Source organism: Heterodontus francisci, chromosome 35 (assembly GCF_036365525.1).
Source record: "Heterodontus francisci isolate sHetFra1 chromosome 35, sHetFra1.hap1, whole genome shotgun sequence".
Lineage (NCBI taxonomy): Eukaryota > Metazoa > Chordata > Chondrichthyes > Heterodontiformes > Heterodontidae > Heterodontus > Heterodontus francisci.
The window spans coordinates 17,904,353-17,976,441 of record NC_090405.1 but is presented as its reverse complement, the minus strand read 5'-3'; the positions used below and the strand labels follow the sequence as shown (position 1 = coordinate 17,976,441).

The following is a 72,089-nucleotide window of genomic DNA, read 5'->3' as shown; positions in this document are numbered from 1 at the left end:
TTCATGGGAGACCCCAGTGTGAATTGTAGACAGGTGGGTCAGTTTTAACTTTCAAAGTAACACAGAAGCAAAATACTGCAGATACTGGAAATCTGAAATAAAAACAGAAAATGCTGGAAATACTCAGCAGGTCTGGCAGCATCTGTGGAGAGAGAAACAGAGTTAACGTTTCTGGTCTGTGACCTTTCATCAGAACTCGGCTGAAATTGTTTGTGGAACAGACACGATGGGCCAAGTGGCCTCTTTCTGTGCCTTAAACTTTCTCTGACTCTGTGATTCCATGAGATTGTGGAATCAATTTCAGGGTCGATGACATTGCACTCTGTAAGGATAGGAAGATGGAGATTATTAAGTACAGTGCAAGAATATAGATGCTTTTACATTATTTTAATCGAAATTGATTTAAATTTTGTGCTCACGAATCCTATCTTTTGATCACAATGACACTGATAACAATGGAAAAAGCAAGACTTGCATTTCACGACCACAGGACGTTGCAAAGCCTTTTACAGCCAATGAAGGACTTTCCAAGTGTAGTCACTGTAGTCATGTAGGAAACATGGTGGCCAATGTGCGCACAGCAAGCTCCCAGAAACAACAATGTGATAAAAACCAGATAATCTGTTTTTAAGTGATGTTGATTCAGGGTTAAACAATGACCAGCACCCCAGAAATAATTCCCCTTCTATTCTCTGAAATAGTGCCATGGTACCTTTAACATCCACCTGAGAGGGCAGAGGGATCCTCAGTTTTCTGTCTCACCTGAAAAACAGCATTTCTGATAGTGCAGCACTGCCTTAGTACTGTACTGGAGTGTCAGCCATTTTTAAAGGGCTGTTAGTCCTACCGGAAAATATTTAAAGGAAGATTAAATGAAATGAAATAAATACATTGCTTTTGCCTCTCTCCCATCCCCCCAATAACAGTTAAATTAATTATTTGCCCTTCCCTCCCAAAACCTACCTTTACAATCTGACCTTCCGCCCAAAACTGCACAAACTGTAAACTATAACCCTTCCCACCATCCCCTACACCCATGACATTAATTTGACTCCGTCCCCCCACCCCCACACTGAGAAACTTACCTTCTCCCCCCTCCCCACCAGTGTTGCACCTCATTTGCCCGGATGGGGCTCCGAAGGCACGGCAGTGCCAGCCACTGGGCTGAAGATCGCAGCGGGATATCAGGAAGTGATGGGATAATAATTAATGCAGGTTTGTGGTCCCGTTGCCGAGCGGTGGGTGTCCCCCACAAGGCCTCGCCGTCGCCGGCACTTTCGAGCCAGGCCCTGCCAGCGTTGAGGTCCGTGGCGGGCCTCATCCGGGGCCATCTTCAGGCGGCCCCCACCCCACCCCCACCACAGATCTCGACGTCGAGGGCTCTATAGAATCCAGCCCATTGTTTCTGTCAATCTCAACTCCACAAGGATTTGTCTGTTAATTGTAGAAAAATTAAAGCTCTATAACCTTTTGATAAAAGGGGGTTCAAATCCATTTCCAAACAAATGATAGTTCTCATTGTATCTAGAACATGTTTTCTTACATACAAACATACCAATTAGGAGCAGGAGTAGACCACTCGGCCCCTCGAGTCTGCTCCACCATTCAATAAGATCATGACTGATCTGATTGTAACCTCAACTCCACATTCCCACCTGCCCCCGATAACCTTTCACCCCCTTGTTTATCAAGAATCTATCTACCTCTATCTTAAAATATTTCAGAATTTCTGTCGTCCAGCAACTCTCACTTTATTTCCTGGATTTCACCTGAAAAATGTATTTCCACACTTTGGATATCCTGTACTTCATTAATGTTTTTGCTCTCTGGGGATTTCCCTTTAATTATATTCAGTGCTGGTATTTTACTGCGACACACTGACTGAAAGTGTCCCATCTTTCTGCAGGAAAAACACTCAGCTTCTTTGGCGAGGCAGTTTTCCCACTTGTGTCTCTCTCGGCCACACCTACTGCAATTGGTTGCAGCTACCACTAGATGTTCTTCCCGTCTTGTCTTTTACCACTAATTTTTCCTTTTGTTTTCTTAACAAATTCAATTGAGTCTGCTACTCTCGAGATCAGACTCTCCCTGTCCCCTCGAACAACGGATTGGTTAAACTTTCTAACCTCTGTTTGGCTGCTCAATTGAAACTCTTTCGTTAATATGAGATCAGCCCTGGACTGTAGATGATCTGAAAGGGTGTTGTCTAATACCCGAACATAATCCTGTCTCCATTCAGCTCTTCCCTTAAGTTGCGGTATTCACAATCCTCCGTGAGATTGTACAAGTCATTGATAAATGAATGAATACTCTCCCCTTTCTGTTTTGTACGCTTATTAAATTCAAAGTGATTCCTGACAATGCAGCTGCCAGCCGACGTCATCAGAGCGCTCCAAGCTGCGCACATGCACAAACAGTCTCCTGCGCTCTGAGATGCTGCGCATGCTCAGCCTACATCTTCCAGGACGAAGTGGCGCATGCGCGGGAAAACTCTCTACCTCCTCTCAGCCACTCACTCCAGGCCGCTCGCTGCCCGCTCCTCGCTACCCCGCTCCCCCGCCCTCCGGACGCTTGCTACCCCCCCACCCCCGCACTGCACTCTCTCCGTCCACTCACGCCCCGCTTCCCCCCCACGTCCCTCCAGACACTAGCTCTAAGCCATGCTGCTTCCCTCCTCTCGGCCTCTCGCTCCAACATTCGATCATTCTTCACCGCACCACCCGATAAAGCAAGGCGAGCGTCGAGGGGTGATGGGGCAATGTTGGATCGAGTGGCCGAGAGGAGGGAAGCGGCAGAGCCCATGGCCTGGAGTGTGAGCGGCCAGAGAGCAGGATGGGGCTGGTGGTGGGTGAAGCGGGGAGTGAGCAGTCAGAGAGTGGGATGGGGGGAAGCGGGGAATGATCGTCCGGAGAATGGGATGGCACTGTCTGGAGGGGATTTGAGGAAAAAATGTTTCACCTCGAGGGTGGTTGGAATCTGGAACACATTGCCTGAAGGAGTGGGAGAGGCAGGAACCCTCACAACATTTAAGAAGTATCTAGATGAGCACTCAAAACGCCACAGAATACAAGGCTACGGCCACGTGCTGGAAAATGGAATTAGAATAGATAGGTACTTGATGGCCGGCATGGACATGATGGCCGAAGGGCCTGTTTCTGTGCTGTATAACTCTATGACTCTATGAAACCTCACTGAATTACAGAGGGTGTGCAGCACTGTCAGAGGTGCTGTCCTTCTGATGAGACTTCAAACAGCGCAACGTTCTCCGAGTATCAACCAAAACATGTCCATTGTGTAGATATGTGCCGTATTTGCTTATGAAATGACAGTCACTGCTCCGAAAGTAATTCACTTTAGGTGAATTAAGATGACTTGGTACTATATAACTGGCGAATGCACAAGAAGGAGCGGGGGACTGTTGGGGGTGGGACGGAGGCGGCGATGGCAACCTTTGAGGGGATTTTTGGGTCGAAGTTGTTTTCTGTGATAAATTGAGTAGCTCCATCTTTAATCCTGGCAGCTGCCTGAATGTCACAGACAGTGACGTTTCAGTGGAAGAGGCTGCATTTGCGCATGTGCGAGTACAGCGTCACCTGGTGGTTGCGTTGTCAGCAAATGCAGCATTTTAACTTTGGCTCCACGATGACATTTTTTTCCTCAATTAAAATAGGTCTTGAGTGCCTTAATAACTTCTTCACATGTTGCCTTCTGTTCTTCATGAGGATGTTGCCTGCACACTCCCTTCATTGCAGACAATAGCGTACTGACCTGCTCCATGTCTGGCTTCTGCACGAGACCCGATGCAGTACGATACCTTGCAAACCTCTGGAACCATCTCAGCCACTCCTCGGCTTGGTTCAGTCCAGTGACCTTTTCAAAGGTACAGGCAAAGATTTCTCCATCTTCGCTTTGGTTTACTGTGGCCCCCATATAATATTCTGATATCTGTCAAGGCTTCGTACAGAATTTATAAGAATCTGACGGTTAAAATAACCTGAGTTTACTCTGCACATCTTGCATTGAAGGTTTCATCTACAACTCTCCATGAGGTGCCGTACAGATTATATTACAGCACTTCCTGTGATGATGCACATAGTCTATTTATATAATCTGCCCAGTAACAACCCAATGTCCACTCTTATATTATTGTACAGATGTGAGAAAAGCTGAGGATGGGAATGAGGCTGATCTGTTCCCCATTCCACAATCCCTCTTTATTTCTGTGCATGTTTCTCGATGCTGTTTCAACCAAATTGAAAAAGAATCACAAATCCTCCTCTGGAGCTTCAGGTGTCCATTAAGAAAAGGCATGGTGGCCAAGTGGTAAGGCGTCAGTTTCGTAAACTGAAGGTCATGGGTTCAATCTCTGTCTGTTCCTTATGGTTAGTTTCTCACTTTAAATGTGATGTTTCCACAAAAGATGTCTGTTGCATTTGTGTCGGCCATCTGGAAATCACTGTCATGTTACACTTTACCCTGGACACGGGGAAGAACATGAGGAATAGCCACATGGTTCCTCGAGCCTTCTCTGCTATTGATAGAGTGAAAATATCTGAGGTCCAAGCACTGAACCTTATGACTGTGTAGATGCCGGATATTTAACAGAGCTATTCTATTAATCCCACATCCCGCACTCCTGTCATTTCCCCCATTGCCCTGTTATATTTTCCATGTCAGGTATATATCCAATTCCATTCAGAGTTAACATTGAATCTGCTTCCACTGACCTTTCAGGGTTGCATTCCAGACCAGAACAACACACTGCTGAAAAAACAATCTCCTCATCACAACTCGAATTCTTTTGTCAATTACTTTCAATGTGTTTCCTCTGGTTACTGACCCTTCTGTCACTGGCAACACTTTCTCCTTCTTCACTCTATCAAAACTCTTCAGGATTTGCATTTCCTGCTGCCTTTGCTGATATAACAAGGCTGAGCACACATCACCAAAAGGAATATGATTGGCTCTGAATCACATTTATCCTTCCTGTCAATTTGATGTGGACCTTGTATTTTCCCGGAACCAAACAACCTGAGCAACAAGTGTGGGTTCCAGTGATTCCCACCGCTCTGAGAGAGAGAGGATGTGATAATGAGCCAGATAGAAGAAAGGAGTGAGATAGAGAGTAAAATAGCCCTGGTCTGTTTCTACTAACCCCCGGCCCCCTACTTAAAATGGCATCATTTTCTCTTGCCTCTCCACATTCTAATCCATTGATTAATGCAATCCTTTCATCTGGAACATAGAACATAGAACAGTACAGCACAGTACAGGCCCGTCGGCCCACGATGTTGTGCCGAACCTTTAACCTATTCTAAGATCAAACTACCTACATACCCTTCATTCTACTATCATCCATGTACCTATCCAAGAGTCGCTTAAATGTCCCTAATATATCTGCTTCTACTACCACCGCTGGCAGTGCATTCCACGCACCCACCACTCTCTGTGTAAAGAACCTACCTCTGACATCTCCCTGAAACCTTCCTCCATCACCTTAAAATTATGCCCCCTGGTGATAGCCCTTTCTGCCCTGGGAAAAAGTCTCTGGCTATCCACTCTATCTATGCCTCTCATCACCTTGTACCCCTCTATCAAGTCACCTCTCATCCTTCTTCGTTCCAATGAGAAAAGCCCTAGCACCCTGAACCTTTCTTCGTAAAACATACCCTCCAGTCCAGGCAGCATCCTGGTAAATCTCCTCTGCACCCTCTCTAAAGCTTCCACATCCTTCCTGTAATGAGGCGACCAGAACTGAACACAATATTCCAAGTGTGGTCTAACCAGGGCTTTATAGAGCTGCAGCATAACCTCGCGGCTCTTAAACTCAATCCCCCTGTTAATGAAAGCCAACACACCATATGACTTCTTAACAACCCTATCAACTTGGGTGGCAACTTTGAGCGATCTATGGACATGGACCCCAAGATCCCTCTGTTCCTCCACACTACCAAGCATCCTGTCTTTAAGCCTGTATTCTGCATTCAAATTCGACCTTCCAAAATGAATCACTTCACACTTTCCCAGGTTGAACTCCATCTGTCCCTTTAATTCCTGTTTCCTAATCCATTGATGTTTCACAATGTACTGAACTGTCCCATCCATTGATATAACTCAGTCTATAGAATTTCCCAATCCACTGATATTTTCCAGTCCATTGACTTTCCCAATCCATTGATGGTTCCTGACCATTGACATTCCCAATCCATTTATATTGTCTGTGATTTCAAAGCAACTGTGGAATACAAATAGTATCAGTATTATCAGATACATCGAGACGAGGTGCAATAGCCAAGTGGACAGATGTTGGGTTTATAAAGAAAAAAGCACTGGCTCGATATTTGTCCAGTCTAACACTGGATCTGAACTCTCAACCTACTGTTTTTCTGTGGGTCTGCTGACTTGTAGATGTGAAGAACCATTGGATGTTTCTCAATCCTCTGACTTTTCTCATTCTTGTGCCATATTTGTTCCTTTGGGTTCACCAGTGAAGAAAATTATTCCCTATTACATTTGGTGAAGACTTTAATAACCTCACATCCTTGTGTCTCACCATCTCAGGTCAAACTCCCTACAGAAACTTTAAACATTTAACTATTCTGCTGGAAACATTTTCAAGGGCACAGACATTCCTTCATTACGCTTCCTTCTTTGACATGTGATTGACAAATATGTGTGTAATGGAGAGAGAGAGAGTGAAAAAAAAAAGAGAGAGAGTGCGATAGAAAGTTAGAGGACCAGCCAAAGACAGATAGAGAGAGAGAGGCAGAGAGAGGTAAAGCGATAGACAGAGAGAGAGAGAGAGAGAAGGAGAGAGAGTCATTGAGTCCTGGAGTCACTACAGTACAGGAAGTCATTTTGCCCATCAAGCCCATGTAAATCAATCCATTCAGTCCCATTCCCCCGCTCTATCCCCATAGCCCTGTAAGTTATCTAAACCTGTCATATTTATTATAATCTTGTACATGTCTATCAAATCTCCCCTCAATCTCCTTTGCTGCAAGGAGAACAACCCCAGCTTCTCCAACCTAACCTCACAGCTAAAATCCCTCATGTCTGGAACCATTCTGATAAATCTCCTCCACCCTCTCAAGGACACTCACATCCCTCCAAAAGTGTGTTGACTAGAACTGGATGCAATTCTCTGGTTGTGGCCCAACTAGAAATTTATACAGGTTCAGCATAACTTCCCTACTTTTGTACTCAGTACCTCTATTTATGAAGGCCAAGATCCCATATGCTTTGCTAACTACTTTCTCAATGTGTCCTGCCACCTTCAAAGAACTATGCATATGAATCCCCAGGTTTTTATTCCTAAAAATATGCTTTATTCATATAAATCTGTAAAAAATGCATTATACAACAGTTCAAAACAGCACCAAGTTGACATTCCAAAAAGTGCAAAGGAATCAGTTTTCTTCAATACAGGAGTGAGTTGCCTCACAACCCTTCCACTCCGTTTTACCTGACATGGACATTTTACAGCAAACCCATATCTGGTGTATACAGCACGAGGGGTTTCCAATGGGTCCAGCTGCTCAGTTCACTATGGCGGGGGGACCTTACACAGTGGTCTTTCACCATTGAGCCTTTGCAGTGGCTACCCCAAGCTTTAGTGCCTCAGCACGTAGTTCTGGACCTTGGAATGTGCCAGTCTGCAAAACTCGGTCGTGGACAACTCTTTGCGCTGCAAGACCAGCAAGTTTAGGGCAGACCAAAGAGTGTCTATCACCAAATTGATGTTCCTCCAGCAGCAGTTAATGTTTATCTCGGTGTGCATCCCTGGGAACAGCCCGTGGAGCACAGACTCCTGTGTTACAGAGCTGCTTGAGATGAACCTCGACAAAAACCACTGCATCTCTTTCCACACCTGCTTTTCAAAGACACATTCCAGAAGGAGGTGGGCAACTGTCTCTTCCCCACCACAGCCACCTCGAGGGCCGCGTGGAGGGGGCGAGACTTCGGACATGCAGGAAGGATCTGACAGGAAGGGCTCTTCTTACCACCAGCCAAGCTACATCTTGGTGCTTGTTTGAAAGTTCTGCTGATGAGGCATTCTGCCAAATGACTTTGGCAGTTTGCTCGGGGAACCATCCGACCGGATCCACCATCTCCTTTTCCCATAGGGCCTTGAGGACATTCCGTGCAGACCACTGCCTGGTGGATTGGTGGTCAAAGGTGTTTTCCCGCAGAAACATTCCCACGAAGGATAGCTGGTACGGCACAGTCCAAGTGGATGAAGAGATCCGCGGCAATGTGACCAGACCCATCCTTCGCAACACCGGGGACAGATAAAACCTCAGCACGTAGTGACACTTGGTGTTTGTGTACTGGGGCTCTACACACAGCTTGGTGCAGCTGCACACGAAGGTGGTCATCAGGATGAGGGCGACGTTGGGTACATTTTTCCCGCCCTTGTCCAGAGGTTTGAACATCGTGTCCCTCCCGCCCTGGTCCATTTTAGATCTCCAGATAAAGCGGAAAATGGCTCGGGTGACTGCCACAGTGCAGGAGTGGGGTATGGGCCAGACCTGTGCCACGTACAGCAACAACGAGAGTGCCTCGCACCTGATGACCATTTTCTTACCCACAATGGAGAGAGATCGCTGCTCGCACACACTCAGTTTATTGTGCACCCTAGCCACTCGCTCCTTCCAGGTTTTGGAGCAGGCCCCGGCCCTTCCGAACCGTATCCCCAGCACCTTCAGGTCGTCTGACCTGATGGTGAAGGGGACAAAGGATCAGTCGGCCCGGTTCCCAAAGAACATGGCCTCACTCTTGCCATAGTTGACTTTGGTTCGAACTGGTCGCAGATGCTCATCTGTCTGCGAGGGGATGGTGGATCCGAGCAGAAGACAGTGACATTGTCCATGCACAGGGAGGCTTTTACCTGAGTGCATCCACTGACTGGGATTGTCACCCCTCTTATGCCTGCATCCTTCCTAATGGACTCTGCAAAAGGTTCGATCCAGCAATCAGACAAGACAGGGGAGAGAGGACAGCCCTGTCTGACTCCAGATTGGATCAGGAAACTTTATGATTCCCACCCATTGATTGAGACTGCACTACTGATGTTTGTGTAAAGCAGTTTGAACCAATTGCAGATTCCCTCCCCAAACCCCATTTTGGAGAGCACGTCCATCATGAATGTGTGCAATATCCTGTCAAAAATCTTCTCCTGGTCCAAGCTGATGAGGCAGATGTCCATATCCCTGAGTAGTGTGAGACTATCAGAGATCTTCCTGCTGAGTACAGTGCAGGTCTGATCAGGGTGAATCACCAACTCCAGACCAGACTTGACTCGACTGGCGATGACTTTGGACAGAATCTTGTAATCTACATTAAGCAGTGAGATGGGCCGCCAATTTCTGATTTCCGCCCTCACCCCCTTCGGCTTGTAGCTGAGGGTGATGATGCCTTTCCTCATGGATTCTGACATGCTGCCGGCCAGGAGCATACTCTCGTATACTTCCAGTAGGTCTGGGCCGATCCAGTCCCACAGGGCCGAATACAACTCAACGGGTAAGCCGTCGCTTCCGGGAGATGTACTCGTCTCGATGGACCTGATGGCCTTTGTCAGCTCGTCCAGAGTTAGCGGCTTGTCCAGTCTCTCCCTCATGCTGTCTTCCAAGACCTCTGTGATAGATGACAGGAAGAACTGGGAAGCCGTGCTGTCTGTGGGCTTCGCGTCTTACAGCCCAGCATAAAAGGATTTGCTGATCCTTAATTTTTTTTTAGAGATACAGCACTGAAACAGGCCCTTCGGCCCACCGGGTCTGTGCCGACCATCAACCACCCATTTATACTAATCCCATATTCCTACCATATCCTCACCTGTTCCTATATTTCCCTACCACCGACCTATACTAGGGGCAATTTATAATGGCCAATTTATACCAACCTGCAAGTCTTTTGGATTCTGGGAGGAAACCGGAGCACCCGGAGAAAACCCACGCAGACACAGGGAGAACTTGCAAACTCCACACAGGCAGTCTCCAGAATTGAACCCGGGTCACTAGAGCTGTGAGGCTGTGGTGCTAACCATGACGCCACTGTACCGCTGTGTTGGATTGCGAAGACGTTACTGAGCCATCCTGTTCCTTCAAGCTGCTGATAACAGAGCTCTCTCTGTGTACATTTTGGAAGAAGAAACGTGAGCACGTCTCATCCTGCTCAATGGAGAGGACTCTGGACCGGAAGATGATCTTGGAGGTCTCCGTGGCAAAGAGCGAGGCCTGCTGGTTCTTCACCTCTTGGAAGTCCTCCTTGACCTCGGCTCCCATCGACTGCAGCCAGAGCAGATTTTGCATTCTTTTCTGGAGTCGGGACACTTCCCTCTGTCTCTCTCTTGCCCTCTGAACACCTTTGAAGAGAAAGAAACTTTATCTTAATAACCTTAATAAAAATGTGCAGCCTGCAAAGGGAGCTTTCATGGTCAGATAGATTGGAGGGAATATTGACCGTGATCTCTTTGGTCCCCTTGTGGTCCATTGTGAAGTCAGGTTCAGTTCTCAAACTGCTTCATTCTGCTTAGACCAGGGGTCTGCAACCCTCAGCTCCGGAACAGAATGTGGTTCTTCAACATCTCATTGTGGTCGCCAACCTAAAAATCATTAAGTCTAGAAAATAAGAGCCATGTTTTTATTGTGGGGATAAAGGGCTACACTTTATGGTTTCAAATATTTATTCTAATGAAAAACATCATTCTGCTCCAAATAAAGCTTTCACGTGGTTATAGGTACACCCTAGTTATACATAAAATAAAAGCAAAATACTGCAGATGCTGGAAATCTGAAATAAAAACAAGAAATGCTGGAAATACTCAGCAGGTCTGGCAGCATCTGTGGAGAGAGAAGCAGAGTTAACGTTTCAGGTCAGTGACCCTTCTTCAGAACTGGCAAATTTTAGAAATGTAAAAGATTATAAGCAAGTAAAGCGTGGAGTGAGGCAAGAGATAACAAAGGAGGTGTAGATAGGACAAGGTCACAGAATAGCTGACCAGAAGGTCATGGAGCAAAGGCTAACAATATGTCAACGGTGTGTTGAAAGACAAAGCATTAGTACAGATAGGGTGTTAACGGACTGTAAATTGAACAGCAGCAAGTATAAACATGAAAAAAAACAGTGGGTAAGCAAACTGAACAAACTAAGATGAAAAAAAATAAACATATGTAAAAAAAGTAAAAAATAACTAAAAATTAAAGTAAAATGGGGGGCTCTGAAATTATTGAACTCAATGTTCAACATTAATTGGGATAGTCATCGTGTTAAGGGCTTAGATGGAGTGGAGTTCTTAAAATGTATACAGGAGAACTTTTTAGCTCAATATGTCGAGGATTTTTTTAAATTTCCAAAATATACTTTATTCATAAAAATCTGGAAAAAATACATGACAAAACAGTTCCAAACAGCACCAAGTCAAAATATACAAACAGAGCAAAGGAGGTCAGTTTCCTTCAATACAGGAGTGAGTTGCCTCACAACCCTTCCATTTCATTTTTCATGCCATGTACATTTTACAGCACACGAAAATTTTCCCGATACAGTTCGAGGGATTTCCCATGGATCCAGCCCCTCCGTTCAGCTTGTTGGGGGGACCTTACACAATGGTCTTTCCCCATTGAGCCTTTGCTGCAGCTGCCCCAAGCTTTAGTGCGTCCCTCAGCACGTAGTCCTGGACCTTGGAATGTGCCAAGTCTGCAACATTCGGTCGTGGACAACTCTTTGCGCTGGAAGACCAGCAAGTTTAGGGCAGACCAAAGGGCGTCTTTCACCGAATTGATAGTCCTCCAGCAGCAGTTGATGTTTATCTCAGTGTGCGTCCCTGGGAACATCTCGTAGAGCACAGACTCCTGTGTTACAGAGCTGCTCCATTGCTTTTTCCAAAGTATCAGATTCGGAATGGTGTTTCAAAGGAAGAGAAGGTAAACAATTACTTCCTGGTGGCCTGAAGGAAGGCAACTGAGCAGTGGGGTGGAGCGTGTTGATATCCTTTTAAGGGCAATATGCACATAAGCATTGCAGGCCCTGGATACATGCAGTATTTTCTTGAAAGGTCTAATAAATGATACAGTGCAATAGCTGCAAAGAATTACCATGTCAACGTAGCATCAGATTCTGAATAGCGTGACAAGATGATTTATACAACTGAGTATTGAAACCGTAAGAGTTGGTGTGTGATGTCAGGTGTCAGTGTGCGGCAGTCTATAGCATAGAAAAAATCTATGATCAAAAAAAAAGTTCAAAGCAAGGCAGTGGTGGCGATGGTGTTCCCACGGGCCATTGATCTGGTTGGGGGGCAATGATTGCTGTTCCTCTGGCCTGGGTATTCTGCCGTGGGGAGGGAACTTCACCATCTCCAAAGTTAAGGAGGTGGTGGGCGGTCGCCTCCTCGGAGCAGACGTGATGTACAACAACGCTCCGCTCCGGTTGATTGACGTGTACGCTCCGGTACGACGCAGCGAGTGGCTTACCGTCTCCCAGCAGCTCCCACTGCTGCTGGCGACGTCCAGGCATCCTAGGCGGTGACTTCAACTGCATCATCGATGCGGCTGGACGATCCGGCAGTGACGACAGCAAACTGGACGCTACGACCAGATTCCTAATGGAAACAGTCAAAGATGTCAAACTGCACGACGTCTTCAGCAAACCTGCAGACGGAGCGCAGCGCAGATACACATGGTCAAGATCGGACGGGTCTGCCCGTTCCAGGATTGACTTCCTGTTTGTGTCCCGTGCTGTCACGGTCAGATCCACCGACGTCAAGCCGGTGTTCTTCTCCGACCACTGCCTCTTACTGGCCGACTGTCACTTACAGGACGACCAGCGGGTTGGCAGAGGGACGTGGAAGCTCAATGCTACACTGCTGACCCCAGAGAACGTTGAGGAACTCAAAAGAGATTACAAAGGTTGGAGGACCGTGAAACCCCTCTTTGAGTCTCCAGTTCACTGGTGGGAAGCGATCAAGGAGAACATCAAGAGGTTCTTCATCCACAAAGGTGTTCAGAGGGCGAGAGAGAGACAGAGGGAAATGTCCCAACTCCTGAAAATTATGAAAAATCTACTCCGGTTGCAGTCAATGGGGGTCGAGGTCAAAGAGGACCTCCAAGAGGTGAAGAGCCAGCAGGCCTCGCTCTTTGCCAAGGAGGCCTCCAAGATCATCTTCCGGTCCAGAGTCCGCTCCATCGAGCAGGATGAGACGTGCTCGCGTTACTTCTTCCAAAAGGTACACTGAGAGAGCTCTGTTATCAGCAGCCTGAAGGAAGAAGATGGCTCGGTAATGTCTTCGCAGTCCGACATACTAAGGATCAACAAATCCTTTTATGCTGGGCTGTATGACGCGAAGCCCACAGGCAGCAGAGCCTCCCAGTCCTTCCTGTCATCTATCACAGAGGTCTTAGATGACAGCAGGAGGGAGAGATTGGACAAGCCACTAACTCTGGACGAGCTGACAAAGGCCGTCGAGTCCTTCGAGACGAGTAAAACTCCCGGGAGCGACGGCTTACCGGTCGGGTTGTACTCGGCCCTGTGGGACTGGGTCAGCCCTGACCTGCTGGAAGTATACGAGAGTATGCTCCTGGCCGGCAGCATGTCAGAATCCATGAGGAAAGGCATCATCACCCTCATTTACAAGCAGAAGGGGGAGAGGGCAGAAATCAGAAATTGGCGGCCTATTTCACTGCTTAATGTTGACTACAAGATTCTGTCCAAAGTCATAGCCAAACGAGTCAAATCTGCTCTGGAGTTGGTGATTCACCCCGATCAGACCTGTACTGTACCCGGCAGGAAGATCTCTGATAGTCTCGCGCTACTCAGGGATACGATCGCCTACGTACAGGTCAGGAGGGTGGACACCTGCCTCATCAGCCTGGACCAGGAGAAGGCTTTTGACAGGATATCACACACCTACATGATGGACGTGCTTTCCAAAATGGGGTTTGGGGAGGGAATCTGCAATTGGATCAAACTGCTCTACACAAACATCAGTAGCGCAGTCTCAATCAACGGGTGGGAATCGGAAAGTTTCCCTATCAAATCTGGAGTCAGACAGGGCTGTCCTCTCTCCCCGGTCTTGTTTGTTTGCTGTATTGAACCCTTTGCTGAGTCTATTAGGAAGGATGCGAGCATAAGAGGGGTGAAAATCCCAGGCAGCGGAGGCACTCAGGTCAAAACCTCCCTGTACATGGATGACGTCGCCGTCTTCTGCTCGGATCCGCTGTCCGTGCGCAGACTGATGAGCATCTGCAACCAGTTCGAACTGGATTCGGGAGCCAAAGTTAACCACGGCAAGAGCGAGGCCATGTTCTTTGACAATTGGGCTGACCGATCCTTTGTCCCGTTCACCGTCAGGTCAGATTACCTGAAGGTGCTGGGGATATGGTTCGGAAGGGCCGGGGCGTGCACCAAAACATGGGAGGAGCGAGTAGCCAAGGTACGACAAAAGTTGGGCATGTGGGGGCAGCGATCTCTCTCTATTGTGGGTAAGAACTTGGTCATCAGGTGCGAGGCGCTCACGTTCTTGCTCTACGTGGCGCAGGTCTGGCCCATACCCCACTCCTGCGCCGTGGCAGTCACCCGAGCCATTTTCAGCTTTGTCTGGGGTTCTAAAATGGACCAGGTCCGGAGGGACGCGATGTTCAAATCTCTGGACAAGGGCGGGAAAAATGTACCCAACGTGGCCCTCATCCTGATGATCACCTTCGTGTGCGGCTGCATCAAGCTGTGTGTAGATCTCCAGTACGCAAACTCCAAGTGTCACTACGTGCTGAGGTTCTATCTGTCCCCGGTGTTGCGAAGGATGGGCCTGGGCACATTGCCGCGGAACACTCCATGCAGTTGGGCCGTGCCGTACCACCTATCCTTCGTGGAGCAGTTTCTGCGGGAAAACACCTTTGACCACCGGTCCATCAGGCAGTGGTCTGCACGGAATATCCTCAAGGCCCTACGGGAAAAGGAGATGGTGGATCCTGTCGGATGGTTCCCCGAGCAGACCGTCAAAGTCATTTGGCGGAATGCCTCATCACCAGAACTTTCAAACAAGCACCAAGACGTAGCTTGCTGGTGGTGAGAAGTGCCCTCCCCGTCAGATCCTTCATGCACACCCGAAGTCTCGCCCCCTCCGCACAGTGCCCCCGCGTTGGCTGTGGTGGGGAAGAGACGGTTACCCACCTCCTCCTGGAATGCGTCTTTGCAAAGCAGGTGTGGAAAGAGATGCAGTGCTTTTTGTCAAGGTTCATCCCAAGCAGCTCTGTAACACAGGAGTCTGTGCTCTACGGGCTTTTCCCAGGGAGGCACAACGAGATAAACATCAACTGCTGCTGGAGGACTATCAATTCGGTGAAAGACGCCCTTTGGTCTGCCCGAAACTTGCTGGTCTTCCAGCGCAAAGAGTTGTCCACGACCGAATGTTGCGGACTGGCACATTCCAAGGTCCAGGACTACGTGCTGAGGGACGCACTAAAGCTTGGGGCAGCCGCAGCAAAGGCTCAATGGGGAAAGACCACAGTGTAAGGTCCCCCCCACCAAGCTGAACTGAGGGGCTGGATCCATGGGAAACCCCTCGAACTGTATCGTTAATATTTTCATTTGCTGGAAATGTAAAACTGTAATTGGCATGACAATTGTGAAACGGAAGGGTTGTGAAGAAACTCATGACAGTATTGAAGGAAACTGATCTCCCTTGCAATGTTTGTATTTTTTGGTGCTGTTTTGAAACTGTTTGGCAATGTAATTTTTACAGATTTTTATGAATAAAGTATATTTTGGAAATAAAAAAAAAGATATTCCTCAGAATTTAGAAGAGTGAGAGGTAATCTTACTGGCACCTAAAAATCTTAAGGGATTTAACAGGGTAAATGCTGGGAGGATGTTTCCTCTGGCTGGGGAATTTAGATCTAGGGATCACAGTCTCAGTATAAATGGCTCAATCATTTAGGACTGAGAAGAGGAGAATTTTTTTTTCACTCAAAGTATTGTGAATCTTTGGAATTCTCTACGCACAGTGGTTAGCACCGCAGCCTCACAGCTCCAGTGACCTCGGTTCCGTTCAGGGTATTGCCTGTGCGGAGTTTGCAAGTTCTCTCTGTGACCCCGTGGGTTTCCGCCGGGTGCTCCAGTTTCCTCCCACAGCCAAAGACTTGCAGGTTGATAGGTAAATTGACCATTGTAAATTGCCCCTAGTGTAGATAGGTGGTAGGAGAATGGTGGGAATGTGGTAGGGAACATGGGATGAATGTAGGATTAGTATAAATGGGTGGTTGTTGGTCGGCACAGACTCGGTGGGCCGAAGGGCCTGTTTCAGTGCTGTATCTCTCTGTGACTCTAGAGCTGTGGATGCTCAATCATTGGGTATATCCAAGAGAGAGATCGATAGGTTTTTGGATACGAAGGGAATCAAGGGATCTGTGCTAGTGTGGTAAGATGGAGTTGATGTAGGAGATCAGCTGTGATCTTATTGAATGGCAGAGCTATTTCGATGGGCCGAATGGCCTACTCCTATTTTTTATGTAAAGTTCCATTCCTCTCAGGGAATATTTTATTTTCAAAAAGAGAAATACTGCACACACTGGAAATCTGAATAATAACAGAAGATTCTGGAAACACTCAGCAGTTCCAGCAGTATCTGTGGAGAGAGGAAGGGAGGAGCAATGTTTCAGGTCTATAGAAGGGTCACAGAACTGGACCATTAACCCGAGCTTCTCTTCTCCACAGTTGTTTCCGGACTGGCTGAGTGTTTTCAGTATTTTAGGCTTTTTCTTTCTGTATTTCATCCTTTTCCCATTTGACTATTTGCTGTGAAACTTTCAGCGTTGTGCTCAATTCTTTGTGTCGTTGTGTTTTCTTTATTTGAAGTAATGTAAATAGTATCCTGAAATGAATTTGCCAAATGGTTGGGCAAATTGTTACAACCAGTTTTTGAGCAAGTTCTCCACATACACAGTGAAGGATTCCTTCACATTTGTGAAGACCATACAGGACTTGCATATCGATAGCAATGCCGTGTCCATGTGTTCATTTGACATTGCTAGCCTATTCACCAATGTACCACTTCAGGAAGCCATAGATATTTGCACTGCAGTGCGATATCATGGTGATCTAGACCCGTCACCATTGTGTGAAACAGTATTCATTGAACTTATGAACTCGGCAACTTGCACAGTTGAGTTCAGTTTTATTGACACCATGTATCGCTGGTGTTGCCATGGGATCCCCTCTAGGCCCAGCTCTCACAAACATCTTTGTTGGATTCCATGACAAAACTGTTTTTAAGGGAATGACACCTAACCTCCAACCTCTTGCATATTTCCAATATGTAGATGATACGTTTGCTATATTTGAATCCGCAGCTGCATGAAATAATTTCCTTGCACGTCTTCATGGGCTCCATCCTACACTCAAATTCACCTTTGGAATGGAGCAGTCAAATGAGTTCCCTTTCCTTGATGTACTAGTTGAGAAATCTGCTAAGTGGTTTTCTACCACGGTCTACCGCAAACCTACCTTCACTGGTCAATACACGCGTTGGGATTATTACAGTTCCACGCGCTATAAGATTGGTCTTATCGACAACCTCATAAATAGGGCTGAGTCATTTGCTCACCATGCAAGCTTGATGCTGAAATAGGGCGAATCAAAGACATCCTGCATTACAATGGCTACACTGATCAGATCATTTCTATCTGTATATCACACAAACTTATAAACGGGCTGAAGGCCGTCGTTTTGAGCCCTGAAAAGTGCCCAGTCTCCCTCAAATTACCCTGGAAGGGTAATATATCCCCAGTATTTGAGTAACAGGTGAAGCTCGCTGTTTCCTGCTGTTACTATGCAGGAGCAACAAGTGTGGTGTTCGCCACTAACAGGATGCTGCTGTCAAGCAAAAGAGACGTCCTGCCTATCACACAAATAAGTAACGTGATATATGAATTTCAATACCAGTGTGATGCTAGGTTTCTAGACCGTACATCCCAAAACTGGCGGATTGTATCAAATAACATGTCCCTTCCGCTGTTCGCAATGGGCCCTACCCAACCAACCCATGCTTGCAAAACTCAAAACACAGTATCCAACATGAGATGTGATTCCACAATAGGACAACATTTGCTAAATAATTCTCAGTGTGCTAAGAATTACACTGACAACTGATTTAAGACTGTCAGTAGGGCTCGCAGTGTGGTGCATTGGTGTGTACTGTAAACTACATATATTAATACACAGGGCCCTGTTCTTTGCAGACAGAAAGAACATGCACACACATTGTGCCTGTTTCAGCTAAACAAAATAAGTGACAGCCATTCACTGGCTCATTCCACAGGGCAATGCCCTAACCAATCAGAGTCAAGCTGCCTGGTTTAAATTTCAAACAAAGCTGGGCAGTTATCTGTCAGTTACCATAAACTGATGCATTCTGAATGGCAATGCCTCGACCAATCAGAGTTCACTTGCCAACCAATCAGCACTCTCCTCTCATACAGAAGAAAGTTGTTGTTTTCCCTTAAATTGGTATTCTTGTGGATTGCCCTGCTGAGTGCAAGACGAAAACAACTGGCTACCAAAGTTTGGACAACATGTCACTATTTTCACGAAATGATTACTTTTATTTTCAATATAAAAATATAAAGCAATATGAGTGTAACATTTACAGACAAATTCTATTACCTCACATTGCCTGATTCTTTCACACTGACAGACTATGTGAACTACTGTCCCGATTTTGCAGTTCTCACTTCCAGTTAGCAAATGTCAGCAATCTGTGATACAGTGCAGTTTACAGACCAGACCGTCAATCACAACATGCAATAATTGTTCAGCTTATGTTGGACTGGTGGGATTTAGAAATACTAGGAATTGAGATGAGCTGTGATTGCATTTAATTATTTGTTTCATGGGATGTGGACGTCGCCAGCCAGGCCAGCATTTATTGTCCATCCCTAATTGCCCATGAGAAGGTGGTGGTTTTCTTCCTTCTTGAACCACTGCAGTCCATGTGGGGTAGGTACACCCACAGTGCTATTAGGAAGGGAGTTCCAGGATTTTTACCCAGCGACAGTGAAGGAATAGCGATATAGTTCCAAGTCAGGATGATGTGTAGCTTGGAGGAGAACTTTCAGGTGGTGGTATTCCCATGCATCTGCTGCCCTTGTCCTTCTAGGCAGTAGAGGATGCAGGTTTGGAAGGTGCTGCCTGAGTAGCCTTGGTGCATTGTTGCAGTGCATCTTGTAGATGGTACACACTGCTGCCACTGTACGTCAGTGGTGAAGGGAGTGAATGTTGTGGACGGGGTGCCAATCAAGCGTGTTGCTTTGTCCTGGATGGTGTCGAGCTTCTTGAATGTTGTTGGAGCTGCACCCATCCAGGCAAGTGGATAGTATTCCATCACACTCCAGACTTGTGCCTTGTAAATGGTGGACAGGCTTGGGGAGTCAGGAGGTGAGTTACTCACCGCATGCTTCCTACCCTCTGACCAGCTCATGTAGTCACACTATTTATAAGGCTACTTCAGTTCAGTTTCTGGTCAATGGGAACCCCCAGGAAGTTGATAGTGGGGGATTCAGCGATCGTAATGCTGTTGAATGTCAATGGGAGATCGTTAGATTCTCTCTTGTTCGAGATGGTCATTGCCTGGCACTTGTTTGGCGCGAATGTTACTTGCCACTTATCAGCCCAAGCCTGGATATTGTCCAGGTCTTGCTGCATTTCTACATGGACTGCTTCAGTATCTGAGGAGTCGTGAATGGTGCTGAATTTTGCAATCATCAGTGAACATCCCCACTTCTGACCTTATGATTGAAGGAAGGTCACTGATGAAGTAGTGAAGAAGGTTGGGCCGAGGATACTACCCTGAGGAACTCCAGCAGTAATGTCCTGGAGCTGAGATGATTGACCTCCAACAATCACAACCATTTTCCTTTGTGCTAGGTACGATTACAACCAGTGGAGAGTTTTCCTCTTGATTCCCATTGACTCCAGTTTTGCTCTGGCTCCTTGATGCCATACTCAGTCAAATGCTACCTTGATGTCAAGGGCAGACACTCTCACCTCACCTCTTGAGTTCAGCTCTTTTGTCCTTGTTTGAACCAAGACTGTAATGAGGTCAGGAGCTGAATGGCCCTGGCAGAACCAAACTGAGCGTCACTGAACAGGTTATTGCAAAGCAAGTGCCCCGTCGATGACATCTTCCATCACTATACTGATGATTGAGAGTAGACTGATGCGGCAGCAATTGGCTGGGTTGGAATTGTCCTGCTATTTGTGTACAGGACATACCTGGGCAATTTTCCACATTGCCGGGTAGATGCCAGTATTGTAGCTGTACTGGAACAGCTTGGCTCGGGGTGCGCCAAGTTCTGGAGCACAGGTCTTCAGTACTATTGCCGGAATATTGTCAGGGCCCGTAGCCTTTGCTGTATCCAGAGCCTTCAGTCGTTTCTTGATATCACGTTGAGTGAATCGAATTGGCTGAAGACTGGCATCTGTGATGCTGGGGACTTCAGGAGGAGGCCGAGATGGATCATCAACCCGGCACTTCTGGCTGAAGATTGTTTCAAATTCTTCATCCTTGTCTTTTGCACTGATGTGCTGGGCTCCCCCATCATTGAGGTTGGGGATATTTGTGGAGCCACCTCCTCCTGTTGGTTGTTTAATTGTCCACCACCATTCATCATTGGATGTGTCAGGGTGTAGATCTGATCCGTTGGTTGTGGGATCACTTAGCCCTGTCTATTACATGCTGCTTCTGCTGTTTGGCATGAAAGTAGTCCTGGGCTGTAGCTTCATCAGGCTGATGCCTCATTTCAAGGTATGCCTGGTGCTACTCCTGGCATGCCCTCCTGCACTCTTCATTGAATTAGGGTTGGTCTCCAGCTTGTTGGTAATGTTAGAGTGGGGGAATATGCCGGGCCATGAGGTTATAGAATGTGGTTGACTACAATTCTGCTGCTGCTAATGGTCCACAGCACCTCATGGATGCCCAGTTATACATTGCTAGATCTGTTCAAAATCTATCCCATTTAGCACAGTGGTAGTGGCACACAACACGATAGAGGGTATCCTCAATGTGAAGACGGGACATCATCTCCACAAGGACTGTGCAGTGGTCACTCCTACCAATACTGTCATGGACAGATGCATCTGCGGCAGGCAGATTGGTGAGGATGAGGTCAAGTATATTTTTCCCTCTTGTTAGTTCCCTCACCACCTACCGCAGACCCAATCGAGCAGCTATGTCCGTTAGGACTCGGCCAGCATGGTCAGTAGTGGTGCTACCGAGCCACTCATGGTGATAGACATTGAAATCCCCCAGCCAGACTACATTCTGTCCCTTGCCACCCTCAGTGCTCCCTCCAAGTGGTGTTCATCAGTCTCTCGCTGTCTCTTATAATAAAAACAAGAAATGCTGGAACCACTCAGCAGGTCTGGCAGCATCTGTGGAAAGAGAAACAGAGTTAACTTTTCGGGTTAACGATGAAGGGTCACCGACCCGAAACGTTAACTCTTCGTTCCGATGAAGGGTCACTGACCCGAAACGTTAACTCTGCTTCTCTTTCCACAGATGCTGCCAGACCTGCTGAGTGGTTCCAGCATTTATTGTTTTTATTTCAGATTTCCAGCATCCGCAGTATTTTGCTTTTATCTCGCTGTCTCTTGCTGGTTTGCTCAGTACCTTTCTCTGTCTGTTCATTTCTGAGTCCTGATAATATCTTCCTGGTTTTCTGTGTGTCTTTCTCTGTCTGTTCCTTTCTGAGTCCTGATAATATCTTCCTGGTTTTCTGTGTGTCTTTCTCTGTCTGTTCCTTTCTGGGTCCTGATAATCTCTTCCTGGTTTTCTGTGTGTCTTTCTCTGTCTGTTCCCTTCTGGGTCCTGATAATATCTCCCTGGTTTTCTGTGTATCTTTCTCTGTCTGTTCCTTTCTGGGTCCTGATAATCTCTTCCTGGTTTTCTGTGTGTCTTTCTCTGCCTGCCTCATTGTCGGTGCTGTTACTCTGTGTCCTTGTGTCATTGTGCAGTGAGGGTGAGTCCGTCAGCACGTGTGTTGCTGAGTCCGGGATTCTAAAGAAATCCGACAACAATCCTATTTTTATAAAAACATTGGGGAAATGAACATATTTCACTAATGGGCAGCTAAAATTTAAAGTAGTAGTTAGCAGAGTGGCGCAGCGGAAGCATGCTGGGCCCATAACCCAGAGGTCGATGGATCGAAACCATTCTCTGCTATTTATGTTTGGTAATAATACAAACAGTTCACTTTCAAAACATCAAGTATTTACCCATAATAACAAGATGCTTCCAAAGGCACTCTATTGCAATCAGCTTCTTCCTTCCAGTGAACACATCAATCAGTAACAAATCACTTTTGCTCACACGAACACAAGCTGCAAACACGGACCAGCCGAGTCTCTCCCACTTTGTCAACCCCTTCCTGCAGAGCCTCCTCTCCACCACCAGATGGTGATGTTGGCCACAATAAAACCAGGACAAATGGTCACAGTGAGGAGACGGTCAGTAACAGAAAATAAAACAATAACAGGGAAAACCTTTACACAACAACAGGGGACATCTTTACACAACAGAAAACATATTTACACAACAGGAAATACCTTTAGACAACAGGGAGAATACAATCATACAAATGCCTTGTTTCTCCATCTCAGTCTCGTTGCCTCTCTGTCCCTCACTTTTCCTTCCTCACAGTCTATTCTTGGTTTTGTGTGTTTTTTCCTCTCTGTCCCGTTGTCGATGGTGTTACTCAGCGTCCTTGTAACATTGTGTAGCCAGGCTGAGCCTCCCAACACCTGTGTTGCTGTAATAAAGACAGAAAATGCTGGAAATGCTCAGTAAGTTTGGCAGCATCTGTGCAGAGAGAAACAGTTAACAGTTCAGATCTGTTTCGTTAGCTCACATTAACTTTGTTTCTTTCTCCACAGATGCTGCCAGACCTGCTGACTATTTCAAGCATTTTCTGTTTATGGTTCAGATTTCCAGCATCCGCAGTATTTTGCTTTTGTACGTGTGTTGCTATGTCTGGGATTGTTTGAGTGCAATGCTATTGCTTTATAAACAGCGTTGAAACAAACATTTATCTCACTAACACACAGCACTAATACACAGCTGGATATAAACAGCAGCCTACAGCAGAGGGCGCAGTGGAAGTTTATTAACACAAATAATTCACCAACACAATATTTACTGCGATCCCCAATCACACCACGCTTCGTTTTAACACGTTTTACTCTTTATTTACATCAACTTCTTGCTTCCAGTAAACACTTCAATTTGGAACACAGCTTCCAAATTACCTTTATTCACAAACCCGAACACAAGCTGCAAATGCTGCAAACACACACCAGCCCAGACTTTCCCCTTTCTGTCAACCCATTCCTGCATCACTGCCTCTCCACCAACAGTTGTTGTTAGAATCATACAATCATAGACTGGCTCCAGCACAGAAGGAGGCCATTCGGCCTGTCGAACCCATGCTGGCTCTCTGTTAGAGCAACTTACCTCATTTCACTCCCCAGTCAGTTCAATTTTGGAGGTGGGAAAACTTCTCAAAAGAATAATTCGGGACAAAATTAATAGTCCCATGGACAAATGTGGGTTAATTCAAGAAAGCCAGCATGGATTTCTTAAGGGAAAATCATGTTTAACTGTCCTGCTGGAGTTTTTTGATGAGGTAACAGAAAGAGTTGATGAGGGCAATGCTGTTGATGTGGTGTACATGGACTTTCAAAAGGTCTGGCAGCATCTGAAAGGTCACTGACCTGAAACGTTAACTTTGCTTCTCTCTGTACAGATGCTGCCTGACCTGCTGAGTATTTCCAGCATTTCTTGTTTTCATTATGGCACAGAGTTCCCTTTTCAAACTGACAGAATTAACCACAATAATGTACTCTGAGATTCAAGTTAAATATCAGCCCAATATTTACACACATTATGAGTTTATAAGTTTCAGTATTAATTCCCATTAGTGCATCCTGACATATACATTAGATATAACATAACATAAGAACAGAAGAAATAGGAGCAGGAGTAGGCCATTCGGCCCCTCAAGCCTGCCCCGCCATTCAGTAAGATCATGGCTGATCTGCCCCAGACCTCAATTCCTCTTTCATGCCAGCTCTTCATAGCCCTCAACTCTCCAATATTTCAAAAATCTATTTGCATCCTCTTTAAATACTTTCAGTGATTTAGCCTCCAATACTGTCTGGGGTAGAGAATTCCAGACATTCACTACCCTCTGAGAGAAAAAATTCCTTTGCATCTCAGTTTTAAATGAGTGTCCCCTTATTCTGTAACTATGTCGCCTAGTTTGAGATTCCCCCACTAGTGGAAACATCTTCTCAACATTGACCCTGTTAATAAAAACAAGAAATGCTGGAAATACTCAGCAGGTCTGGCAGCATCTGTGAAGAGAGAAGCAGAGTTAATGTTTCAGGTCAGAGACCCTTCTTCACCCTGTTAAGCCCCCTCAGAATCTTGTTCGTTTCAAAAAGATCACCCCTCATTCTTCTGAACTCGAATGAATAACCTGTTTAGCCGTTCTTGATAAGTCAACCCCTTCATCTCAGGAATCAGCTGAGTGAATCTCTTTTGAACTCCTCCAATGCCAGTACATCCTTTCTTAAGTCTAAATCTCAAGTGCGATATCAGATTGAGAGAATCTGAAAGATAGTATAACCTGAGATACAAACTGAGATTTCAGTTTAAAACTCCCCCGGATTGTGAAACTGAAAGATACAATAGCAATTCAATTTGTATAGACTGTGCTTTGGATCATATTCCAGCCCTCATCCAGTATCAGACTGGAAGATACTGTAGCAATTCCATTAGTGCAGACTCAGCTCTACATTACAGAGCAGGGAACATATTTAAACAACCCGGAACACTTTTACACAAGACGGATCATATTTACACAACTGAGAAGATCTTTCCCCAACAGGGAACCATTTTACACAATAACAGAGAACATCTTTACACAACAGCGAATACAGTAACACAACAGAGAACATATTACACAGCAGGAAATATCTTTAAAAGAACACAGGGAACATCTTTACACAACAGAGAACACAATTACATAAATCATCAGTCTTTCGCTGTCTCTTGCTGGTTTGCTCAGTACCTTTCTCTGTCTGTTCCTTTCTGGGTCCGAATGATCTCTACCCGGTTTTCTGTGTGTCTTTTTCTGCCTGCCTCATTGTCGGTGCTGTTACTCTGTGTCCTTGTGTCATTGTGCAGTGAGGGTGAGTCCGTCAGCACGTGTGTTGCTGAGTCCGGGATTCTTGAGAAATCCGACTGCAATCCTATTTTGATAAAAACATTGGAGAAATGAACATATTTCACTAACAGGCAGCTAAAATTTAAACCAACAGTTAGCAGAGTGGCGCAGCGGAAGTGTGCTGGGCCCATAACCCAGAGGTCGATGGATCGAAACCATTCTCTGCTATTTATGTTTGGTAATAACACAAACAGTTCACTTTCAAAACATCAAGTGATTCCCCAGAATAACCAGATGTGCTCGATTGCAATCTGCTTTTTCCTTCGAGTGAACACAATCAGTAACAAATCACTTTTGCTCACACGAACACAAACTGCAAACACGGACCAGCCGAGTCTCTCCCACTTTGTCAACCCCTTCCTGCAGAGCCTCCTCTCCACCACCAGATGGTGATTTTGGCCACAATAAAACCAGGACAAATGGTCACAGTGAGGAGACGGTCAGCAACAGAAAATAAAACAATAACAGGGAAAACCTTTACACAACAACAGGGGACATCTTTACACAACAGAAAATATATTTACACAACAGGAAATACCGTTACACAACAGGGAGAGCACAATCATACAAATGCCTTGTTTCTCCATCTCAGTTTCGTTGTCTGTCTCTCTCTCTCCGTTCCTCACTTTTGCTTCCTCACAGTCTATTCGTTTTCTGTGTGTTTTTCTCTCTGTCCCGTTGTCGATGGTGTCACTCAGCGTCCTTGTAACATTGCGTAGCCAGGCTGAGCCTCCCAACACCTGTGTTATAGAACATAGAACAGTACAGCACAGTACAGGCCCTTCGGCCCACGATGATGTGCCGAACCTTTAACCTACTCTAAGATCAAAACTACCGACATACCCTTCATTCTACTATCATCCATGTACCTATCCAAGAGACGCTTAAATGTCCCTAATGTATCTGCTTCTACTACCACCGCTGGCAGTGCATTCCATGCACCCACCACTCTCTTGTGTGAAGAACCTACCTCTGACATCTCCCCGAAACCTTCCTCCATCACCTTAAAATTATGCCCCCTGGTGATAGCCCTTTCCACCCTGGGAAAAAGTCTCTGGCTATCCACTCTATCTATGCCTCTCATCATCTTGTACCCCTCTATCAAGTCACCTCTCATCCTTCTTCGTTCCAATGAGAAAAGTCCCAGCTCCCTCAATCTTTCTTTGTAAGACATGCCCTCCAGTCCAGGCAGCATCCTGATAAATCTCCTCTGCACCCTCTCTAAAGCTTCCACGTCCTTCCTATAATGAGACGACCAGAACTGAACACAATATTCCAAGTGTGGTCTAACCAGGGCTTTATAGAGCTGCAGCATAACCTCGCGGCTCTTAAACTCAATCCCCCTGTTAATGAAAGCCAACACACCATACGCCTTCTTAACAACCCTATCAACTTGGGTGGCAACTTTGAGCGATCTATGGACATTGGCCCCAAGATCCCTCTGTTCCTCCACACTACCAAGAATCCTGTCTTTTCGCCTGTATTCTGCATTCAAATTCAACCCTCCAAAATGAATCACTTCACACTTTTCCAGGTTGAACTCCATCTGCCACTTCTCAGCCCAGCTCTGCATCCTGTCAATGTCCTGTTGCAACCTACAACAGCCTTCCACACTATCCACAACTCCAGCAACCTTCGTGTCATCGGCAAACTTGCTAACCCAGACTTCCACTTCCTCATCCAAGTCATTTATAAAAATCACAAAGAGCAGAGGTCCCAGAACAGATCCCTGCGGAACACCACTGGTCACCGAGCTCCAGGCTGAATACTTTCCATCTACTACCACCCTCTGTCTTCTATGGGCCAGCCAATTCTGTATCCAGACAGCCAACTTTCCCTGTATCCCATGCCTCCTTACTTTCTGAATGAGCCTACCATGGGGAACCTTATCAAACGCCTTGCTGAAATCCATATACACCACATCCACTGCTCTTCCTTCATCAATGTGTTTTGTCACATCTTCAAAGAATGTAATAAGGCTTGTGAGGCATGACCTGCCCCTCACAAAGCCATGCTGACTGTCTCTAATCAAACTATGCTTTTCCAACTAATCATAAATCCTGTCTCTCAGAATCCTCTCCAATAATTTGCCCACTACCGACATAAGACTGACTGGTCTATAATTCCCATGGTTATCCCTATTCCCTTTCTTGAACAAGGGAATAACATTTGCCACCCTCCAATCATCTGGTACTACTCCAGTGGACAGTGAGGACGCAAAGATCATCGCCAAAGGCGCGGCAATCTCTTCCCTCGCTTCCCTTAATATCCTTGGGTATATCCCGTCTGGCCCCAGGGACTTATCTGTCCTCATGTCTTTCAAAATTTCCAGCACATCCTCCCTCTTAACATCAACCTGTTTGAGCATATCAGCCTGTTTCACGCTGTCCTCACAAACGACCAGGTCCCTCTCACTAGTGAATACTGAAGCAAAGTATTCATTTAGGACCTCCCCTACCTCCTTCGACTCCAGGCACAAGTTCCCTCCACTATCCTTGATCGGCCCTACCCTCACTCTGGCCATCCTCTTGTTCCTCACATAAGTGTAGAACGCATTGGGATTTTCCTTAATCCTACCCGCCAAGACTTTTTCATGTCCCCTTCTAGCTCTCCTAAGTCCATTCTTCAGTTCCTTCCTGGCTACCTTGTAACCCTCTAGAGCCCTGTCTGATCCTTGCTTCCTCAACCTTAAGTAAGCTTCCTTCTTCCTCTTGACTAGCTGTTCCACATTTCTTGTCATCCAAGGTTCCTTCACCCTACCATCCCTTCCTTGCCTCATCGGGACAAACCTATCCAGCAGTCGCAGCAAGTGCTCCCTAAACAACCTCCACATTTCTGTCGTGCATTTCCCTGAGAACATCTGTTCCCAATTTATGCACCCCAGTTCCTGCCTAATAGAATTGTAATTCCCCCTCCCCCAATTAAATATTTTCCCATCCCATCTGCTCCTGTCCCTCTCCATGACGATAGTAAAGGTCAGGGAGTTGTGATCACTATCACCGAAATGCTCTCCCACCGAGAGATCTGCCACCTGGCCTTGTTCGTTGCCAATCACCAAATCCAACATAGCTTCCCCTCTAGTCAGCCTATCTACATATTGAGTCAGGAAACCTTCCTGGACACACCTGACAAAAACTGCTCCATCCAAACTATTTGCACTAAGGAGGTTCCAATCAATATTAGGGAAGTTGAAGTCACCCATGACAACAACCCTGTTACTTCTGCACCTTTCCAAAATCTGCCTCCCAATCTGTTCCTCCGTGTCTCTGTTGCTATTGGGGGGTCTATCGAAAACTCCCAATAAAGTGACTGCTCCTTTCCTTTTTCTGACTTCCACCCATAATGACTCAGTAGACAAACCCTCCTCGATGACCTACATTTCTGCAGCTGTGATACTATCCCTGATTAACAATGCCACTCCCCCACTTCTTTTACCTCCCTCCCTATTCCTTTTAAAACATCCAAACCCGGGAACATCCAACATCCATTCCTGCCCCTGTGATATCCAAGTGTCCGTAATGGCCACAACATCGTAGCTCGAAGTACTGATCCATGCTCTAAGTTCATCACCCTTATTCCTGACACTTCTTGCATTAAAATAGACACACTTCAACCCATCATACCGGCTGAAACTTTGCCCTGTCAACTGTCTAACCTTCCTCACAGACTCTCTGCACTCGGTATCTGCCTGTTCAACAGCTACCCCATCCACTGATCCATAGCTCCGGTTCCCATCCCCCTGCCAAACTAGTTTAAACCCTCCCGAAGAGCTCTAGCAAACCTCCCGCCCAGGATATTGGTGCCCCTCCAGTTCAGATGCAACCCGTCCTTCTTGTACAGGTCCCACCTTCCCCAGAAGGTATCCCAATGATCCACATAACTGAAGCCCTCCCTGCTACACCAGCTCTGTAGCCACGTGTTCAGCTGCACTCGCTCTCTGTTTCTAGCCTCACTAGCACGTGGCACCGGTATCAATCCTGAGATTACTACTCTGCTCGTCCTGCCTTTTAGCTTCCAACCTAACTCCTATATTCGCTTTTCAGGTCCTCATCCCTTTTCCTAGCTATGTCATTGGTACCGATATGCACCACGACTTCTGGCTGCTCCCCCTCCCCCTTAAGAATCCTGTAGACTCGATCTGAGACATCCCTGACCCTGGCACCCAGGAGGCAACATACCATCCGGGAGTCTCGTTCGCGACCACAGTATCTCCTGTCTGTTCCTCTAACCATTGAATCTCCTATCACTATCGCTCTCCTATTCTCCACCCTTCCCTTCTGAGCCGCAGAGCCAGGCTCAGTGGGAGAGACCTGGCCGCTGTGGCTTTCCCCTGGTAGGTCCCCCCCCCCAACCGTATCCAAAACGGTATACTTATTATTGAGGGGAACGGCCACAGGGGATCCCTGCACTGTGCGCCTATTCCCTTCCCCTCCCCTGATGGTCACCCAGCTACCTTTATCCTGTGACTTAGGTGTCAGTACTTCCCTATAACTGCTCTCTATCATCCCCTCTGCCTCCCGCATGATCCGAAGTTCATCCAGCTCCAGCTCCAGTTCCCTAACGCGCTCTGTGAGGAGCTGGAGTTGGGTGCACTTCTCACAGGTGAAGTCAGCAGGGACACAAGTGGTGACCCTTACCTCCCACATCCTGCAAGAGGAGCATGCAACTCCCCTAGCTTCCATCCCCTCTGCTCGAAATTGACAACAGAGAATAAAAAAATATAAAGGAAAACCTTACCTTACCAAACCCTCCATACAAGAGTCCTTTTTTTTGGTTGGAGGAGGAGGATGGGTGGGAGATACTACACGTGTAGTGTTTCGGGTTTAGCCACTGCCCGAATATATAAGTTCACTTACCCAGCAGTCCCCGTGTCCGCGTCCGCCGAATCGCCAGGTAAGTACTTTATAGTGAAACTTACCTTCCCAGCTGCCCCCTGGCTCGCACTATCACCGCTACTGCTGATCAAAGGTGTTGCTGTAATAAAAACAGAAAATGCTGGAAATGCTCAGTAGGTCTGGCAGCATCTGTGCAGAGAGAAACAGTTAACAGTTCAGGTCTGTTTCCTTAGCTCACATTAACTTTGTTTCTTTCTCCACAGATGCTGCCAGACCTGCTGACTATTTCAAGCATTTTCTGTTTATGGTTCAGATTTCCAGCATCTGCAGTATTTTGCTTTTGTACATGTGTTGCTATGTCTGGGACTGTTTGAGTGCAATGCTATTGCTTTATAAACAGCGTTGAAACAAACATTTATCTCGCTAACACACAGCACTAATACACAGCTGGATATAAACAGCAGCCTGCAGCAGAGGGCGCAGTGGAAGTTTATTAACACAAATAATTCACCAACACTATATTTACTGCTATCCACAATCACACCACGCTTCATCTTAACACGTTTTATTCTTCATTGACATCAACTTCTTGCTTCCAATAAACACTTCAATTTGGAACACAGCTTCCAAATCACCTTTATTCACAAACCCGAACACAAGCTGCAAATGCTGCAAACACACACCAGCCCAGACTTTCCCCTTTCTGTCAACCCATTCCTGCATCACTGCCTCTCCACCAACAGTTGTCGCTAGAATCATACAATCAGAGAATGGCTACAGCACAGAAGGAGGCCATTCGGCCTGACGAACCCATGCTGGCTCTCTGCTAAAGCAACTCACCACGTCTCACTCCCCAGTCAGTTCAATTTCGGTGGTGGGAAAACTTTTCGAAAGAATAATTCGGGACAAAATTAATAGTCCCATGGACAAACGTGGGTTAATTCAGGAAAGACAGCATGGATTTCTTAAGGGAAAGTCATGTTTAACTGTCCTGCTGGAGTTTTTTGATGAGGTAACAGAGAGGGATGATGAGGGCAATGCTGTTGATGTGGTGTACATGGACTTTCAAAAGGTCTGACAGCATCTGAAAGGTCACTGACCTGAAACGTTAACTCTGCTTCTCTTTCCACAGATGCTGCCAGACCTGCTGAGTATTTCCAGCACTTTTTGTTTACATTTCAGATTTCTAGCATCTGCAGTATTTTGCTTTTATTGACTTTCAAAAGGAGTTTGATACAGTGCAACACAACAGACTTGTGAGCAAAGTTATAACTCATGGAATAAAAGGGACAGTAGTAACATGGATATGGAATTGGCTGAGTGACAGGAAACAAAGAGTAGTGATCAATGGATGTTTTTCGGGTGAGAGGAAGGTTTGTAGTGGAGTTCCCCAGGAGTCAGTGTTGGGACCCTTGCCTTTCCTGATATATATTAATGACCTAGACCTTGGTGTACAGGGCAGAATTTCAAAGTTTATGGATGATACGAAAATTGGAAGCATTGTGAACTGTAAGGATGATAGTGTAGAACTTCAAAAGGACATAGACAAGTTGGTGGAATGGGAGGACAGATGACAGGTGAAGTTCAATGCAGAGAAATGTGAATTGATTCATTTTGGTAGGAAGAACATGGAGTGACAATGTAGAATAAAGGGTACAATTCTAAAGGGGGTGCAGGAGCAGTGGGACCTGGGGTTATATGTCATTGGTTGAGAGAGTGGTTAATAAAGCATACAGTATCCTCGGCTTTAGTGATAGAGGCATAGAGTACAAGAACAAGGAGGTCATGTTGAACTTGTATAAGACACTAGCCTCAGCTGAAGTACTGCGTCCAGTTCTGGGTGCCACACTTTAGGAAAGATGTGAAGGCATTGGAGAGATTATGGAAAAGATTCATGAGAATTGTTCCAGGGATGAGGAACTTCAGTTATGAAGATAGATTGGAGAAGTTAGGACTGTTTTCCTTGGAGAAAAGAAGGCTAAGAGGAGATTTCATAGTGGTATTCAAAATGATGAGGGGTGTGGACAGAGTGGATAGGGAGAAACTGTTCCCACTTGTGAAAGAATCGAGAACGAGAGGGCACAGATTTAAAGTAATTGGTAAAAGAAGCAAAAGCGACATGAGGAAAAACTTTTTCACACAGTGAGTGGTTAAAGTATGAACTGCCTGAGAATGTGATGGAGGCAGGTTCAATTGAAGAATTCAAAGGGGAATTAGACTGTTATCTGAAAAGGAAGAATGTGCAGGATTATGGGGAGAAGACGGGGAAGTGACATCAGGTGAATTGCTCATTTGGAGAGTCAGTGCAGACACGATGGGCCAAATGGCCTCCTTCTGGGCAGTAACAATTCTGTGATTTTGTGATTCCAATATTCAAGTCATTTCTATATATGGTGGTCCTGACACTGACCCTTGTGGACATCACTGTTCACCATCTTCCATTCTGAAAAACAACCAAATACCACAACTCGCTTTTCTTGATATTTCATCCATTTTTTAATCCAAGCAGATACTGACCCTCCTATTCCAGGAGCCTCAGTTTTGTTACCCAGCCTTTTATGTGGTAGTTTGTCAAACGCTTTCTGAAAATCCATATAGACAACATCCATTGCTTTCCCTTCATCAACCTTTTCTGTTACTTCATCAAAAAAATCAGTTATATTAGTGAAGAAGTGGAAAGGTGCTGAAGCTCTCAGTTTTCGGTCGACCCAAACCAAGTTCAAGGCCTGAATAATGAACCGATTGCCTCATTAGTTCTGTGAATAATACAATGATTTAATAGACAAAGTTTTGAAACATTCCTGCCCATAAATCTTGGTAACAGAGAGTGTGTGGATCTCCTGACTCAGAATGTTTAATGGATACAGTCCTCAGATCCGACAAGGAACCCCTGAACATCCACAGTAAAGACAGTGTGGATGAGGAAATGTAAGAGCCGGGAGCTGAAACTCAGGGACGGCCGAGCTCTCCTGTCATTGAGCTTGTGTGTCTGCTCTGCTCGCCGCACTTCCGGCTCTACTTTGTTTCCAATGAAAAGATGAAAAGGGCCGTTCGGTTTCCCTCTCACTGACAGCGTGTTTCACTCGGGTTAATATAACCCGGGACTTTTGCTGCTGAAATGAATTCTGCAAGGTCCCAGCAAACACACCGGCTCCCTCCTTTCTCCCCTCTTTCTATCGGATTGTTTTACCAGGAGGGGCTCAATAATAACAAACCCCCTGCAGGGAATGACCGCAAATTGAGCATCTAAATGGGGCAAGTGGGCAGCTTTCTGGGTTCTAGGTTCCCCCTACCCCGCCCCTCCCTCCCTCCAGTCCAAGCCCCTCTTCACTTTCTTTGGGACTTTGATGAGGGTGAAATGGGGAAAGTTCCCATTGATGTTTGAATGCTGAATTGCTGCAAAGATCTGCGCACACGCGATGTAGCCCCGCCCCCAGTGGGACGTCACAATGAGGAGTGGAGCGCATGCGCAGCCTTCCCCAACCCAGTCTGTGAGGCCATTCACTCAATCAGGGGAAGATGCTTTAAATCAGCTGCTAATGGAGACTTCCCGGGCCCGGGGGAAGGGAACAAACAGCATCTGCTTCCAGCAGCCACTGCTTTGGGAGCGTGTCCGCAGATGTGCTCAGAGATTAGCATTGAGTGGTGGGAAGTTGAGGGGGAGTCGGGGAGTGTTTGGAACAGACACTGTGGAGCAGGAGCTGCTCCCGGAACATGGAGTGAGCCGGGGACACGGGGAAGGGAGAGTTCATTCTCGGACAGTGTCTGTACAGGCTCAGGGAGACACAATGGGAAGAAATCACTATTGAAAATCACTGACAATTTCACCACCCAAAGGAGAGGGAATTTTCCTGCTTTAGTTCCAGTCTCTCACTGTTTGTTGGATTGTGAACAGTGGGGGAAAAATAGCCGCAAAGTAACGATGTGGACAGTTAGACAAAGAGCATTTATTGCAGACACCAGGTGAGAAGTGTGAAAGGCACATTTTAAATAGTGACTGCTTGTTTTCCGTTGAAATAGAAATGTGACTGTGTAAAGTCTACCCTGAGGCACAGTGTGGCTTTCGTGCAGAGAGATCGACCATTGACATGCTGTTCTCCCTTCGTCAGATACAAGAGAAATGCCGTGAACAACAGATGCCCCTCTACATTGCTTTCATTGATCTCACCAAAGCCTTTGACCTCGTCAGCAGACGTTTTCTCTTCAGACTACTAGAAAAGATCGGATGTCCACCAAAGCTACTAAGTATCATCACCTCATTCCATGACAATATGAAAGGCACAATTCAACATGGTGGCTCCTCATCAGAGCCCTTTCCTATCCTGAGTGGTGTGAAACAGGGCTGTGTTCTCGCACCCACACTTTTTGGGATTTTCTTCTCCCTGCTGCTTTCACATGCGTTCAAATCCTCTGAAGAAGGAATTTTCCTCCACACAAGATCAGGGGGCAGGTTGTTCAACCTTGCCCGTCTAAGAGCGAAGTCCAAAGTACGGAAAGTCCTCATCAGAGAACTCCTCTTTGCTGACGATGCTGCTTTAACATCTCACACTGAAGAGTGCCTGCAGAGTCTCATCGACAGGTTTGCGGCTGCCTGCAATGAATTTGGCCTAACCATCAGCCTCAAGAAAACGAACATCATGGGGCAGGACGTCAGAAATGCTCCATCCATCAATATTGGCGACCACGCTCTGGAAGTGGTTCAAGAGTTCACCTACCTAGGCTCAACTATCACCAGTAACCTGTCCCTAGATGCAGAAATCAACAAGCGCATGGGTAAGGCTTCCACTGCTATGTCCAGACTGGCCAAGAGAGTGTGGGAAAATGGCGCACTGACACGGAACACAAAAGTCCGAGTGTATCAGGCCTGTGTCCTCAGTACCTTGCTCTACGGCAGCGAGGCCTGGACAACGTATGCCAGCCAAGAGCGACGTCTCAATTCATTCCATCTTCGCTGCCTTCGGAGAATACTTGGCATCAGGTGGCAGGACTATATCTCCAACACAGAAGTCCTTGAAGCGGCCAACACCCCCAGTTTATACACACTACTGAGTCAGCGGCGCTTGAGATGGCTTGGCCATGTGAGCCGCATGGAAGATGGCAGGATCCCCAAAGACACATTGTACAGCGAGCTTGCCACTGGTATCAGACCCACCGGCCGTCCATGTCTCCGCTATAAAGACGTCTGCAAACGCGACATGAAATCATGTGACATTGATCACAAGTCGTGGGAGTCAGTTGCCAGCATTCGCCAGAGCTGGCGGGCAGCCATAAAGACAGGGCTAAAATGTGGCGAGTCGAAGAGACTTAGTAGTTGGCAGGAAAAAAGACAGAGGGGCAAGGGGAGAGCCAACTGTGCAACAGCCCCGACAAACAAATTTCTCTGCAGCACCTGTGGAAGAGCCTGTCACTCCAGAATTGGCCTTTATAGCCACTTCAGGCGCTGCTTCACAAACCACTGACCACCTCCAGGCGCGTATCCATTGTCTCTCGAGATAAGGAGGCCCAAAAGAAAGAAAAGGTCACTGCTCTATCGGACAGTCCCAGTCATTGAGCAGTGCAGGGCTTGTGTTGTTTCTGAATGTCACAAACTTGTTGAAAAACCACTGCAAACACCTGGTAAACAGAAGCTGAATACTGCAGTACTGCAGTGGAGTCAGACACTGACACTGTTTGTGTTCCTGGTTTTCATTTTGTGATTGTTCATAATGATTATTATTGGGACGATTACATTGTTCGCTTTTGTATCTTCTACCTCACCAGTTCTTTCATTCCTGCAGGAAAATACATGAAGGAACCTGAATGGATGTGGTGATTCTTGGACGCAAGGAAAAGTGCAGTGATCTCGTTCCAACACACAGTCGGTACAGGATCACTCCCAAAGCACAGAGATACTGCCAGCTCATCAGTTCCACTGGAACAAACAAAAGAAGTAGTCAGACAGACACTGATCCCAAAGTCAAGAGACACATTTTCAATCCAACAGTCAAACAACAGCATGAGAGACAGAAGTTGTTTCTATTTCACTCCAATTCAGTACAGCTGACAGGTTGATACATCAATCACAGTCCAAAAACAAACTCACTATCAGATCTAAATAAACTCTGTCACCATGGTCACATTTTAACTATAAAATCTGAAATAGAACAGACAAAATTTACAGAATTGAAAGGTACAGAATGAATGGGTGGCACAGTGGTGCAGCGGTTAGCACCGCAGCCTCACAGCTCCAGGGACCTGGGTTCAATTCTGGGAACCGCCTGTGTGGAGTTTGCAAGTTCTCCCTGTGACCGCATGGGTTTTCGCCGGGTGCTCCAGTTTCCTCCCACTGCCAAAGACTTGCAGGTGATAGGTAAATTGGCCATTGTAAATTGCCCCTAGTGCAGGCAGCTGGTAGGGAATATGGGATTACTGTAGGGTTAGTATAAATGGGTGGTTGTTGGTCGGCACAGACTTGGTGGGCCAAAGGGCCTGTTTCAGTGCTGTATCTCGAAATAAAACATAAATAGAATGCAAGGAGGCTTTAAGGGGATTTGGACAGGTTAAATGAATGGGCAAGAACATGGCAGATGGAATATAATGTAAATAAGTGTGAAGTTCTCCACTTTGGTAGAATAAACAGAAAGATAGAGTATTTCTTAAATGGTGAGAGGCTGGGAAGTGTCGATGTCCAAAGGGACCTGGGTGTCCTTGTTCATGAGACACTAAAAGCTAGTATGCAGGTGCAGCAAGCAATTAGGAAGGCAAATGGTATGTTGGCTTCATTGAAAGCGTATTTGAGTACATGAGTAAAGATGTATGAAGTCCAGATGAGACCGCACCTGGAGTATTCTGTACAATTTTGCTTTCCTTATCTAAGGAAGGATAGACTTGTCATAGAGGGAGTGCAACAGAGATTCACCGGTCTCATCCCCTAGGATGGTGGGATTGTCTTATGATGAGAGACTGCAAAAACTGGACCAAAATTCTCCAGAGTTTTGAAGAATGAGAGGTGATCTCATTGAAACAGACAAAGTTCTTACAGAGTGTCACAGGGTAGATATGGATAGGATGTTTCCTCTGTCTAGTGAGTGTAGAACAAGGGGACACAGACTCAGAATAAGGACAGGCCATTTGAGACTGAGATGAGCAGGAATTTCTTTACTCAGAGGGTGAGAAATCTGTGGAATTCTTTATCCCCGAGGGCTGTGGAAGATCAATCATTGAACATATTCAAGACAGAAATCGATAGATTTCTAAATACTAACAAGATCAAGGGATATGGAGATAGCAGGAAAAATGGCGTCGAGATAGATGATCAGCCACGATCTGTTTGAATGTTGGAGCAGGCTCGATGGGCTGAATGGCCTAATGCCCCTATTTCCTATGATCCTATTAATCCCAATAATGTACATCAGACGTTAGACCAAGTTATGCATTACATACCAGTTCAAAAATCCCACAGAGATTACGACTGAAAGATACAGTATCAATTCCATTACTACAAAATGAAGGACTTGGAGCTTGCAGACCAGCCCATGTATAAGATTGAAAGTTATATTTTCATTCACAATCGTTTTCACAGAGCTAAATATTGAACACCAATCCACAACTTGCACAGGACTACCAAATAAAACCTCCAACTGTAAAATACAGTTAATCCATATGTTAAATTAAACACATGGCAAATAAATATTGATACATTAAGAGAGCGGGAAACAGTGAGAGCAGAATGGAGCATAAAGAGCCCAGGAGAGGTAGCAAGAGTTCACTCGGAGAGCAGGGAACAGCGAGAGCAGGTGTCAAAAAAGGCAAAGGAATCCACAATTAATGGGAAAACACTGAATGGTGTAGAGGAAGTGAGGGACGTTGGAGTGAATGTCCACAGATCCCTGAAGTAGCAGTACAGGTCAATAAGGTGGTTCAGCAGGTATATGGAATCCTTTCCTTTATTAACTGAGGTATAGCGTATAAGGGTGACCTGGTATCCATGTCAATAAGTCACTGACAGCTAACATGCAGGTGCAGCAAGCAATTAGGAAGGCTAATAGTATGTTAGCCTTTATCGCAAGAGGATTTGAGTACAGGAGTAGTGAATTCTTGCTTCAATTGTATAGAACCCTGGTTAGACTGCACTTGGAGTACTGTGTGCAGTTTTGGTTCCCTCCCCTAAGGAAGGATATTATTGCCAGAGATGGAGTGCAAAGAAGGTTCATCAGACTTGTTCCTGGGATGGTGGGACTGTCCTATGAAGAGAGATTGGGGAAACTGGGGCTGTATTCTCTTGAGTTTTGAAGAATGAGAGGTGATCTCATTGAAACCTACAAAATATTTAAAGGACAGTCAGGGTAGATGCAGCTAAGATGTTTCCCCTGGTTGGGGAGTCGAGAACCAGGGGACGCAATTTCAAAATAAGGGGCAAGCCACTTAGGACAGAGATGAGGAGAAATGTTGTTACTCAGAGGGTTGTGAATCTTTGGAATTCTGTAACCCAGAGGGCTGTGGAAGCTCAGTCTTTGAGTACGTTTAAAGCAGAGATTGATAGATTTCTAAATACAAATGACATAAGGGAATATGAGGAAGGTGTGGGGAAAAGGGCATTAAAGTGGACGATCAGCCATGATCATATTGAATGGTGGGGCAGGCTCGATGGGCTGAATGGCCGACTCCTGCTCCTATGTTCCCCACTCCACATTATCGATGAGACACAGCCTCAGGCCGACTTGTCGGGTGTTGCAAACAGATAACACTGCTTCTGATCTTCACCAGAACAGAGAGTGAGATGTAACATTGATCATCAAACAGACTGTGAGAGAATACAACAGAATAAAACACATGGAGAGACACTGTGGAATAACAAATAGATTTGATTGGAATGTTGAATTTTGATTGGAATGGATAAAACAGCAGATTATATCGGGACAGAAAAGAGAAACTGATGGGAAGAAGGAAGAAAAGAAAGGATGGATCTGTTCACTTTTTTCAGTTTTTTCACTGGTCCATCAAAGCTGGATTAAAAAAAGATGCAAAAAACAGAGAATTTCACCAAAAAGGGAGATTAAATGCTGCCGAAACCTTGGATCGAAGGATGCCCCAACAGATCACCTGTTTAACTGTCTCCTCACTGGGGGATTTCAATCAATGAGCAATATTATTTTCTACTTTTCTTTTGTTAAATGAAACCACTACTGTCACTTGGAGTTAATATCCCTGTGTTCCAACTCCTGAATAATAAAATTGTGAGTTTTGCGATATTTTCTGGACACATTTCCTGCTGAAAGAACTAAGAACTCGTTTCTAATTTACACAATACTAGATGCACACTCATCAAGCCTCCTAAACTAGCATCCTTGGTGGTGCTCTCTCTTCTCCCAAACCTCATCTCATGTGACTGTTACATCATCACTCTGATTGTGGGAGGGGTTAATCCCACTGTTTTCAGCATTAACCCTTTACATCCTCATACTGCACTGTCTGTCCAAAAAAATTGGTGGAGGGAACTTGAATTATCAAAACTGCAACAGCTGCCAGTTGAAAATCAACTCAACCCATCAGAGAGAGACTGTCAGAGAACTTCCTGCATCCAGTCCTGACCCTGTCACATTATGCAGCTGCTCACCCAGACCCCACTTTCATCAACACTGAACATTTTTACTGAAACCCTTCAAATACTGTTTATAAAAGGCCGCAAAGATCAAAGTTCACACAGTTATATTAAATACAACAAAGTTTAATATCTTCTCACCGTTTCTCGGTAACCACATGAGACATAGGTTTTCTTATTTGGTTCCTTTGATTTTTCTTGTTCCTGACTGACAAATATTCCAAACCTCAGATAAACCCTCCCACTTGCGTCATGTCCCAGTCTCGGTTAAAAGCAACACATAATGACACAAACACTCTCCTTCAGAGAGATTAATATCAAGCTGTTTTCCAGGTTGAATGTAACTGTGAACAAATTTATGTCAAAGAAGTTAACTTTGATGTATCAGCACTGAAATTCTGTACAAGGAGGAACAGCCATTCCAAACTCATATCCTTCACAAAGGCTGTTTTTTTATGTGATTGAAATTCATCATGTATTTTGAATTAAAGTTCACAAGACACAGATGTTAATGTTGATAATGAAACTTTTCAAACATGTTGCTACTGTGAAATAAGGCTCTGGTGGGAGTTGAATCCAGGATCTCCTGTTTACTAGACAGGTGCTTTAACCAACTAAGCTACAGAGCCAGATCATAAATGGGTATACAATTGAAATCAGAGGAAGGCCTTGTAGATGGTGGGCAGGCTTTGGCAAGTCAAGAGCTGAGTTCGTCACGGCAGAGTTCCCAGCCTCTGACTCGCTCTTGTAGTTGTAGCTGTGGTTGTAATTGTAATAGGCAACCGTCCGTCTCGGAAGACGATGGGCTACACTCGGTGTGTACGTCACTTCTGTATTAAACATCGTTTGTTGTGGCTGTAGAGGATGACTCGTGAGTGACGATCCCTTCCGCAGCTGGTACAGATGAATATCATTGGCCCGAGGTCGACTGATAATTTTTCCTTCCTCTGAGCTCTCTTTCCCACCATCTGGTCATTTCTTTTGTCCTCTGCTTTTCCCATGGTCTTCCTGAATGCCTTTCTCCAGGAATTCCAGTCAGCAGGAAGGACTTCCCATGCATCGACTCCAATCCCAGTCTGCTTGAGATCTCGCTTTGCAGATGTCCTTGTATCACAGACGTGGGTGACCTGTTGGTCTCGTGCTGATAGCAAGCTCGCCAAAGAGCATGTCTTTGGCAAAGCGACCGTCATCCATTCAGCACACATGACCCAGTCAACAGAGTCACTGCTGACTCAAGAGGGCAAACATGCTGCAGATCCCTGCACGCTGGTGTACTTCTGCATTCGGCACTCTGTCCTGCCAGGAGATGCCCAATATCCATCTGAGACAGCGGAGGTGGAAGCTGTTCAGCTGCTTTTCTTGGCTTGTATAAGTTGTTGATGCTTCTCTACTATAAAGGAGGGTGCTGAGAACACAAGCCTGGTACACACGGAGTTTTGTATTTTCGATCAGTTTGCTGTCGGTTCACACTTGTCTTCTCAACTTTGACATGACAGCTGCAGCATTGACAATCCTGGTGCTGATTTCAGTATCAAGGGACAGATTGCTGGTGATTGTTGATCCAAGGTATGTGAAGCTGTTGATGGAAGTTGGAGTCTCTACGTTCTGGCCCATAACTTTGATCTTTCTGATGCTGATCGTCAGTCCAAACTCCTTGCAGGCCAGGGAGAACCGATATACAAACTGCTGTTAATGAACTTCATTATGGGATGTCAGCACAGCGTCATCAGCAAACAGCAACTCACAGACCAAGAACTGATTCATTTTGGTCTTGGTGCGCAGTCTTGCCAAGATGAACAGCTTGTCATCAGCTCTGGTATGCAGGTGGACACCCCCATCTGAGTCACAGAAAGTTTAAAATAGCAGCATGGAGAAGAATATGCCAATTGTAAAGGATGTGAGCTGTGAGGAGGTTACAAGGAGGCTTCCAGGGGACTTGGACAGGATAAGTGAAAGAAATGACAGATGGAATATAATGTGAATAAGTGTGAAGTTATCCACTTTGGCAGAATAAACAGAAAGACAGAATATTTCTTAAATGGTGAGAGGTTGGGAAGTGTTGATGTCCAAAGGGACCTGGGTGTCCTTGTTCATGAGACACTAAAAGCTCGCATGCAGGTGCAGCAATCAATTAGGAAGGCAAATGGTATGTTGGCCTTAACACGAGGGGTCATGAGTACAGGAATAAAGATGTCTTGCTGCAATTGTATAGAGCCTTGGTGAGATCGTGCTGGAGTATTGTGTACAGTTTTGGTTTCCTTATCTAAGGAAGGATATACATGCCACAGAGGGAGTGCAACGGAGGGTCACCAGACTAATCCCTGGGATGGTGGGATTGTCTTATGAGGAAACTGGGCTTGTATTCCTTAAAGTTCCATTTAAAAGGCCATTTAAAACTGAGATAGGGTGGAATTTCTTCACTCAGAGGGTGGTGAATCTTTGGAATTCTCTACCTCAGGGGTTTGTGAAAGTTCAATCATTGAGCATGTTCAGGACAGAAATTGATAGAAATCTTGATACTCATGACATCAAGGGATATGGGGAGAGCGCGGGAAAGTGGTGTTGAGGTCGATGATCAGCAAGGATGTAATTGAATGACAGATCAGGCTCGACAGGTTAAACTGCCTTCTCCTACGTTCCGAAGAGAGTTTGCACCAGGACACAGCCCTGTTTTACTCCACTGCTGATCGTGAAAGTGTCTGATGTTGCTCCATTGTAACTGACGGAACTGTGCATGTTCTCGTGGAAAGAAGAGATGACGCCCAAGAGTTCAGGAGGGCAGCCTAGTTTCCACAGCAGTTTGAAGAGTCTGTCTCTGCTAACAAGATCGAAGGCCTTGGTGATGTCTATAAAGACAATGTAGAGTGGTCTGTACTGTTCACAGTACTTCTCCTGTAACTGCCGAAGTGAGAAAATCATGTCGACTGTCGATCTACCAGCTCTGAAGCTGCACTGAGACTCAGGATAGATGTGTGATGTCAGGGTCTGCAATCTGGTCAGAGCAATGTGAGCAAAGACCTTCCCCACAATACTTAGCAAGCAGATGCCTCGGTAATTGCTGCAGTCACTGCGATTCCCCCTTATTGTTGTACAAGGTGACAATGTTTGCATCACGCATGTTTAGAGGCGCAGATCTCCCCTTCCAACAGAGACACAGAAGTTCATGGAGATGCTGCAGCAGAGCTGCTTTTCCACTTTTGATGATTCCAGGTGGAATACCATCATTTCCCAGGGCTTTACCACTGGCAAGACGGTCAATGGCCTTGTTGAGCTCTATTATAGTGGACTCACTGTCCAACCCCTCCATGACAGGGAAGTCTGGAATGGCACTGAGAGCTACTTCAATGACAATGTTCTCCGTTATGTAGAGTTCAAGGTAATGCTCCACTCACCTTTCCATCTGCTTGTTAGGTTCAGTGATGATTACCCCTGTCTTTGTCTTCAAAGGTGCTGATTTAGTTACTGCTGGGCCGGTTGCTTTCATAATTTTTTTTTTATTCATTCATGTGATGTGGTCATCACTGGCTAAGCCAGCATTTATTGCCCATCCCTCATTTCCCATGAGAAGGTGGTGGTGAGCTGCCTTCTTGAACCGCTGCAGTCTGTGTGAGGTAGGTACACCCACAGTGCTGTTAGGAAGGGAGTTCCAGGATTTTGACCCAGCGACAGTGAAGGAAAGGCGATATAGTTCCAAGTCACGATAGTGTGTGGCTTGGAGGGGAACTTGCAGGTGGTGGTGTTCCCATGAATTTGCTGCCCTTGTCCTTCTAGTTGGTACAGGTTGCGGGTATGGAAGGTGCTGTCTAAGGAACCTTGGTGTGTTGAATTCCTTCATATGTCCCTCTAGCATCCCCCAGATTCAGTGGCAGATTGTATGCTGTTGCAGAGTTTTAACCAGTATTGATTGGTGCAGTGCCGAGCAGTCTGCAGAGACTTGTTTCTGGCAGCTCTGAGAGCATCTAGAGTTTGTTTGCTGGGGACTTGTTTGTAGTTCATGAGGGCTCTCTTCTTAGTTGCAGTAACTGACTCCATTTCAGTCCAATAAGCCTCAAACCAGTCAGCATTCCTCCCATTTCTTTTCCCATACACAGCGAGTGCAGAGTAAAAGATGGTGGCGTGCAGATGATTCCACTTTGACACTGCACTGAGGCCTTGGGTGTTTTCTGAAAGAGCCTGATCGAGGATGTTGAGGAACTCCTGGGTCCTTTCTGGATCAGTGGTTTGGCAAGTGTTGATCCGTGAAGGACCTTTCTTCTTGGATGGATGAAGCTTCCTTGGCTGAAGCCTGACCTTGTTGCACACCAGGGAGTGATCAGTGTCACAGTCAGCGCTGTGATAGCTGCGTGTGATGAGGACACTGCTGAGGGTGGTATGTCTGGTGAAGATAAGGTCTAGCTGGTGCCAGTGGCGTGATCTCGGACGTCTCCAGGACACCTTGTGGCACAGCTTGACCTGGAAGTAGCTGTTCGTCACACAGAGTCCATGGTGACAGCATAGCTCCAGCAACCTCTGTCCATTTTTATTCATCTTGCTAATCCCCTGGTGCCCTATGCTCATTGGCCAAGCTGTAGTCAGTACCCAAGCTTGCGTTGAAATCCCCTAGAAGGTACAGTCCCTCGGTGCTGGGAATTCTACTGATGGCAGTGTCAAGTGTCTCATAGAATTGATCCTTGACATCTGGGGTGGAGGTGAGTGTCGGGACATAGATGCACATGAGATTAACTGGGCCCACGCTTGTTGACAAGTGAAGGGTAAGAAGTCTCTCTGAGCCAACTGTGGGGGGTTCACTCATTGCAAGTAGCGTGTTTTTTACTGTGAGACCCACTCCATGCTCACGAGTTGCCTCTTGGGCTTTCCCCTGCCTGAAGAAGGTGTAGTGTTTCTCTTTGAGGGATCCACTTTGAATGAGTCTAGTTTCTTGCAGCACAGCAATGTCCACATTGAGCCTTGTGAGTTCCTTGTCAATCACAGCTGTCTTGTGTGTGTCATCAACCTGCAGAAGGTTGTCGGTAAAGCCAGGACACATGGTCCTTACATTCCAGCTTGTGATGCGAAGGACTGGTGTCTTCTTTGTTGAGTTTGTCTTGCCTGGTGCATAGATTATCAATCCGCCAGTTGAGAGATATCTCTCTAAGCTGCAAGCACCCATTGAAGCAAGTAGGTCGTGGCAGGACAGCACCTAACTGACTGGGGGCTGCACAGCTTGGAGTAGGTGGTAGTTCTCCAATGAGACGCGATGATCTCTCCCACTGTCAAAAGTAACCCCTGGTGCTCATACTCTACACCAATTGAGTGAGAGCTTATAATCGGTAACTGTTTCTTCCCATGTTTTGCTAATGTTTAACCACGAGGCTGGAGTGTCCTCTCCAGGGCACAGGCCTGGGCAAATAGTATGGAGACACTGAGCATCAGGACCCCCTCTCAGCATTGCTAGTATTGTCCAAAGGAAAGGAAAAAAACAGTACTGTTTGGTACCAGCTCTGCTGTCGGAGTTGCTGGAAAACTACCTGATAAGTAACAGGTAACCGCCTACGGGACTCCACTCCGGATTTACTGTCCAGGTTTACTCCCTAAGCCTTCTTCTCTCTCAAGACACCCACAGGGAAGTGAGACTTTTTGCCCATAGATGGGGCTCTGTTCTTTGGCATCAGGATGGAACCACACGCCAGTGGGCCTGCATGACATGCACAAGGATATCACACACTGCCCCATCCCTGTGACAGCTCAGAGAGATACCCTGATGATAATACACCCCACAGGAACATCACAAACAGCCCCCTCCCTTGGACAGCTCAGGGTCAGACACTGCACACACTGCAACAACAGTGACATTACTGTATTAGTCCCTCCATTCTGAATCACCCTACTTTATGCTTTCCGTCTCTCAGCCAATTTTGTATCCACGCTGCCACTGCCTCCTTAATCCCATCTGCTCAAATTTTGTTAACAAGTCTATTTTATGGTACTTTTTCAAACACAATTTTGAAGTGCAGACACACACCATCAACCTCACCACCCTGGTCAACTCTCTGTGAAACTTCATCAGAGAAATTAATTCATTAATTAATTCATACACAATCTTCTGTTAACCAATCTGTACTGGCTGTCATTTATTAGCCCATGTTCGACCAAGTGCCAGTTAATTTTCTCCTGGATAATTGTCTCTAAAAGTTTCCCCACCACTGACATTAGACGATCTGGTCTGTAGTTCCTGGGTTTATCTCTCTTTTTAAACAGGGCTGTAAAATTAGCAATCCTTGCAGACTTATCTTTCAGTTCTGGAAAGTCTATTGTGGACAATCTCTTTGGGCTGACTTTAACCAATTAAAGCAACAGGATACTTGATTAATAAGTCCAGAACTTTTATTGAGAGTAAAATAGTACTTAATAATTGGAAGTAAAATTATCTTGAACAAACTTGGGGAATATGACTTTACAGCTCTAGCAGGTGTGTGGACTGGTCGAGCTTGGTCTCAGAGTGTCACGGTCCTCTTTGTCCAGTCTAGATCCCTCATCAGGTGGAGAACTTGGTCGATGATCTGAGCCTTTACCCCTGAGGTCTTCTCGTGTTCCTGCACACTGAAACCTTACAAAATCCCTACTTTTAACCCCTGGATGGCCATCACACCACCTTGTAAAATAATAATTGGTCTGAGCTGTTGCTAGGTACATTTAATTCATGATGTCTTCCACTAACAGCCAACTGTCCTCAGAATCTCAGACATGAGTACGATGGAGTGGTTTCACACTGTCTCCCAATCTGATCTGAAACAAGTTTCCTATTCATTAAATCGAGACTCTTGAAAATGCTGGAAATACTCAGCAGGTCTGACAGCATCTGTGGAGAGAGAAACAGAGTTAACGTTTCAGATCTGTGATCTTTCATCAGAACTGGGCTGAAATTGTCTGAGGGACTGAGATTGTGGAATCAATTTCAGGGTCAAAAACATTGTACTCTGCAAGGAAAGGAAGATGGTGATTATTAAGTACAGTGCAAGAATATAGATGCTTTTACATTATTTGAATCAACATTGATTTAAACTTTGTGCTCACGAAACCTATCTTTTGATCAAAATGACATTGATAACAATGGAAAAAGCAACACATGCATTTCACGACCACAGGACTTTGTAAAGCCTTTTACAGCCAATGAAGGACTCTCCAAGTGTAGTCACTGTACAGTACAATACAATACCCTACAAGAAGGATATTTCACATTCGAGTCACGCAAGTCCCAGGCAATGACCTTCTGAAACAAGAGAGAATCTAACCCTCTCCCCTTGACATTCGACAGCATTACGATTGCTGAATCCCCCACGATCAACATCCTGGGGGTTACCATTGACCAGAAACTGAATTGCAGTAGCCATATAAATATCATGGCTACAAGAGCAGGTCAGACACTAGGAATCCTGCGGCAAGTAACTCACCTCCTGACTCCCCAAAGCCTGTCCCCTATCTACAAGGCACAAGTCAGGAGTGTGATGCAATACTCTCCATTGCCTGGATAGGTGCAGCTCCAACAACACTTAAGAAGCTCAACGTCATCCAGGACAAAGCAGCCCACTTGATTGGCGCCTCATTCACTATATTCACTCTCTCTATCACCAACACACAGCGTGCACCATCCACAAGATGCACTGCAGCAACGCAGCAAGCCTCCTTACACAGCACCTTCCAAACCCGTGACTTCTATCACCTAGAAGGACAAGGGCAGCAGATGCATGGGAACACCACCACCTGCAATTTCCCCTCTGAGCCACACACCATCCTGGAATTGAAACTATATCACCGTTCCTTCACTGTGGCTGGGTCAAAATCCTGGAACTCCCTTCCTAACAGCACCACATCGACTGCAGTGGTTCAAGAAGGCAGCTCACCACCACCTTCTCGAGGGAATTAGGGATGGGCAATAAATGCAATAAATAAAAATAAAATCAATAAAAAAGACAATAATCCCCAAAAGTAGAAAATACATATGAAAATGAAAATATAATAAAGCACAGTCAGCATGGATTTCACAAAGAAAGTCTTGATTAACCTTATCTTTGAAGAATCAACAGCAAGAGTAATACAGCAGATGTAGAAGAGTTTAAGTTAATAAAGCCTCATCCTTTTAAGTGCTTGAACCAACAAATTGTGGGTTAACAAACAAGCACACTAACTGACAGAGCTGGGTGTTGTTCTTTCTAGATTCCCCTAAAGCAGGGTGTCAATGAGTTAAATCTTCAGGTTGCTGCAACCAGAATAGCCATTGTCCATGATCAGTTTTACTGTTATAAATAAAGGGTGGAACATTCATTGTGAATCTATAGAAACAGTCTGGTCCTGCACACTGCAGACACATCCACGTCATCACCAACCAGCTCTCCTATAATTGGTGCAGTTATTTGACTTTTCCCCATTAGCTCCATGGAATTAATTTTGAAAGATTTTAAATTCCAAGAAGTTTTGTTAATATTCAGCCCTTGAGAAGAAATCATTCCCTGGCCACAGTGGAGAGAGCATTGAATATAAAACAGTAGACTACCAGGTAACACAGAGAAAGCTCATCAGCTAATCTATAATGACTTAGTTTTCTTATTTTTGCTCTTGCTATTCGGTTTTTCATCATTTTCAGCTCCTGACTGTGGATATTATTGTGATTAAATGTGAAAAGATGCACTGTGTCTCAGCCCCGGTATATTGGCTCTTTCTCTGTACAGTGCTGTATACACTCAGATACTGACAGTGTCTCTCCCTGCCTCAATTTTCCAGCCCTGACGGTGCAGAAAGCGCTGCTCAAAGTTACACATTCTGACTGTTTGCAGTTGATTAGTGAGAGATTATTAACGTATCCTTCTGCAGTGCTGCCTCGGTTAATAACAGCAGATCGAAGTCACATTTCAGATACAGAAACAGATGCATCAATTATTCACTCTTTCCCAGAGTGAGTGAGGCCGGGACAAGCAGCAACATTCCGGCCCCACACTCTGCAATTACCCAGCACCAGCGGAAAGCAGTGAATACAGATTCAATCAGTGGGTTAATGTCCATTACAGGGATGCAAGATTCCACGGCCCAGGACAAACATCCCCATACACCGAGAACAAGCTCAGGAAAACCAGGGGGAGTTAATATCCCAATCACTGAGCATTCCAGTCACATTGAACAAGTTCCTGAACTGAGTGAACCTTTCAAAGTACAGAAGTGATGACGAGGTCAAAAAGGTCTGAACAGTTGAGGTGACTGAGCGGTTTCAGCTTCTCTGTTCAGGTTGCAGCTTTCACTGGAGGCATGTGTTTAAATCCCACTTCTGACAACTTGATTTTCAGTTACTTTACAGAGTTTCCTTGAAGGTTTGAGGTGGAGTAAATACTGAGGAACTGTTTCTAACTGCTGAACGGTCAATAACCGAAGGTTACAGATTTAAAGTGACTCACAAAACCAGAAGGAACATGAGGAAAAATTCCTTTCTGCAACGTGTGGTTAGCATTTCAGTTATGTGGATAGATTGGAGAAGCTGGGGTTGTTCTCCTTAGAGAGGAGATTTGATAGAGGTGTTCACAATCATGAGGGGTCGTGACAGACCCGATAGAGATAAACTGTTGGTAGAAGGATTGAGACTCAGGTAAAAGCTGTGGCTCAGTTGGTCACACTCACCTCGAAATCACAAGCTTCTGGGTTCAGATTTCACAGCTGACACTCCAGTACAGCACTGAGGGTGTTGAAGGTGCTGCCTTTCAGGTGTGATGTTAAACCAAGACCTGGTCTGCATGTTTGGGTGAATGTAAAAGATCCCATGCTGCAATTTCAAACAAGTGAAGAGCAATTCTCCCTGGTGTTGTGATCAATATTTGCCCCTCAATCAGATCAGTTGGTCATTATCACATTGCTGTTTGTGGGTATTAGCTGCTGCATTTCTGACATTACAACAGTGATTACACTTCAAAAGTATTTCATTGTCCACAAAGTGCCTTGATATATCCAGTGGTCAGGAAAGGTGCTATATAAATGCAAGTCTTTTCTTTCTTTATCACAACACATTACTGTGTAAAAAATGGTTCTTCATGTCATCTCTGGTTCTTTTGCCAATCACCTGATATCTGTGTCCTCTGCTTACTGACCCTTTTACCACTGGAAACAGTTTCTCCTTATTTAAAGTATTGAAAACCTCCATGATTTTGAACAAATGTGTCAAATCTTTTCTGAATTTTCTCTGCTGCAAGGAGAACAACCCCAGCTTCTCCAATCTCTCCACATAACTGAAATCCCTCACCCTGCTACCATTGTGGTAAATCTCTTTTTTATTCTTTCATGGGATGTGGGCACTGCTGACACAATGTGATTCCTGTCAACGGAGCGGCCCGCTGACATCATCGGAGAGCGCCAAGCTGCACATAGGCACAGCTACATCTTGCCAGGATTAAGTGGCACATGCACAGGATGATGTCATGGCTCAGCACCAACATCATCGCATATCCGCCCATGCTCCATCTTCGCACATTCACGCTAAAGCGTCATCGGGTATCCAGCCTCTCACTCAGCTGAAGGAAGCGGCTGAATGGGAGACTTTGAGGTTGGAGCTCTCCCCCCTCGGCCTTGACGCTTCTTCTCCTCAACTGCTCGCTCTCCACCTCGCTGCTCCCCTGGATGATTGTTCCCCGCTCGCGTCACCCAGCTCTCCTGCCACTCGCTCCCAGCCCCCCAACCCCCACTCCAGCCATTAGCTCTAGGCCGTGCCACTTCCCTCCTCTTGGCCACTCATTCTTCACTCCTACGTCACACTTTATGAGAGGCATAGATAGTGTAGATAGCCAGAGTCTGTTTCCCATGGTAGGGGTGACTAAAACTAGAGGGCATAGATTTAAGCTAAGAGGGAGGAGGTTTAAAGGGGGTCAAAGGGGTAAATTTTTCACAGAAAGAATAGTGGGTATCTGGAATGAGCTGCCTGGTGGAGGCAGGAACAGTAGTCACATTTAAGAGGCATCTGCACAGGTACTTGAATGAGCAAGGCATGGAGGGATATGGAATTAATGCAGGCAGGTCGGATTAGTATAGATAGGCATTATGGTCGGCATGGACGCGGTGGGCCGAAGGGCCTGGTTCTATGCTGTGTGACTCTATGACTCTCTGTGACTCCTGTTAATTGTTTAATTATCCACCACCATTCAGGACTGGATGTGACAGGACTGCAGAGCTTTGATCTGATCTGTTAATTGTGAGATTGCTCAGCTCTGTCTATTGCATGCTGCTTCCGCTATATGACATGCAAGTAATCCTGTGTTGTAGCTTCACCAGGTTGACACCTCATTTTTAGGTCTGCTTGGTGCTGCTCCTGACATGCCCTCCTGCACACTTCATTGAACCACTATTGCTCCCTTGGCTTGATGGTAATGGTAGAGTGAGGGATATGCCAGGCCATGAGGTAACATATTGTGTTTAAATACAATTCTGCTGCTGCTGATGGCCCACAGTGCCTCATGGATGCCCAGTTTTGAGCTGCCAGATCTGTTCATTTCTTCCCTCAGATATAAATGAAAAAAAAATTCTGAAGAAATGCATGAACTAAATAAAAAGGAGAGAGAAATAAATACTGACAAAATAGATGGCAGCATTTGGAAGGTAAAAAGATTTCAGTTTTATCATTGATGAGTGAGAGGAATTTCTCACACTTTGGGGCTTCTGTAAGTGGATTTACTGTATCAGAGTAGAAGTACTGTATCAGGCCTTGTTAGCTCAGTTGGTAGAGCATGAGACTTTTAATCTCAGGGTCTTGGATTTGAGACCCTTGTTGTGTGGTTGTTCTTCCCTTTTACAGTCTTCATCGGCAGAGAGTTCAAGGAGTGTTTGAAATTAAATTCAACAACATCACCAGATTTCAACTACTCCCCCCCCTTGCCCCCATCCCAGTGTAGTTGACAGGACCCACAACCTCTGCCCTCCCCCCTCCCCCCCGTCCCAGTGTAGTTGACAGGACTCTCAACCTCTGCCTTCCCCCTTCCCCTCCCTCCCAGAACTGCGACAGGGTTCCCCTTGTCCTCACTTTCCACCCCACCTGCCTCCACATCCAAAGGATCATCCTCCACCATTTCCACCACCTCCAGCGTGATGCCACCACCAAACGCATCCTCCCCTCCCCTGTCAGCATTCCGAAGGGATCGTTCCCTCCACGACACCTTGGTCCACTCCTCCATTATCCCTGACACCTCATCCCCTTCCCAAGGCACCTTCTCATGCAATCGCAGGAGATATAATACCTACCCTTTTCCCTCCTCTCTGCTCATTATTTAAAGCCCAAACACTCCTTTCAGGTGAAGCAGCGATTTACTTGTACTTCTTTCAATTTAGTGTACTGTATTCGCTGCTCACATTGCAGTCTCCTCCAAATTGGGGAGACCAAACGCAGATTATGTAGAACACCTCTGCTCAGTCCGAAGGCATGACCCCGAGCTTCTGGTTCCTTGCCGTTTCAACACTCCCCCCTGCTCTCATGTCAACATTTCTGTCTTGGGCCTGTTCCAGTATTCCAGTGAACATCTCCATGGAAAGATCAATCTTACACGCCAGCTCAAATGTTGGATTTTGTATGTTTATTATCTTTTCTCATCCAAAGATTACACTATCAATCATTCACCACTCTGTCTTCTCCTGAACTTCGAGTTCAAATTTGTTTGTGAAGTTGAGTGACACGTTAAGACAGCACAGTCTTTGTCTTTGTGAAGGAAGTGATTTCGGAATGGCTGTTTGAAACTGCCCCTCCTTGCACAGAAATTCAGTGCAAATACTCAAATCACCCACAATTTCTTTGTGAGAAATTTGTTCACAATTGCATTCGACATGGAAACCGCCTCAACATTAATCTCACTGAAGGAAAGTGTGACTGTGTTGTTTGTTTCAGAGTGTTGGTGCTGTTATGTGTCGCTCTCAACCAAGACTGGGACACAACGCAAGGTTGATCCAAGGTTGGCATATATTATCATTCAGGAGCAAGAAAAATCAAAAGGAACCTAACAAGAAAACCCAGTCTCCAGATGTGAGAATCTGTAGATCCGCTTTGGGAAAGTAAATCAGAGCAGAATGAAGGGTGAACTGTCCGACTGCCCAGAAGAGATGAAGACACAGCTCAGTCAGCACGTTCCCCTGGTTTATGATGCTGGAACATTCCTCACACAGAAATTATTCAACCCGATGACAAACGTGCTTACAGCCAATAATTTGTTAAGATAATTTTTTTTTGAGCTACAACACAAACAGCTACTCGACAATGTGGAAAATTGCCCAGGTGTGCCCTGTCCATAAAAAAAAAGCAGGACAAATCCAATCTGACCAATTACCGCCCCATCAGTCTACTATCAATCATCAGCAAAGTGATGGAAGATGTCATCAACAGTGCTATCAATCACCACGCATTTAGCAATAATCTGCTCATCGATGCTCAGTTTAGATTCCGCCAGGGCCTCTCGGATCCAGGCAAACATTTGGAAGCTGGAGTATAATGTGGGAAAATGTGAGGTTATTCACTTTGGTAGTAAGAACAGATAAATTAAATATTATTTAAATTGCGAGAGACTACAGAATGCTGCGGTATAGAAGGATCTGGGTGTCTTCGTACATGAATCACAAAAAGTTAGCATGCAGGTACAGCAAATAATTAGGAAGGCAAATGGAATGTTACCCTTTATTACAAAGGGGAATGGAGTATAAAAGGAGAGAAGCCTTGCTACAAATGTACAGGGTGTTGGTGAAACCACACCTGGAGTACTGTGTACAGTTTTGGTCTCCTTATTTAAGGAGGGATATACTTGCATTGGAGGCAATTCAGAGAAAGAGGTGGGCAACTGTCTCTTCCCCACCACAGCCACCTCGAGGGCATTGTACGGAGTGGGTGAGACTTCGGGCGTGCAGGAAGGATCTGATGGGGAGGGCTCTTCTCACCACCAGCCAAGTTTCATCTTGGTGCTTGTTTGAAAGTTCTGGTGATGAGGCATTCCGCCAAATGACTTTGGAAGTTTGCTCGGGGAACCATCCGACTGGATCCACCATCTCCTTTTCCTGTAGGGCCTTGAGGACATTCCGTGCAGACCACTACCTGAAGGATTGGTGGTCAAAGATGTTTTTCCACAGAAACTTTCCCACGAAGGATATGTGGTACGGCACGGTCCAACTGGATGGAGCATTCCGCGGCAATGTGACCAGGCCCATCCTTCACAACGCTGGGGACAGATAGAACCTCAGCACGTAGTGACACTTGGAGATTGTGTACTGGGAATCTGCGCACAGCTTGATGCAGCCGCACACGAAGGTAGTCATCAGGATGAGGGCGACGTTGGGTACATTTTTCCCGCCCTTATCCAGGGGTTTGAACATCGTGTCCCTCCAGACCTGGTCCATTTTGGAACCCCATATGAAGCGGAAAATGGCTCGGGTGATCGCCACAGCGCAGGAGTGGCGTATGGGCCAGACCTGCACCACGTACAGCAACGTGAGCGCCTCACACCTGATGACCAGGTTCTTCCCCACAATGGAGAAAGATCGCTGCTCCCACATGCTCAGCTTATGGTGTATCCTGGCTACTCGCTACTTCCAGGTTTTGGTGCACGCCCCGGCCCTTCTGAACCATATCCCCAGCACCGTCAGGTAGTCTGACCTGATGGTGAAGGGGACAAAGGATCGGTCAGCCCAGTTCCCAAAGAACATGGACTCGCACTTGCCGTGGTTAACTTTGGCTCCCGAGGTGAGTTCGAACTGGTCGCAGATGCTGATCAGTCTGCGAACGGACAGCAGATCCGAGCAAAAGACGGCGACGTCATCCAGGTACAGGGAAGTTTTAACCTGAGTGACTCCACTGCCTCGGATTGTAACCCCCCCCTTATGCTTGCATCCTTCCTAATAGACTCAGCAAAGGGTTCAATACAGCAAACAAACAAGACAGAGGAGAGAGGACTGCCCTGTCTGTCTTTGCAAAGCAGGTGTAGAAAAAGATGCAGTGGTTTTTATCGCGGTTCATCCCAAGCAGCTGTGTAACACAGGAGTCTGTGCTCTACATCCCTGTTCTCAGGGATGCACACAGAGATAAACATCAACTGCTGCTGAAGGACTATCAATTCGGTGAAAGACGCCCTTTGGTCTGCCCGAAACTTGCTGGTCTTCCAGCGCAAAGAGTTGTCCACGACCTAATGTTGCAGACTGGCACATTCCAAGGTCCAAGACTACGTGCTGAGGGACGCACTACAGCTTGGGGCAGCCGCTGCAAAGGTTCACTGGGGAAGACCACTGTGTAAGGTACCCCCACCAAGGTGAAGTGAGGGACTGGATCCATGGAAATCCCCTCGGGCTGTATCTAGAAAATATTTCTCCGCCTCCAGGCTCACTTCTTTGACCAGGAGTCCTCTTCCCGACCAGCAGACCCATTCACCCACCTCCAGCATTCTCCCTCTACTTGGACCCCTCCCCCTGGCCACTTACCCGCTCTTGATCTCTTCATTGAAAACTGTCGGCTAGACATTTGTCATCTCAATTTTTTTGCCCCCCTCACTCACTCTAACCTGTCCCCCTCTGATCTTGAGGCACTCCGTTCTCTCAGGTCTAACCCCGACATGGTCATCAAACCTGCAGACAAGGGTGGTGCTGTTGTTGTATGGCGTACCGACCTCTACCTTGCAGAGGCTCAGCGCCAACTCACAGACACTTCTTCCTACCTCCCTCTGGACCATGACCCCATCACCGAACATCAAGCCACCGTCCAAAGGACTGTCACTGACCTCATCTCCTCTGGAGAGCTTCCCTCTACAGCTTCCAACCTCATAGTCCCGCAACCCCGGACAGCCCGCTTCTACCTCCTTCCCACAATCCACAAACGGGTACGTCCCGGCAGACCCATTGTGTCAGCCTGCTCCTGCCCCACTGAACTTATTTCTTCCTATCTTGACTCAATCTTTTCTCCGCTGGTCCAGTCTCTTCCCAACTACATCCGTGACTCTTCTGACGCCTTACGTCATTTTGACAATTTCCAGTTTCCTGGTCCCAACCGCCTCCTCTTCACTATGGACGTCCAATCGCGCTGCACCTCCATCCCCCGCCAGGATGGTTTGAGGGCTCTCCGCTTCTTCCTGGAACAGAGGCCCAACCAGTCCCCATCCACCACCACCCTCCTCCGCCTGAACTTGTTCTCACATTGAACAACTTCTCCTTCAACTCCACGCACTTCCTTCAAGTAAAAGGTGTTGCTATGGGTACCCGCATGGGTCCTAGTTATGCCTGTCTTTTTGTGGGATATGTCGAGCATTCTTTGATCCAGCCCTACTCAGGCCCCCTCCCCCAACTCTTTTTCCGGTACATTGATGACTGTATCGGTGCCGTTTCCTGCTCCCGCCCCGAACTGGAAAACGTTATCAACTTTGCTTCCAATTTCCACTCTTCTCTCACCCATACGTGGTCCATCTCTGACACTTCCCTTCCCTTCCTCGACTTCATTGTCTCCATCTCTGGGAATAGGTTGTCTACCAATATCCATTATAAGCCCACCGACTCCCACAGCTACCTCGACTACACTTCTTCACACCCTACCTCCTGTAAGGACTCCATTCCATTCTCCAGGTTTCTCCGTCTTCGACGCATCTGCTCTGATGATGCTACCTTCCATGACGGTGCTTCTGGTATGACCTCCTTTTTCCTCAACCGAGGAATCCCCCCCACTGTTGTTGACAGGGCCCTCAACCGTGTCCGGCCCATTTCCCGTACTTCTGCCCTCAACCCTTCCCCTCCCTCCCAGAACCGTGACAGGGTTCCCCTTGTCCTCACTTTCCACCCCATCAGCCTCCATATCCAAAGGATCATCCTCTGCTATTTTCGCCACCTCCAGCGTGATGCCACTACCAAACGCATCTTCCCCTCCCTTCCCCGGTCAGCATTCCGAAGGGATCGTTCCCTCCGCGACAACCTGGTCCACTCCTCCATTACCCCCACCACCTCGTCCCCATCCCATGGCACCTTCCCCTGCAATCGCAGGAGGTGTAATACCTGCCCATTTACCTCCTCTCTCCTCACTATCCCAGGCCCCAAATACTCCTTTCAGGTGAAGCAGCGATTTACTTGTACTTCTTTCGATGTAGTATACTGTATTCGCTGCTCACAATGTGGTCTCCTCTATATTGGGGAGACCAAGCGCAGACTGGGTGACCGTTTTGCGGAACACCTCCGCTCGGTCCGCAAGCAGGACCCTGAGCTTCCGGTTTCTTGCCATTTCAACACTCCCCACTGCTCTCATGCTCACATCTCTGTCCTGGGATTGCTGCAGTGTTCCAGTGAACATCAACGCAAGCTCGAGGAACAGCATCTCATCTATCGATTAGGCACACTGCAGCCTGCCGGACTGAACATTGAGTTCAATAATTTCAGAGCATGACAGCCCCCCATTTTACTTTCATTTTTAGTTGTTTTTTCTTTTTTCTTCTTTTTTGCTTTTTTACATTTTTTACAACCTTTTATATTGCTGACCTTTTGGTCAGCTATGTGGCCTTGTCCAACCTGCACCTTCTCCTTTGTTATCTCTTGCCCCACCCCCACCTCACTTGCTTATAACCTGTGACATTTTTAATATTTGTCAGTTCCGAAGAAGGGTCAGTGACCCGAAACGTTAACTCTGCTTCTCTTTCCACAGATGCTGCCAGACCTGCTGAGTGGTTCCAGTATTTCTTGTTTTTATTCCAGAAAATTTTTGTTTGCTGCAAAAAGTACATGGCAGGTCAAATGAAATGGAAGGGTTGTGAGGCAATTCATTCCTGTACTGAAGGAAACTGATCTCCTTTGCAATCTTTGTATTGTTGACTTGGTGCTGTTTTTGAACTGTTTTGTAATGTATCTTTTTATAGTTTATTTAACGAATAAAGTATATGTTGGAAATAAAAAAAAAAGTTCAGAGAAGGTTCACTGGATTTATTCCTGTGATGAAGGGGTTGTCTTGTGAGGAGGATTGAGCAGGTTGGACCTATACTGATTGGAGTTTAGAAACATGAGAGGTGATCGTATTGAGACATATAAGATTCTGAAGGGTCTTGACAGGGTAGATGCTGAGAGGATGTTTCCCCTCGTGGTGGAATCTAGAACTTGGGGACACAGTTTCAGAATTAGGGATTTTCCATTTAAGAAGGAAATGAGGAGGAATTTCTTCTCTCAGACAGTTGTTCATCTTTGGAATTTTATCTACAAGGAAGTCAAGGGTTATGGGGGGCAGGCAAGAAAGTGGGGTTGATGCCATGATCAGATCAGCCATGATCCTATTGAATGGCGGAGAAGGCTCGAGGGGCCAAATGGCCTCCTCCTGCTACTATTTCTGTTCTTATGATCTCATTGCAGCTTGTTCCAAATAGAGACAAAAGAGTGGAATTCCAGAGGAGAGGTGAGAGTAATTACCCTTGAGTGAGTGTGGCATCAAGGATCCGTAGCAAAATTGAAATCAATGGGAATCAGGGGAAAACTGTCCACTTGTTGGAGTCATACCTAGCACAAAGCAAGATGATTATGGTTGGTGGAGGCCGATCATCTCAATCCAGGACATTGCCTCAGGAGTTTCTCAGGGTAGTGTCCTAGGCTCAATCATCCTCAGCTGTTTTATTAATGAGTTTCCCCTCAACTTAAGTCAGAAGTGGGAATGTTAGGTGATGATTCACAACTCCTCAGATACTGAAGCAGTCCATGTCCGCAAGCAGCGAGACCTGAACAACATTCAGGCTTGAGCTGATAAGTGATAAGCGACTTGGTTGCCACAAAAGTGCCACGCAGTGAACATCTCCAATGAGAGAGAATCAAACCATCTACCTTTTAATACTCAGCAGCATTATCATCACTGAATCCCTCACCATCAACATCTTGGGGGTTACCATTGACCAGAAACTAAACTGGACCAGTCACATCTATGCTGCGGCTTTTAGCGTAGGTCAGAAATTGGGAATTCTGCAGCAAGTATCTCACCTCCTGACATGCCAAAGCCTGTCCATTGTCTACAAGGCACAAGTCAGGAGTGTGATGGAATACTCTCCACTTTTCTGGATAGCTGCAGCTCCAACAACACATAAAGAGCTCAATACCACCCAGGACAAAGCAGTCCTCTTCATCGGTACCTCACCCACCACTTTAAACATTCACTCCCTCCACCACCAGAGCACAGTGGCAGCAGTGTGTACCACCTACAAGATGCACTGCAGTAACTCGCTAAGTAACGTTCGACAGCACCATCCAAACCCGTGATCACTACCACCTCGAAGGACAAGGGCAGCAGATGCATGGGAACACCACCACCTGCAGGTTCACCTCCAAGTCACTCACCATCATGACTTGGAACGATATCACCATTTCTTCACTGTTGCTGGGTCAAAATCCTGGAACTCCCTCCACAATAGCACTGTGGGTGTTCCTACACCACATTGACTGCAGCAGTTCAAGAAGGCAGCTCCCCACCACATTCTCAAGGGCAATTAGGGATGGGCAATAAATGCCAGCCTTGCCAGCGATACTCACACCCAAGAATGAATAAAAAACAAATCATTCTCCACAGATTCCCCACAATCCAGGCTTGGACATTTAATTCAGGAGCACAGAGCTTTATATAACTACAACATGAGTTCCAATCTTCAGATTCCATTAGCCTTTCACATTATTTTCTACCAGTCCACTAGCTTTTAGTGATTCAGCACTCGGGTCTCTGCTTCTCCAGTTTCTAACATCTCACCCCTTATAAAAAACACTCTGATCTATCTTTCGTAGGTCCTAGATGACCCCACATTTTAAACTCCATCTGCCAAAGCATTGCTCACTCACTTAAGCTATCAAGAAGATTTGAAAATCAATTTCTTGCCAAAGGATAATGTTCTGCTTCTGCTCCCTCGCCATTTGCTTTTCCCATTAGTATTTCATTTGGTGTAAATCCAGAGAAAGTAAAGATGGAAGGAAGGAGGGAGGGAAAAATCTTCCTCCTTTTCGTGATCCCTATTTGATCTTCATTCCAGTCCAATTTGGGTGAAGAATTCCGATTGTCTGTCTCAATTTTAATAAAGTATAAACATTTCTGGAATCACCAGCGAGATATTGACAAGAACATGTTTCCAGGCCAACTTTCCACAAAAGCTCCCCCACAACAATGTACTAGACACTTCATAAACTAACGACAAAATTGGGATCCGAACCCACACATGCAATGCAAAATGCATGAGCACGCCACCGTCTTAACCTCTCGACGACCTTGTCAGCTGTTTGGACAGTACAGATCCTGGCTGTGCAGCCAGATGTGCAATGATGGAAATGCAGCTTCTGTAAGTAAATGAAATTTCCATCACATCAGGTCATGGCCTGTTGGGAATGGAGTGGTGTGAAACATTTCCAGACCATGTCCAACACGTTTCTACTCAGTGTGAAAACCCACCACGGAAAGACTGGAACATACAATCATTTCATCACATCATGATTAACATCACTCAGACACCTGAACCATGAGGTCACTGACGAAGTCATGATGACCGAATTTCTCATGAAATGACAACTGAACTAACTGACTGGAAGAATTGCTTTAATTCCACATGATCAGAGAGGCACAGCCTCATATAAATGAAACGTTACAATTCTAAACTGGGTGCAGGAGCAGAGAGACAATGTACACCAATGTTAGAAGGATTGAAAAGGTAACTAAGAGCAAACAGGACACTTGGATGTACTAATATAGGCATAGAGTAAAAACATATAAGTTATGTTAAACCTTTATAAAATACTGGGAATGAATGGCCTCTTCCTGTACCTCCACAGAAAGCTTCCATTCCAGGTTTACACACACTCATCAGGATCACTCTCCACAGATCCTGCCACTCCAGGCTCGGACACCCACTTCAGGATCACTCTCCACAGATCCCGCCACTCCAGGCTCGGACACCCACTTCAGGATCACTCTCCATACATCCCAGCACTATGGGCTCGGAGACCCTCTTCAGAGATCCTAAATCTCCAGACACGGACATCCTTTGAGGACCACTCTCCACAGATTCTTCCCTCGAGGCTCAGACACCCTCTTCAGAATGACTCTCCATACATCCCGCCACTCCACACACGGATATCTCCCTCAGGATCCGATCAAGGAATGTTGCTTGTCACTTATCAGCTCAAGCCTGAATGTTGTTCAGGTCTTGCTGCTTGCAGGCACAGACTGCTTCAGTATCTGAGGAGTTGTGAATCATCAGCGAACATTCCCACTTCTGACTTATGTTGAAGAGAAAGCCATCAATGAAACAGCTGAGGATGGTTGGGCCTCGGACACTGCCCTGAGAAACTAGGTATCCAGTCATGAATGGTGGTGGACAATTAAATAACGAACCAGATGAGGAGGGCCCAAAAACATTCCTATCCTCAATGTTGGTGGAGCCGAGCACGTCAGTGCAAAAGGTGAAGCTGGGGCATTTGAAACCATCTTCAGTCAGAAATTGCTCAGTGGATGATTCATCTCGGCCTCTTGAGGTCCCCAGCATCACAGCTTCCAGTTTTCAGCCAATTTGCTTCACTCCACATAATGGCAAGAAACAGCTGAAGGCACTTGATACAGCAAAGACTATGGGCCCTAACAACATTCCGGCTCTAGTACTGAAGACTTGTGCTCCAGAACTAGCTGCACCCTCAGCCAAGCTGTTCCAGTAGAGCTACAACACAGGCATCTACTTGACAATGTGGAAAATTGTCCAAGTGTGCCCTCTCCATAAAAAAAATGCAGGACAAATCCAATCTGACCAATTGCCACCCCATCAGTCGACTATCAATCATCAGCAAAGTGATGGAAGATGTCACCAAAAGTGCTATCAAGCACCACACATGTAGCAATAATCTGATCATTGATGCTCAGTTTAGGTTCTGCCAGGGTCTCTCAGCTCCAGGAAATAATTTGGTAGATAGAGTAGAATGTGGGAAAATGTGAGGTTATCCACTTTGGTAGGAAGAATAGAAAAGGAAAATATTATTTAAATTGTGAGAGATTACAGAATGCTGCGGTGTAGAAGGATCTGGGTGTCCTCGTACATGAATCACAAAAAGTTACCATGCAGGTACAGCAAATAATTAGGAAGGCAAATGGAATGTTACCCTTTATTGCAAGGGGGATGGAGCATAAAAGTAGAGAAGTGTTGCTACAAATGTACATGGTGCTGGTGAAACCACACCTGGAGCACTGTGTACAGTTTTTGTCTCTTTATTTAAGGAGGGAAATACTTGCATTGGAGGCAGTTGAGAGAAGGTTCATTGGATTGATTCCTGTGATGAAGGTGTTGTCTTATGAGGAAAGCTGAGCAGGATGGACTGATACTCATTGTAGTTGAGAAAAATGAAAGGTGAACGTATTGAGACATATAAGATTCTGAGGGGGCTTGACAGGGTAGATGCTGAGAGGATGTTTCCTCTCGTGGTGGAATCTAGAACTAGGGGACACAGTTTCAGATTTAGGGGTTTTTCATTTAAGAAGGAATTTCTTCTCTCAGAGGGTCATTAATCTTTGGAATTCTTTACCGCAGAGAGCAGTGGAGGCTGGGTCATTGAATGTCTTCAAGATTTTTACCTACAAGAGAGCCAAGGGTTATGTGGGCAGGCAAGAAAGTGGGGTTGAGGTCATGATCAGGTCAGCCATGATCCTATTGAATGGCGGAGCAAGCTCGAGGGGCCAAATGGCCTACTCCTGCTATTAGTTCTTCTGATCTTATGTTCGTATGATCTCATTGCAGCTTGGTCCAAGCAGAGACGAAAGAGTGGAATTCCAGAGGAGAGGTGAGAGTGATTACCCTTGAGTGAGTGTGGCATCAAGGACCCCCAGCAAAATTGAAGTCAATGGGAATCAGGGGGAAAACTCTCCACTTGTTGAAGTCATACCTCGTCCAAAACAAGATGTTGTGGTTCGTGGAGGCCAATCATCTCAGCCCAAGACATTGCCTCAAGAGTTTCTCAGGGTAGTGTCCTAGACCCAAACATCCCAGCTGTTTCATTGACGACTTTCTCTTCAACATAAGTCAGAAGTGGGAATGTTAGATGATGACTCACAACTCTTCAGATACTGAAGCAGTCTGTGCCTGCAAGCAGCAAGACCTGAACAACATTCAGGCTTGAGCTGATAAGTGACAAGCAACCTTCTGGCCACACAAGTGCCAAGCAGTGAACATCTCCAATGAGAGAGAAAAAAAATCTACCTTTTGATATTCAGAAGCATTATCATCGTTAAATCCCCCACCATCAACATCTTGACCAGACACGTAACTAGACCAGTCACATCTATGCTGTGGCTTTAAGCGCAGGTCAGAGATTACGAATTCTGCAGCAAGTATCTCACCTCCTGACACCCCAAATCCTGTCCACCATCTACAAGGCACAAGTCAGGAGTGTGATGGAATACATCCCACTCAACAACACTCAAGAAGCTCAACACCATCCAGGACAAAGCAGCGCACTTGATCGGCACCTAACCCGCCACCTTAAACATTCAATCCCTCCACAACCTGTAAACAGTGGCTGCAGTGTGTACCTCTCCATATGCACTGCAGCAAGTATCCTTCAACAGCACCTTCCAAACTCGTGACCACTACCACCTCGAAGGACAAGGGCAGCACATGCATGGGAAATCACTACCTGCAGGTTCCCCTCTAAGTCACTCACCATCCTGACTTGGAACAATATAGCCATTTCTTCACTGTTGTTGGGTCACAATCCTGGAACTCCCTCCCCAATAGCACTGTGGGTGTTCCTGCACCATATGGACTGCATCAGTTCAAGAAGGCAGCTCTCCACCACCTTCTCAACGGCAATAGGAATGGGTAATAAATGCTAGCCTTATCAGCGATACTCACACCCAAGAATGAATAAAAACCAAATCACTCTCCACAGATTCCCCACAATCTGGGCTTGGACATTTACTTCAGGAGCACAGAGCTTTATATCACTGCAACATGAGTTCCAATCTTCAGATTCTGTTCACTTTTCACATTATTTTCTACCAGTCCACTAGCTTTTATTAATTCAGTATTCGGGTCTCTGCTCCTCCGCCATTTCTAACATCTCACCTCTTACAAAAAAACACTCTAATCTAGGTAGTAGGTAGTAGATGACCCCTCATTTTAAACTCCATCTGCCAAAGCATTGCTCACTCACTTAATCTATCAAGAAGATTTGAAAATAAATTTCTTGCCAAAGGATAATTTTCTGCATCTGCTCCCTCGCCATTTGCTTTTCCCATTTGTCTTTCACTTGGTGCAAATCCAGAGAAAGTAAAGATGGAAGGAAGGAGGGGAGGAAAAATCCTGCTCCGTTTCGTGATCCCTATTTGATCTTCATTCCAGTGCAGTTTGGGTGAAGAATTCCAATTGTCTGTCTCAATTTTAATAAAGTATAACAAATTCTGGAATCACTGTCTGGACATTGACAAGAACAGGTTTCGAGGCTGACTTTACATATAAGCTCACCCAACATAAATAATACACAAAACAGCTCATAAACTAGCAACAAGGATGGGATTCGAACCCACGTGTGCAGAGCACAATGGATTAGCAGTCCATCGCCTAAACCTCTCGGCCACCTTGTCAGTTGCAAAGACATAGCTGTCACCTTCAGCACAGCTTCTGGCTGTGCAGCCAGCTGTGGAATGATGGAAATATATCTTCTGTAAGTAAATGAAGTTGGGAATGGAGCAGTGTGAAACATTTCCAGACCATGTCCAACACGTTTCTACTCAGTGTGAAAACCCACCACGGAAAGACTGGAACATACAATCATTTCATCACATCATGATTAACATCACTCAGACACCTGAACCATTAGGTCACTGATGAAGTCATGATGACCGAATTTCTCATGAAATGAAAACTGAACTAACTTACTGGAAGAATTGCTTTAACTCCACATGATCAGCGAGGCACAGCATCAGGCCGACTTGTCAGGTGGTGTAAACAGATATCACTGCTTCTGATCTTCACCAGAACAGAGAGTGAACTGCAACATTGATCATCAAACAGACTGTGAGAGAATACAACAGAATAAAACACATGGAGAGACACTGTGGAATAACAAATAGATTTGATTGGAATGTTGAAATTTTGATTGGAATGGATAAAACACCAGAAACAGCAGATTAAATTGGGATTCTCATCATTATATTGATCTGGGACAGAAAAGAGAAACTGATGGAAAGAAGAGAAGAAGGAAGAAAAGAAAGGATGGAACTGTTCAATCTTTTCAGTTTTTTCACTCGCCCATCAAAGCTGATAAAAAAAAGTTGCAAATAACAGAGAATTTCACCAAAAAGGGAGATTAAATGTTGCTGAAACCTTGGATCGAAGGATGCCCCAAAAGATCACCTGTTTAACTGTCTCCTCACTGGGGGATTTCAATCAGTGAGCAATATTATTCTCTACTTTTTTTGTTAATTGGTCCCAGAACTGTCACTTGGAATTAATATCTGTGTTCCGACTCCTGAATAATAAAATTGTGAGTTTCTCGATATTTTCTGGACACAGTTCCTGCTGAAAGAACTAAGAACTCTTTTCTAATTTGCACAATACTCTATACACACTCATCAAGCCTGCTAAGCTAGCATCCTTGGTGCTGCTCTCTCTTCTCCCAAACCTCATCTCATGTGACTGTTCCATCATCACTCTGACAGTGGGAGGGGTTGATCCCACTATCTTCAGCATTAACCCTTTACATCCTTATACCACACTGTCTGTCCAAAAAAAATGGGTGGAGGGAACTTCCTTCATTTATCAAAACACCAACAGCAGCACAGTGGCGCAATGGTTAGCACCGCAGCCTCACAGCTCCAGCGACCAGGATTCAGTTCTGGGTACTGCCTGTGTGGAGTTTGCAAGTTCTCCCTATGTCTGTGTGGGTTTCCGCCGGGTGCTCTGGTTTCCTCCCACCTCCAAAAGACTTGCAGGTTGATAGGTAAATTGGCCATTGTAAATTGTCCCTAGTGTAGGTACGTGGTAGGAGAATGGTGGGGATGTGGTAGAGAATATGGGATTAATGTAGGATTAGTATAAATGGGTGGTTGCTGGTTGGCACAGACTCGGTGGGCCGAAGGGGCTATATCTCTAAATAAGAAAAGTAAAATAAAAGCTACCAGTCGTAAATCAACTCAAACCCATTAGAGAGATAGAGGGAGACTGTCAGAGAACTTCCTGCATCCAGTCCTGACCCTGTCACACTCAGCAGCTTCTCACCCAGACCCCACTCTCATCAACACTGAACATTGTTACCGAGACCCTTCAAATACTGTTTATAAAAGGGAGAAAAATTCAAACTTTATCACAGCTAGATTGAATAGAACAAAGTTTAATATCTTCTCGTCGTCACTCGGTAGCCACATGAGACAGTCCTTAAATCAGTAGCATAAATTATCAGCTGGAAGAATGTTTGTCATTGGGTTGAATCATTTCTGTGTGAGGAATGTTCCAGCATCATAAACCAGGGGAACGTGTTGACTGAGCTGTGTCTTCATCTCTTCTGGACAGTTCACCCTTCATTCTGCTCTGATTCACTTTCCCAAAGCGGATCTACAGATTCTCAAATCCGGAGACTGGGTTTTCTTATTTTGTTCCTTTTGATTTTTCTTGCTCCTGAATGATAATATATTCCAACCTCGGATCAACCTTGCCCTGTCTCCCAGTCTTGGTTAAAAGCGACAAATAACGGCAACAACATTCTGAAACAAACAACACGGTCACATTCTGCTTCAGTGAGATTAATGCTGAGGCCGTTTCTGTGTCGAATGCGATTGTGAACACATTTCTCTTAAGGAAATTGTGAGTGATCAAGTATTTGCACTGAATTTCTGTGCAAGAAGGGACAGTTTCAACCAGCCGTTCCCAAATCACTTCCTTCACAAAGACAAAGACTGTGCTGTCTTAACGTGTGAATCAACTTCACAAACAAATTTGAACTCGAAGTTCAGGAGAAGACAGAGATGTGAATGATTGACAGTGTAATCTTTAAATCATAATTTTCCGTTTCTTCGTTGAAGTGAGGCTCAACCCTAAGCCACTAGAGATCGCGGAAAGCTACAAACTTGGATCCAGAAATCAGAAAAGTAGTGAAACAGTTGGTGAGTACATTGTGACACTGAAGAATTTATCACCACATTGCAACATTGGCACATTCTTAGACCGTACATTATGAGACAGATTTGTGCTTATATTGGTGGATGAGGAAAGATACTAAACACACAAAATCCCAATTTGAGCTAGTGTGTAAGATTGCTCTTTCCACGGAGATAGCATCAAAGAATGCTCGTGAATTTCATCCTATGCCAGTGACAGTAACACACTTCAGAGGAACTTAAACACACTGGTAAAATGGGCTTTCACACAACAGATAAAATTTTACACAGAGACTTGTGAAGTGATACAGTTTGGGAGGAAGAATGAGACAATGTACACCAATCTTTTTTGATCAAGGTTTGAAAAGGTTGCTAAGAGCAAACAGGACACTTGGCTTTATTAATAGAGGCATAGAGTAAAAGCAAATAAGTTATGCTAAACCTTTATAAAACACTGGGGCTGAATGACCTACTCCTGTACCTCCACGGAAAGCTTCCACTCCAGGCTCGGACACCCTCTTCAGGATCACTCTCCATACATCCCGCCACTCCACACACGGATATCTCCCTCAGGATCAGATCACAGCTCCACAGTCCTGCCACATCCAGTCGTGAATGGTGGTGGATAATTAAATAACTAACAAGATGAGGAGGCTCCAAAAACATTCACATCCTCAATGATGGTGGTGCTGAGCATGTCAGTGCAAAAGATGAAGCTGAAGCATTTGCAACCATCTTCAGTCAGAAATATTAAGTGGATTTGATCTGTGCTAATTTCAGCTCCTCATGCTCGCTGGTGCCTTGGTTCTCTGGTGCTAATTTCAGAGTAAATCATGCAGCTTGACAATTGGAGCCAAAGAAAAAGACACAGGAGAGGTTGAAAGTGCCAAAACCTGGGATTGAACCAAGAACTGTTTAACTGTTAGTACAGCACGAACTCAACAAAGCTATTTCAACAACACACTAAAGCCACCATTCTGTCACTGCTTTGGAAGACAATATATACATTAAAGTGTTTGTAAAAAGTTACAGAACACAACATGTGAGTAATATTCCCCATTGTTTTCTCAGTACTGAGGGATTGTGAAGTGGGACACAGCCAGAAGTTCCTCTGTGCCACACTGACCCTGAGCTGTGAGTGAAATGAGATAAAGTTCAATCTTTAGCAGAGAGATTCTGGAGAGAGGTAAGAGTCCTGAATCAAGGAAAGACTTGCTGACACAATAAAATTAAAATACTGCAGATGCTGGAAATCTGAAATAAAAACAAAAAGTGCTGTAAATACTCAATAGCTCTGGCAGCATCTGTGGTGAGAGAAACAGAGTTAACGTTTCATCAGAACTGAGACGGGTTAGAAAAGAATTAGGTTTTAAACAAGTGACGGGGAGGGGCATGTGGGAGAGAACAAAGGGGAAGGTGTTTGATAGTGCAGAGGGAAGGAGAGATTAAATAACAAAGCTGTCCTGGGACAAAGGCAAAGAGTGTGGTAATGCTTGTGGTTGCCTGACACCAGTCATGCTCTGATGTTATTGAACACAATGTTCAATTCACAAGGCTGCAGAGTGCCGAATCAAAAGGTCAGGTGCTGCTCCTCGAGCTTGGGTTGATTTTCACTGGAACACTGGAACAGGCCAAAGACAGAAATGTTGACATGAGAGCAGGGGAGAGTGTTGAAATGGCAAGCAACCCGAAGCTCAGGATCATGCTTTCGGCCTGAGCAGAGGTGTTCCATCTAATCTGCGTTTGGTCTCCCCAGTTTAGAGGAGACCGCATTGTGAGTAGTGAATACAGTATACATAATTGAAAGAAGTACAAGTAAATCGCTGCTTCACCTGAAAGGAGTGTTTGGGGCTTTAGATAATGAGCAGAGAGGAGGGAAAAGGGCAGGTATTATATCTCCTGCGATTGCATGGGAAGGTGCCTTGGGAAGGGGACGAGGTATTGGGGGTAATGGAGGAGTGGACCAGGGTGTCGCGGAGGGAACAATCCCTTCGGAATGCTGACAGGGGAGGGGAGGATGCGTTTGGTGGTGGCATCACGCTGGAGGTGGCGGAAATGGTGGAGGATGATCCTTCAGATGTGGAGGCAGGTGGGGTGGAAAGTGAGGACAAGGGGAACCCTGTCGCAGATCTGGGAGGGAGGGGAAGGGGGAAGGCAGAGGTTGAGAGTCCTGTCAACTACACTGGGAGGGGGCGGGATGGGAGTAGTTGAAATCTGGTGATGTTGTTGAATTTAATTTCAAACACTCCTTGAACTCTCTGCTGATGAAGACTGAAAAAGGGAAGAACAACCACACAACAAGGGTCTCAAATCCAAGACCCTGAGATTAAAAGTCCCATGCTCTGCCAACTGAGTTAACAAGGCCTGATACAGTACTTCTACTCTGTCTGTTATTGGACGGATGCAGCTGTTGGCTCCACCCCAAGGGCGGGAATTTGTTCCACCAACTATGAAGCAGTTTCCTATCAATTCCCCAGATTATCAGTAAATCCACTTCCAGAAGCCCCAAAGTGTGATATATTCCTCTCACTCATCAATAATAAAACTGAAATCTTTTTACCTTCCAAATTCTGCCATCCATTTTGTCAGTATTTATTTCTCTCTCCTTTTTATTTAGTTCATGCATTTCTTCAGAATTTTTTTTCAATTATATCTGAGGGAAGAAATGAACAGATCTGGCAGCTCAAAACTGGACATCCATGAGGCACTGTGGGCCATCAGCAGCAGCAGAATTGTCTTTCAACACAATATGTTACCTCATGGCCTGGCATATCCCTCACTCTACCATTACCATCAAGCCAAGGGAGCAATAGTGGTTCAATGAAGTGTGCAGGAGGGCATGTCAGGAACAGCACCAAGCAGACCTAAAAATGAGTGAAGCGACAACACAGGATTACTTGCATGTCATATAGCGGAAGCAGCATGCAATAGACAGAGCTGAGTGATCTCACAACCAACAGATCAGATCAAAGCTCTGCAGTCCTGCCACATCCAGTCCTGAATGGTGGTGGATAATTAAACAATTAACAGGAGGACGAGGCTCCACAAATATCCCCATCCTTAATGATAAGGGAGACCAGTATATCAGTGCAAAATACAAGGTTGAATCATTTGCAACCATCTTCAGCCAGAAGTGCCAAGTAGATGATCAATCTCGGCCTCCTCCTGAGGTCCCCAGCATCACAGGTGCCAATCTTCAGCTAAATCCACTTCACTCCACATGATATCAAGAAATGGCTGAAGGCTCTGGATACTGACAACATCCTGGCTGCAGTGCTGAAGACCTGTGCTCCAGAACTAGCCACACCGCCCGCCAAGCTACAACACTGGCATCTACCCAGCAATGTGGAAAATTGCCCAGGTATGTTCTGTATACAAAAGGCAGGACAAATCCAACCCGATCAATTCCTGCCCGATCAGCCTCCTCTTGATCATCAGTAAAGTGATGGAAGGTGTCGTTGACAGTGCTATCAAGCAGCACTTACACAGCCATAACCTACTCACCAATGCTCATTTTGGGTTCCGCCAGGGCCACTTAGTTCCTGACCTCATTATGGCCTTGGCCCAAATATGGACAGAAGAGCTGAATTCAGGAGGTGAGGTGAGGTGACAGTGACTGCTCTTGCCTAGGGCATCAAGGAGCCCTTGCAAAATTGAAGTCAATGGCAATCAAGGAGAAAAATCTCCACTGGTTGGAGTCATACCTTGCGCAAAGGAATATGGTGCTGGTTGTTGGTGGCCAATCATCTCAGTACCAGACATCGCTCAGAAGTTCCTCAGGGTAGTGTCCTCGGCCCCAACCGTCTTCAGTTGCTTCATCAAAGAACAAACAAAGAACAAAGAAAATTACAGCACAGGAACAGGCCCTTCGGCCCTCCAAGCCTGCGCCGATCCAGATCCTCTATCTAAACATGTCGCCTATTTTCTAAGGATCTGTATCTCTTTTCTTCCTGCCCATTCATGTATCTGTCTAGAATCAATAAACTTCCTTCCATCATAAGGTCAGAAGTGGAAATGTTCACTGATGATTGCAAAATGTTCAGTTGCATTAGTAACTCCTCAGATACTGAAGCAGTCCGTGTCCACATGTAGAGAGACCTGGGCAAGATTGGGCTTGGACTGATAAGTGGCAAGTAACATGCACGCCACAAAAATGCCAGGCAATGACCATTTCCAACAAGAGTGAATCTAACCATCTTCCCTTGACAGTCAATGACATTACCATTGCTGAATCCTTCACAATCAACATCCGGGGGGTTACCAATGAGCAGAAACTGAATTGGATCAGTCATATAAATACCGTAGCTACAAGAGCAGGTCAGAAGCTGGGAATTCTGTTGCAAGTAACTCACCTCCTGTCCACCATCTACAAGGCACAAGTCAGGAGTGTGATGTAATACTCCCCACTTGCCTGGATGAGTGGAGCTCCAACAACACCAAAGAAACTCAACACCATCCAGGACAAAGCAGATCACTTGATCAGCACTCCATCCACTACTTTAAATATTCACTTCCTGCACCACCAGTGAACAGTGGCAGCAGTGTGTACCATCTACAAGATGCACTGCAGCAACTCACCAAGCCTCCTTCGACAGCACCTTCCAAACCCCCAACCTCGACCACCTAGAAGGACATTGGATGAATGGGAACACCACCATCTGCAAGCTCCCCTCCAAGTTACACACTGTCCTGACTGGGAACTATATCACCATTCCTTCACTGTCACTGGATCAAAATCTTGGAACTCCCTTCCTAACAGCACTGTGGGTTTACGTACAACACATGGACTGCAGCAGCTCCAAAAAGGCAGCTCACCACCACCTTCTCAAGGGCAATTCAGGATGGACAATAAAGGCTGCGTTTGCTGACAACGCAACCACTAGGTGGCACAACTCGCTTTCTCCCCCTGCTTTGCACCGGCCGCTTCCACACTCCATAGTCGCTCGCTCCAGACCTCGCTGCTCCCCCCCCTACTTTCCTGGCTGATTGTCTCCCGATCATGTCACCCCATTCTCCAGTCGTTCGCTCACTCCCCACCCCCCTCCCCTCCAGCCACTAGCTCTAGGCTGCGCTGCTTCCCTTCTCTCGGCCACTTGCTCCCACGTTTGTCCAGTCTCCACGCGCCGCCCGAAGAAGCAAGGTGGGCTGCAAAGTGTGACGTAGGAGTGAGTAGTGAGTGGCCTAGAGGAGGGAAGTGGCACAGCCTAGAGCTAGCGGCTGGAGCGGGGGTTAGGGGGCAGAGAGCAAGCGGCCATAGAGCTGGATGACGCGAGTGGGGAACAATTGTCCAGGGGAGCATCGAGGTGTACAGCGAGCGG

At 45.9% G+C, this 72,089-nt stretch overlaps 2 non-coding genes across 2 annotated transcripts; both read right to left on the bottom strand.

The window, feature by feature from the left end:
- Positions 1–40,247: 40,247 nt before the first annotated feature.
- trnat-agu (transfer RNA threonine (anticodon AGU)) lies at positions 40,248–40,321 on the bottom strand. The gene has a single exon. It is a non-coding gene; the product is annotated as a tRNA-Thr (tRNA).
- A 23,857-nt stretch (positions 40,322–64,178) lies between these two features.
- On the bottom strand, positions 64,179–64,260 carry trnas-gcu (transfer RNA serine (anticodon GCU)). Its single transcript has one exon. It is a non-coding gene; the product is annotated as a tRNA-Ser (tRNA).
- Positions 64,261–72,089: the final 7,829 nt, after the last annotated feature.